This window comes from Thermobia domestica, chromosome 3 (assembly GCF_964235325.1).
Source record: "Thermobia domestica chromosome 3, izTheDome1.hap1.1, whole genome shotgun sequence".
Classification (NCBI taxonomy): Eukaryota; Metazoa; Arthropoda; class Insecta; order Zygentoma; family Lepismatidae; genus Thermobia; species Thermobia domestica.
The window spans coordinates 45513100-45564666 of record NC_137456.1 but is presented as its reverse complement, the minus strand read 5'-3'; the positions used below and the strand labels follow the sequence as shown (position 1 = coordinate 45564666).

General features: G+C 37.4%; 1 protein-coding gene across 1 annotated transcript; it reads right to left on the bottom strand.

Annotated features, from left to right (window-relative positions):
• Positions 1-1573: 1573 nt before the first annotated feature.
• LOC145680354 (transcription elongation factor, mitochondrial) lies at positions 1574-47457 on the bottom strand. Its single transcript, XM_081750759.1, has 5 exons — positions 47164-47457; positions 26422-26567; positions 14561-14780; positions 4958-5104; positions 1574-2055 (listed from the first exon to the last, which is right to left on the bottom strand). The coding sequence occupies exons 1-5, from the start codon at positions 47227-47229 to the stop codon at positions 1603-1605; spliced, it is 1032 nt and encodes a 343-aa protein (XP_081606885.1). The 5' UTR covers positions 47230-47457; the 3' UTR covers positions 1574-1602.
• Positions 47458-51567: the final 4110 nt, after the last annotated feature.

The window sequence follows — 51567 nt, the reverse complement described above, 5'->3', positions numbered from 1 at the left end:
TGGGTGCGAACTTAACGTTCGTGGAAATTCCACAAAACTTTTTTTCGGGTACTTAATATACACCCACAAAGACATACATGAGCTGGACACGTAAGGCCCACGGAGATATGACATAACTTTTCTCGGTACTTAATACAAAGCCAAAAGATGGATATGTGCTGGATATTTAGGGTGTGTGAAAGTCTGACACGAGTTTGTTTCAGTTCTTAATATTGGGTCGATGCATAAGTTCGTGCGGTTTTCTTTCGCGTTGGCAACAATGCGGCGTGAAGCCATTGTTTATCGTTATTCCGCTGTTTTACCGTAGTTTGGAGTTTGTGTGTTGTGAAACACAGGTTTTCTTGATTGTGCTAATTGGAATGTCAAGTTGAGAAAAGTGATCATTTCCGTCACATTTTACTCTTCGAGTTTAACCGAGGATCCAGTGCAGCAGAAGCTGCGAGAACAATTTGTGCAGCGAACGGGAATTAAGCAATTGCTGACAGAACAGCACAGGAAAGCTTCTCTTGACCAATGGCTAACAGATTTCTTCCAATCAAAATCAAAACAGTTCTAAAGGCGAGGCATTGAACTGCTACCTGAGCGTTGGCAGAAGGTCATAGATAGTGGAGGTGAATACACCACTGAGTGATTGTGAGTAAATGTGTGTGACAGTAAAATGCATGCAATATATTGTTACATTCGTAGAATATGTTAATGTTACTTCTATTTTGTATTTGAATTAACAGAACAGCAGAATAAAAATAAAATATAAAATATAAGAATCGCATGAACTTAAGAATCGACCCAATATACAGCCATACAGATTGAGATGGGCTGGACACTTAAGGCTCGTCGAAATCCGACAGAACGTTTTTTTAGCACTTAATATACAGCCACAAAGATGGACATGGGCTGGACACTTAGAGCGCGTGGAAATTCGACAGAGTTTATTGGGTATTCGATATAGAGCTACAAAGACTCACATGGGCTGGGACGCACAGAAATTTGACAGAACTTTTTTGGAGGGTACTTTATATACAACCACAAAGATTAAGAGACAGAGGACACTTAGAGCTCGTGGTAATCAAACAGAACTTTTTGGGTACTTAACAAACAGCTACGAAGATGGATATGGGCTGGACACTTGGCAGCACCTTTTTTGGAACTTATATATAGACTCACAGATTGAGATGGGGTTGGGTGAAATATATATATCTATATTTGGCTCGTAGTGTCGTGGAAATCTAACAAAACTTTTTTGGTACCTCATATACAGCCACAAAGATTGAGGTAATTTTGATACTTAGAAATGAACAGTATTTTGCCAAAATCATTACGAAAAGATCTATTCCAACACAAGAAAAGAAAGCCTTAAACGAAGGTGGCAGGTGAGATAAATGTAAACGCGTGAATAATGAAAAGAACCAGATGGGCAGAGAAACTAATGACAAGAAAAAATAAAGGAAACTGGTACACGTAGATGAGGCCCACACAGGGCTATACAGTTGAATAGTAGGATACAATGAACAGATAAAGAATAACATCTAAAACACAGGAATGTGAAAATATTAATTCCATCAAAAACGCAAAATAAATACAATTACTCTTTTATTGCTACATCTATCGACTGGATAAACTTTTTATACTTACAGGGTTCTTGTATACTATAAGATCAAAGAATGCCATTGTTAACAATAACGCTTGACACATTTGTTCTCTCGACTGTCCCGGTTTCCTTCTATATTCCCCTTTAATATCTTCGGGGACGTGAATTCTGCTATAGGCATCATTCGTGTCGTGCCCTTCAATTATGTTCTCCAACAACAGCTGGCCAGAAACTCTTTCGGAGCCTACTTGAATGTTAAACATCTTCCCCACAGCACGTGACCTCATAAAGAACACTCGATGCTGTCCGATCACACCAAAATCACTATTGAGAAGCGCCAGCAACATCGCTTTTACCTCACTTAGATGTAAATACGATGAGAGGTACGCAGGCTGTGGTGTTGTGCTTGGGAAGCCTTCCATCACGTATACATCGGCCACTGGAAGATTGCTCTTTACTTGATACACCTGAGGAGAGAGAAACACTAATATATTACTACAGTAAAATAATGCAACGAAATTTAAGGACCTCTGAAATTCATTTGTTACAATGAAATTAAATATCAACTGGTCCGCAGTGACTTCAGATTTATATCATTTTGTGAATCTGTGAGAATGTACAGAATCTGTATAAAGCTGACCAATTGCTGCGTAAGTAGCATATTCACGACACGTACAGTTCCTATCAAAATATATTCATGCGATTAACAAATCAAATAGTAATGTCACGCATTTTTACATATGTTTTGTTGCTTAGAGATGGCTTAATATTTTGGTTTGCTGAGATCATATTGGTCATTTCGAGAAAATGAACGTGAGCACCCACCGTATTTGCACGAATATAGGCCGCACCTAAACTTTTGACACGAGATTATAGAAAAAAGTAAATCTCAAATATACGCCGCAGTACTAAATTTACGAGAAAGTTCAAGTAGAAAGTACTTTGAGATGCATCTCCCTCCCTCCGCTTCAACTCCCGCATAACTAAGGGTGACTCATGGAGATGACCTTCATTGTGATAGTGACTCTGCGCAGCATTCCAGATTGTCTAAAGAGGGTGAAGAATCAAACGCTGGTTATCCTGAAATGGTGGAAAGGGATTGTGTTTGATTTGGGTAGATACGAACAAGCTGACACAGTTTTGCGAAACAGAAGTGTTTTTCTTTTTTCAAGAACAATTACTGTATATAAATATTCTGTATATATTATATATACCGTAAAATAAAGATACATATTCCTGTTAATAAAAGTATTAACTATACAAGTGTTTTGTGTGTGTGTGTGTGTGCGCGCGTCAGTGTAGGGTGTTCCCGGTACCCAATGAAGGTGCCAATTTTTGAGAACAAGGTAAGTTTTTTCTGCTGTTTTCTTCTTAAGTCTTTGATGGTTTACATAAAAGTAACTGCAGCAACTTGTAATGGCATTAATTCCAACCCACAAGATACATGTACATGCCATTTTGCAATTGACAATTTATGATCCGAAGGAGAAAATCTCGATTATAAGCCGCACCATGGTTTTTCAAGCCAAAATTTAGGGGGGGGGGAAGTGCGGCCTATATTCGCGCAAATACGGTAAGTAGAAGAAAACTCCCAGTGGGAGAACAAGAGTATCCGTTAGTTTTAGAACAAAAGAAGATATGGAACTCCTTACGTTGTCTTTTCCCTATAACTGCTCCTTTTTTTTTAAGTCATCGATAATGGCCACTCTGTCAATACTGACAGATATCGTTTAACTATATCCAGATTATCTAAACTTGGGGTGGAAAATTGTGTCCGGAGTTTTAGAGGTTATTTTCTTTCCACTTCGACCATCTTCATTCTCTCTGTTCTTCCATCTTCTTTTACTTGTATCTACTAATCAACTTCGTTAGCCTAAGAGCATAACCACAGGAGGTTAAATAAAGATTTCGTTTCAGTTTTCCAAAATTATGCTCATAATTTTATAGAAATAGATATCTCATTAAGCACACTAATTTTCAATTAAATAAGGTTCACTTCAAAATACTCCCAAAACACGTGTTATATATAGGGTGGCCACAAAGTTCCGTTACCCTTTGATAAATGCCAATTTAAATTTTCTCGTTACCCCTCGATAAATGCTAATGTAAGTTTTCCCGTTACCCTTTTATAAATGCTAATGTAAGGTTTTCCATTGTTTCAGATTGTATGAATCATGGCTGATACTTCCAGTTACAATATGAAGAACGTGTTACTGCAAGTTGTTGCGTGCATGAGCGAAACATGATGGGGTACCTGCCCATTATGCCCTCGCCATACGCGAATATCTTATGGAATTCTTTCCTGGGCGTTGGATTAGTCATGGCAGTCCGGATCTGGCCGCACCACTTGCCTGACCACCATGAAGCCCAGACCTCAGCTCCTATGATAATGCGCTATGGGGTTTCATAAAGGGCATCGTTGCACGGAAACCATTACGATGCCATAGCCGAACTTACAGAAACTGTGAAACAAGCTTTCACTCAAGTTACACTTGCAATGTTCCGCAAAATGTCGCACAGAACCTGGCGGTGTATTATCCTTTGTCATGAGAATGACGGTCGACAGACTGATCCTTTGAATACTTAATGTTTCCTATGTCAATAAAATTTCTCGAAAGCATTGTTATTTATGTCATTCAGTTCTTTCTGTGTAGTATTTACGTACGTTTAATGGTTTATGTTACTTACTTTCAGGAGTAATGTAACTTTGTGGCCACTCTGTATATCTACAGTGTCGTGTATCTGACATGGCAGTGGTGGAGCATTAGCGCATGCGCATTGTCTCCCAGGAGAAGACCTATTAGTGACCAAATGTAAGTATCTACGGTAATGTGTAGAGCATTGGGATGAATAAACTTCGTTACATGAAATTGTGTGCCCAATTGGTGCGACAAAGTCAGAACAGGCGTCGTTTCACCACGATAATGCTAGTCTCCCACGTAGTCAAACACAGGACCTATTGGGTTCCTTTGATTGAGAAGTACTCGATCATCCTGCTTTAAGTCCTGACTTGAGTCCAATGTGATGTTCAAATTTTCAGCTCAATGAAGTAACACATCAGAGGACGTCGCTATGCCTCGGATGCAGGCTGCTATGACACAATAGTTACTTCCTAGTTCAAGGACTTCTACCAAGGCATTCATCTGCTGGCAACCACGTTGGATAAGTATTTTAACGCATATGGCAAATTTATGTAACGAACTTAATAATAATGTCTTCCCATGGAAGACCTTTTCATTTGATGGCACCTTATATTTAATAAATTGTTTATACTAATAAGCATACAGTGGCCTTCAATAGGAGACAGCATTAACTTATTTATTTAGCATAATTATAACATCTAAACGTCAGGTACACAGCCATACTTACCGATTCAAACAAAGCCGTATTCTGTAGCCTTCTATTGTCATTTTGTAATTGACATATGTTCCAGTTCAAAACTTCGCCTCCACGCTCGATATGTGCCCAACTTATAGAATCAAAACCCAAGCGCACTCCGACGACGCTCTGCAGGCTCTAGAAAAAAAATTTTAAAAAATACACTTAATTAATATTGTGCGAAATAATTGTAGGAAACTTAACCCTAAATTTCGATGTAGTTTTCTCTTAATAAATTTAAGGAAATTATTTATTCATTAATTGTTTAATCAATCTTCTTCTTCTAGCAGAAAAAAAAAATAGGTAACATAATGGAAGGTGTTTTAAAGCAGGAAAATCTCGTCTAGCTCTTTACCTAGTAGTATGGTTCTCAATATAGAGGCTACATTACCTCTTTGTACTGCAATATTTATTCTTTGAATTAGGAAGGTATTTGCTCTATCACCACCGGATAAATGGGTGATGTGTTTACCTACTTCCTTTGTAAGGCCTTCTTTGTCCCACGATCCACTGGATTCAATGGCAATGGTTACAAATTGGCATTCTCTGTTAGGTTCCTATATTTTCTTGTTTTTCTGTTTCTTTTCGACTAACTACATTGCCCGCCTGGAGTAAGGAGAAAGGAAGATCAGAAGGAGCGAAAGTATCTGTGCATGTAAAATTCCAAATTAATGATTTGCTTCTTTTCCAAGGTATAAGTGTCATTCCATCTGTACTATTACATCCATTTGGCTCTCTTATTGCTGGTATACCTGCTGAAATGAGTGCTCTCATTATAATGTTATTCACACTTTAGTGTCGGGGATATCTTTCTATACTTTTTATGCAAGACAATCCATGCAGTCCCTTTTTATCTACTGGGTTCTTATATGCCTGACATTTATGATGTTCAGAAATATTTGCTCCCAACCGTAACGCAACTGTTATTCGAAAACTCTCATTACTGAGATGAAGACCTAGAGAGAATGAAGGTAAAGCTTTAAGCCAAGCTCCTGCTTCTATGGATGATGCAGAAATGTCTAGTCTTGTCTTCTAGGCCGTCTGAAGAGGAGAAGTGCGATTTGAAAATAGGTTCTTTCCACATGGATGGCTTCACTCTGGTACTAAATTCGGGTATTCAGAGCCAACTTGCAATGACAAAGTGGAAGAGCAATCTTTAACTTCAGAATCGATGTGGAAGCTTAAATCCTGTTGGGGAAGTGACTCTATTAGACATCGACCACTACAGAATGATGCCAAAAATGCGGAAATAGCCAAATCTATGGCTCGTCGGATGTCCAATCCACCAAAACCAACTGGCAGAGAAGCCTGAAGCCATGTGTTATCCTCAATGGTGTTATTCTATTTTTTTTAACAACTGGTTATATATACAGGGTGTTAATGAATTATACTGACAAACTGTAAGAGGCGATTCCTCACATTAAAATAAGAGAAAAAGTTCATATGGATCTATGGCGAAAAGCGCGTAGTTTCAGAGCTAGGGCTGTCCAAAATCGCGAAAAAGCTGAATTTCAACAGGCCCTATTTCGAATTCCAGAAACTGTGGATAGTGGTAATTATCAGCGTAAAGGAAGCCACACATTCACAATCCAAAAGTGCATATTTCATCAATTTTCAATAGGTGTACAGGGTATTCCCTACAGGGTGTAATTCTCAGATACACTCTCAATAGAATTTTCAGATATACCCTGATTTCAAGGATGGTCCAAAGTAGGCAGGAGGTAAGCCTTGACAACAATGGACATCCAATGCTTCGGAGGGAAGTTGGAAGTGTTATGAAGCGTCAGTTCCATGTTCTTTTGTGTTCGAAATAACGTGTGATGCAATGTATTTCGTCATGGTATATTTCACGTTTCCTTCATTTATAAGCGTGAAAGAAACAGCAGCATGCGTTTTTCCGAGTACGAGAGACTGCGCTGCTAACGATTCTTAACACTTCCGACATTGTGCCAAATGATTCCGTGTTCACTGCTATCAAGGATTATCGTTTGCCTAATTTGGACCAATCATAAAGTCAGAGCATATCTCAAAATTCGGTTGAGCATGTCTGGGAATTTCACCCTGCAGGGAATACTCTGTACACCAATTGAACATTAGAGAAATACGCATTTTTGAATTGCGTATGCGTGGCTTCCTTTATGCTGATAAGGACAACCATCCACAGTCTCTCGAATTCGAAATAGTGCCTCTTGAAATTTAGCTTTTTCACGATTTTGGACAGCCCTAGCTCTGAAACTATGCACTTTTCCCCACAGGTCCATATGAAATTTTTCTCTTATTTTGATGTAGGGAAACACCTCTTACAGTTTGTCGGTATAGTTCATTAACACCCTGTACATATATATATATATATATATATATATATGTATGTATATATATATATATACGTATATACAGAGAGGGAGTACATTGATAGGTAGCTAGATATAGCTCTCCTAGAAAACAAACCACAGAAGTTCGAAAGACCGTAATCCAATCGTTCATAATGATATGTATGCATTTCAAATATAAATAACCCTCATCACTACATTCATATGATCCCAGTTCCTATTCTTGATATCTGAGCATTTGAAATTAAGAAATAAACGCTTATACTTTGTTCTGAGAGATCATATGTTTAACCCTGTACCTGTAAGGATTTCTAAAAACAAAGATAGTTTAACTAAAATTTCCTGTTATGTCTTTGTATAACAAACGGTTCTCCAAACTCGAAATATTTTAACAGCCGATTCTAGTGAAGCGGCTGAATAGCACTGGCTATCCCCAAGGAGCAATTTAGAATAGATTCTAAACCAGATTTTACGGTATTATCGGATCGTTCCAATAAATCTTCCTTCCATGAAGGTGAACTCCGCAGAAAATACAGTAATCTTGGAATAATAAATGATGTTCATAATAAATAAAAGGCAATAATATTAAAATAAGAAATTTTTTGTAAGAAAGTAAATTATAAGATTTTCTACATTGAGCTTTTCTTCAGCTCAATGGTTAGCTTTCTCGCCTTTGAAGCTCAAGATTTTCAGCAGAAGCTAACATGTTTCGGATTCCTCATTAATGCATATGAAATCTTATGTAATCTCTAAATTGAAACGGAATGTAAATTTCAAATACAGAGCTTAATAATTGCTGATAGATGACATAAGATACATAATTCAAATATGAATTGTCTTACCCTGTATCACGAATTGCTGTACTTCAATCAGACGGTTTCAGTGTTCGCTGATACTTTTATCAATGGCATACTTCAATCAGACGGTTTCAGTGTTCGCTGGTACTTTTATCAATGGCATACTTCAACTAGACGGTTTCGGTGTTCACTGATACGTTTATCAATGGAATACTTCAATCAGACAGTTTCAGTGTTCGCTGATACTTTTATCAATGGCATACTTCAATCAGACGGTTTCAGTGTTCGCTGGTACTTTTATCAATGGCATACTTCAACTAGACGGTTTCGGTGTTCACTGATACGTTTATCAATGGAATACTTCAATCAGACAGTTTCAGTGTTCGCTGATACTTTTATCAATGGCATACTTCAATCAGACGGTTTCAGTGTTCGCTGGTACTTTTATCAATGGCATACTTCAATCAGACGGTTTCAGTGTTCGCTGGTACTTTTATCAATGGCATACTTCAACTAGACGGTTTCGGTGTTCACTGATACGTTTATCAATGGAATACTTCAATCAGACAGTTTCAGTGTTCGCTGATACTTTTATCAATGGCATACTTCAATCAGACGGTTTCAGTGTTCGCTGGTACTTTTATCAATGGCATACTTCAATCAGACGGTTTCAGTGTTCACTGATACGTTTATCAATGGAATACTTCAATCAGACAGTTTCAGTGTTCGCTGATACTTTTATCAATGGCATACTTCAATCAGACGGTTTCAGTGTTCGCTGGTACTTTTATCAATGGCATACTTCAATCAGACGGTTTCAGTGTTTGCTAAAACTTTGATAAAGATATCTAAAAAGGTGCTAAACTAGAAGTATTTCTTCTTAAGATTTTTCTCTTTCTGTGGAACCTTTCTGAGAGAAAAGATAAACAACTCACTGCTTGAAACTCTAATAAAATTTTGCTTTTTGAAAAACGAGTGTTGCACAGTTAAAAGATTAAACACGTCTGCAAAAATAAAGCAATGCTAAGCTGTTTCGGTTTAGTTAACTGATTCGTATGTGTTGGGGTGCGCTGAATCCAGGAATGACAACTATTTTGCCCTGGGACGTTGGGTTTCGAACAAACGGGTGGTCATTGTTGAACAAAAATATGCGATTTATAGAAACACCATTAACAGTGTAACATAAATTAATGTACAGAAACACGCACACATGTGAAGACAAAAAAAGTATTACCACCCTCAATCAGATTGCTTGTGAAATCGTCTTTTTTTAAAGGACAAACTTCGTTTGGAGCTTGTTCTTTTGTAGGTGGCTACCGGAAGATCCTTAAACAACATCCAGCAGTAGTCTGCCATCATCGTAACACTCCAGTCCCCCTGATACCGTCGTTCCATTTCTTTGATATCTTGATGGAAACGCTCCCCCTGCTCTTCATCACTGCTCCCACATTGTCAGGAAAGTAGTCGAGGTGGGAGTTGAGAAAATGGACCTTAAAGCTCATGGAGCAACCAAGCTTTCGGAACGCGTGCAACATTTTTTCCACCATTTTCTTGTACTGTGGGTCCTTTTGGTTTCCCAAAAACGTTTTGATGACCTCAGTAAAGGCAACCCAAGCCTCTTTTTGAGTTGGAGTGATTGAACTTTGTCCGATACGAGTTTTCTAATATCAGGGCCAACAAAAACCCGCGCACTCGTAGTACGCAACAAACAGTGTAGCCAGAACTACTTACCATCGTTTTACGGATCTAAGATGTAATCTTACTAAATTTGTTTTATGAACAAATTTATTGTTTTCGGTTTTTCTTTGTAATCTCGTACTCTCATTCATGACACATTACGATATGTTAGTAATCCCCATCCAGACCAATTTACATGTATTTTCATGTTTCGGGGAGCACAAATACATTTAATCTTCTATGTTCATTTTTATTGTCGTGTGATGCATTTGCAATTTAACGATTTCTAGCTACCTGTTTGACCACGTTACATTTCGATTGTGCAAAAACTTGACGTCCCAGGAAGAAACGGGGATCATTTTCGACTTCGGTGCACCCAGAAGCGTAAAAATCAGCTAAACTTATGCAAACAGCTTTTTGGTTGCAGACCTGTGTGTTATCACTATTTTCTTTCTTTCTTTCTTTCTTTTTTTTTTTTCAATTCTATATCCTTCCTTTAGCAAAAATAGAATAAAAAATCCTAGATAACTTATATTTTTCACAATTGGAACTAAATTCATTTTAAAACTTGTCCACCCTGTGCATGAGAATTGGAGTGAAATTTTAGATTATTGTAATTAACTTTTTTGTTGGTTGTAGAATTAATAAACTGAAATCTTGGGAGAGTACACAGTTGACATGAAATTTATATTTTACAAGTGACACGAATATGCTGGTTCACCCATTAAAGTTCAATGTCACATATATTTTTAAGGCACATCTTGTCTCTTCGCCAGTGTGGCTGCTTGAAAATTGATTGAGAAAATACAAACAATGTACAAACATGAATATCAACTACAGACACCTTTTCAAAGACTAAATCAAATAATCCAAAAATTAAACTTACATATCCTTTTCTTTTGTGTTTATGTGTAACGTCCGAAGAGTATGCTATTGGTGTTGTGGTAAAGGTGAAATCTTCTTGCTAATAATCTGTTATTTTCGTTCTCTTCCAACAGAAACCAGCAGCAACCAAAATAACATCTCACATAGAGATGCGTACGAAACAAACATGCGTTATTGAGTTCCTGACTAAAGCAAATTGTATCCATTAACATTTATCAATGCCTATTGAAGATGTATGGGAGAGGATACAATGGATGTAAGTACATAAGGAAATGGGTCAGAAATGGTGAAAAGGATGCGCCACGGCCCAGGCGCCCCTGCTCAGCTGTTGAATTCCCAACAAACAGTGCCTCGATCAACTCATCCGTGCTGATTGGCGGATTAAGACCACGGAATTGTGTGTAAAGCTAAATGTTGACTAAATGTCTTGGGAAAGATATTAGATAACCATAGTTAAGGCAAAGTTTGTGCGAGCTCGGTTCCGACGATCACAAAAAGCGCATTCATATGTGTCGAAACCTACTGGACGAGTACGAAGCTGAAAGTGACAATTTCAGCATAACCATCGATGATAAAACGTGGTGCTACCACTGCAAGCCAGAATCCAAAGGAATCCTGAGAATTCTCCATCAGAAAAGAAGTTCAAGACAGCCATCTGCAAGAAAATTGATGTGCTCCCTCTTTTGAGATACGCAAAGTGTGATTCTTGTGGATGTTTCGAAGCCTGAATAAACTGTGGATTTAGAACGCTACAAAAAGACACTGACTAAATTGAACGCCCTAATTCCAGTTAAGAAGAATGGCTTTCGTCTGTAACACGATAACGCCAAGGCCTATACGAGTATTACGACCAAAAGCTTATTGTGAAGTTTGGTTGAACTATCCCAGCACAACCACCATACAATCCGGAGTTGGTGCCGTCCGACTTCCATTTCTTTGGCTCCATGATAAATGTACTATGTGGACAACATTTTCCTGATGCCGAAGCTGTAAAAATTAACTTGTTTCTGCTGGCTCCGATAACTACGAACGTGACATACAGGCTCTTGTTCATCGTTCGCAAAAATGCATAACGAATGGTAGCGATTATTTGGAAAAATGACTGCAAGTAGTGAAACTTACCTTATTCTATTCTGTAATTCCGTTCTCTGTATCTCTAGTAATTTACATTAAAAAATAAAATAAATAAAAAGAAGGCATTACTTTCGGAGTGATCGTGTTTCTTACTTTTTTTCAACTACGTATACTTAGCCAACACAACGATACCTTTTCTATTCATGTCATATAAAATATATATATCGTCCAATCTCAATTCCTTGCCACATTTCACGACAAAAATAGATTATGAGTAACTAGGACCTAGAATGGATACTAGGATAGTGCATTAGCAGATTTGGTTAGTTAGCAGTGTGCAACTACTCTTCGAAAATCAGATTCGTCGTTTTTCTTTTCTGATTGTCGGTGAACTATCCACGCATTATTGACTGCCACATCGATTAAGTCACGAAATAAAGGCCATCACTTTTTTTTCTCTCGTATGCTAATTCGATATTCACTCCGATTCAATGTTCACTGATCATCGTCCATAAAATTAAACTTTCTATATCCCATGCGCTCGTTATACATATGAAATACGAAAGGCTAAGAAACATATAATGTTTTCTTCTCAATCTAGGGGAAATATTTTAACTAGTCAGAAATTTGTTGCCATAAGAGATGGATTCTCTACCTAGGTATCGTGACGATAGAATTATCAGTCAACTAATATTCTGTCTTCCTTTTCTATACTGCTTCCAAATGAGCCTCTTTCAGATATAGCCTATTAAGAGAGCAATCGTTGTCTCGGAAAGTGCCGGTACACACATAATCATGACCGCTTCCCAATACACATACTCAAGAACTAGAGTGGGGGCGCGGTGGCTCAGTGGTAGAGCGTTCACCTCCGGTGCTTGGGGTCCCTGGTTCGATCCCAGCTCACGCTGTGTGGACTTTGTGGTGGACAAACACCGTACTCGTGGGTTTTCTCGAGGTTCTCCCGTTCCCTCCCACTTTCTTCATTCCACCATTTCACTCATTTCTCATTATCACCGTCTCCTTTAGCCTAACCGGCATAATCGTGGGACGTTCAACTTAAAGATTTCATTTCATTTTTTCAAGAATTAGAGTATATTAGGTAAGTTTCCTTCCCGTATTTTGAAGTGATGTAAGGTTATTTTATTAGCGATGTGACTTCCTTCTACCACGCCTCTGAGAAGCATACATAAATTAGTAATGTAAAATTATGTCAATAGGGCGATTTCAATAGGATGTGACGTCACGATTATATATCACGCAAGCAATATATCAAGTGCAAAGCTATTGAAAGAATCAGTACGTTTTGTAATTTCAAAACAAAAGTTATCAAGAAGACTTATATGAGTTTATAAACATACAAAGCCAATTAAATTTAAAATTTCACAAGAGACTTAGCTTTAAGCGACTAAAAAACGTATTTTAAATGTTACTCATTATAGGCAAATGATGTGAAGCAAACACTGTAAACGATGTAGATATGGTGATCCTTCCAAGTTTTCGAGACCACTACATCTATGTAACCGTCTATCCATTGTCGACTTCGCAGTGCTGCCAGGAAAATTTTAAACTCATTATTAGTATATCATATAATTCAGTTATTATTGATCACTTGAAATTTTATAGCCTAATTAAAATAATAATTATAATAATAAAATTACGTCCCACGATTATGTTCTATAGGCTAAATGAGATGGATGATTAATGTAAGTGAATGAAAGAATTTATAGAATGAGAATGTAGGAGAATTTCGAGAAAACGAATTTGATGTTATCCACCACAAAATCACATCGCCTGGGATCGAACTAGGGACACCTCGCAACATAGGTAAGCGTTTTACCACGGAACTACCATGTTCTCCTCTGTAAATAATGGAGAATACTTACCCTTCTCAGAACTAACGGCTATGGGGCTGAGCCAGCAGTTTAAACCTCTGTAGCTAGTCTCTTAATTAACCTAGAGAGACGATTTAGGTGTCTATGTCTTCAGGAAGGATCAATCTTTCCAATGGTGTGCATTTCATCCATATCGGAGGCCCCGCAGCGGAAGGGTAGGGAGAAATTTTGGATGTTTTTAGTTCCCCCTCCTCCCAGCACTTGTGGGGAGGAAACTTGTCCCTTATTGCCACAGAGATTCAGCCATTTCACGTTGGAAAGCTTATGGGACCCAGATTCCAATGAGGTATTTTTTGTTCCCTGGGCCCAACCCCTAAAAGAATAAGAAGAAAATCAAAAAATCGAAAAAAAAAATACTTTTTTTTTTTTTAAGTTTGCAGAGCTATGGCAACACGCAAGGGGTGGGGGCACAAAAGTTACCTTGTTGGAATCTTTGTCCCTTGAACTTTCCAATGAACTCATATCTCTGTGACAATTAGGGGCGTCGTTAGGGCTGCCAACGTCAGGGTAGACCAAACTATATTTCGAAAAATATGTACAGTGTGATTCCTGTAGGAAACACGTTTCGAACTTGGTATTGAACTTTCGCCCTTCACTTTTTTTACATGATTGTGCCCAATGTCTGGCGTACATGTGAAAATATTTTTTTCCTGCGTACGACAAGTAACAGTGTTGCCAGCCTCACAAATTTCCAAAAACAAAAAATCTCATTTTTTAAAACAAATCTTTTTCTTCTTCTACGGGTTTGGCACGAGGGGCACAAAAGTTAGCTCGTTAGAATCTGTGTTCCATTAGCTTTTCAACAAGGTATCGTTCTTGTCCCTGTGACAGTTAGAAGGGATACTAGGGCTGCCAACGTAAAGGTCTACGATTTTCTTGAAATACCTGTCAGTCCTGAAAAGTTAATGATAATACTGTACAATTTAGTCTCAATCTTACATTTCTCCTTTCTTCGCTAAGTTGTGGGTTTATCAGCTGCAGTCTTTTAGGGCCGACCTCTTTCTCATCTTCACTGCCGTATAAAATGCTATCACAGATCTTCTCTAACAACTTCACACCAAATCCATTTACTTCCAACACCTGCTCAAGACGCTCAAAATTTCCATGCTTCTTACGATACGAGCTCAAGTTCTTCGCACGAGCTTGTGGAACGCTGAACCTGAAAAATATGTACTTAGGTATAAGATTATAAAAAGTTAAGAAAATTTAGTTAAGAATAGTGATTTGGAGTAAAATTCGCACCATTTTTACCGTAAAACTAAAGGCAGTCTGAAGAGCATAGCACCCTACCAAACACAGAAAGAGCTCCAAAGCAGTGACAGTATTCTATATGCAGGGTTCCTACTGGCCAGGGAAGTCAGGGAAAATGGTGCAGAGATCAGGGAAAGTCAGGGAAATTTTATAAAATATATTTTTTTCTAACATTAATTGCACACCAATTTCAGCTTAGCCAACCATAAATGATCACAGTATGAGACGTTGCTCAGATTTTTATGGGAGGTAAGTGGAATGTACGTATGATCAATTGATTACTATTTGTCTCTATAAAATAAATGTTCTCACATATAAATATTCACCGTTATTTATTCCTTATTTATATATCAACGTCATCCGATACCTGACATGAAAGTCGTCGGAGAGAAGTCAGGGAAGTAGATATCTCCAGATCAGTAGGAACCCTGACATGTTATTTTCGGTTGAGAAATCCATCATTATCATGTTATATGTCACAAAATTTCGCATTTCTCAACTGTTAATAACATATACAAAACTGTTATCACTTTACTTACTTATATATATATATATATATATATATATATATATATATATATATATATATATATATATATATATATATATATATATATATATATATATATATAATTAAAAAAAAACTTGTATGTGAGAACAAACCAGGATTTAGACGATGTTCAATTTGATCATTATCTCAAGATGAAACACTGAAAAGTTGAATTAGTGTCAATATCAAGTGTTTTCATTTACCTTTTATTACAACATTCAACATGTATACCTCAACAAGAAGCCATCACAAACAATAATTAGAATACAAGAAAAAGTACTATTCAATCTTGAAATAAGTAAAACGCCTATTTACCTTATAACGTATTTGTTCAACCTTAAGAAGAGAAACTTCATGGAAAAGATTCTACCTACATGTTACCAGTCTCGCAGAGCAGATCACTATGTAAAAGTTGCGCCAGAGGGCAATGAAACTATAAAGAAATGTTTCTTCTCCTCTCCTGGATATAAGATTAAGTACTTTTTATATATTATTCGGTTTATATATATAAGTATCTTCTATGTTAACACACAACAAAAGTAAAAACTCTATGTTGGAACAAAAGTAAAAAAGTGTTTATAAAGTTATTCGGTCTTCATGATTTAACCTGGTGAACAAGGCCGCAGAATAAGTTATAAACAGTGCACAAAAACGCTTACAGAAGCAATCAACGAAGTAAATGTTTCATTTACCTTCCTAACAATTAGAACACAACTACAACTAGTAAAAGGAGTAGGAATTAAAGTAAAATAAAATAACATTACTAAATGCCACACAGATGACAAGAAAGGAACAGACAGATTTTAACAAGGGCGTTCTAATCTGTTTCCTCCTTCGGTGTCTTCCATCTTCACAGGAGGTCAAAGCGCCGGTTGACAACAATTTATAAATAACCAGGATTTCACCGACACTCCAGATATGGAATGGAAGTGCGTGAGTTAGCGATAAGAAAGTAACAGTTATTAGGAACAACTCTTACAGACGCACAAAACTCATGCGCAACCCTTGTACATTAACATAACACAAATGTGCAATAGCACGTTTACTTCATAATCCATTTATGAGGAACAATAGCTTTAGCCATTATACAGGGTGGCCCAAAAGTAGGTATACACCCCTGCATTGATCAAGTATAACATTCTAGCTTATAGGTTTATTTGCTTCGGCTGTTCCGAGCTGCAGGTTGCGAGATCTTCAATATTATTTATATCTACAGAAATTTGATGAATAAGCGGAGGATAGAAAGATCCGCGGCAGAAGTATCTAACTACACATTTCGTTTATAATAACGCATCATGTGAACAGAACACATCACAAAACAGCTTAAATATTAATTAAAATTCGTGTTAGCTCACTACAATGCAAGTATACTGAGAGCTCACTGAATTGCGACCACCCCTCCACACAAGGAAGTGTAGCCAGCAGCCGAGCTGATTACATGACCACTCCGATTGGTAGTATTGCATAGAAATAACACATTCGAGGCTATATGTTGGCACACAGCACACTGTTATAATGGGAGGTGGGCATGATTTATCCGCATTCCAATAGGGTATGATTGTTGGTACTCGAGTAATAGGTGCACCAATAACCCAGACAGCAATACTTGTCGGATGTGCCCGTTCCTGCATACTGATTGTATACAGAGAGTGGGAAGAAAATGGGGTAACGATCTTCAAGAGATGGAACTGCAGGGGCGTACGGAAGTTCAAAACGTGGGGTAAGCATAGCGTCTAACAGCTCGTGATAGCCAAACGAACCATCAATGTCCGGGAATTAAGTGACCAATACAATGGTGGATGCATAATACCCATATCCTATGCAACTATACAGTGTACACTGGCACGCATGAAGTTCCACAGCAAACGACCCACTCCTTACGACTCATAACTACCGACTTCGTCGCGCTTGGGCACAGGAACACGCTAATTGGACCGTATATGATTGGAAACGGGTGTGTTGGTCCAATAAATCACGGTTTGTGCTACTCCTCTCCAGGGTTTGCCCAAGTGAGCCCAGCCCGAAAAAACCCGGTGGTTTTTTTCGGGTTGGACCCATCTGAAAAAAACCCACTTTAAAACCCACCTGGGTTTTTGATCTATTTGTTAGTATATTATTGGTACATCTAAGGTGATCACATTGTAAGTGATTTTTATCAGATTTTAGACTTTCCTTGGGCGAATTAGAGGCTTTCACGTTAAGCATACAACATTCAACATAAGACCTTTATACAGTTCTGAATGCAATAAATGAATTAGAAAAAAAAAAAAAAAAAAAAAAGAACTTACCTTAGCTTGAGATAGTTATAGAACAAATTAATGTATGGATTATGCTTATAGCCTATTTGAAGTAAAATAAGCAATTTTGTACTTTAGAAAATATTTTCCGGGAATAGTGTCCTCGTCGACTTTGCGACACCGAGGGACATTATCACTCATACGTTTGATGGGTTTAAGGTCATAGGTGCCGGTACTAATAGTACATATGTAAATACATTAGTAAAACTATTAGTATTATTTCTTACCTTTGATGTAAAACACGTTTCTTCAACTAAAAATTTGGTTTTCCAACAATAACAGTTTAGTTCAGTCATTTGTTGCTACTCTTCAAATAAGCATTCTGTAAAATCAACACCAGCAATAGCGTAAAAATTCTTGTCAAATTTAAGAAGCTTAATGTTCGGGGTTCCGAAGACTATGTAACGATTACTATTTCAAGTGTTGAGCTCAAATTTCGGTACTAGTGGAAGTTTTGATGTACACGCCATGAAAGAAATGCTCGTGGAATTCCCGAATTAAACACAGAAGGATCGGAAATGAATACTGTGAATATTGTGAATACTGTGAATATTTATTTTATGCTTAAGCCTGCCATACGTCCCGTTTTTGGGCCTGTGTCCCGCGTCCCCGTAAATTTAGTCGGGACAGGGAAATGTCCCGTATTTTAACTCCGTTTCATTTCTGCTATCAATATCAGCTTATTCGAAAAGTGAAAAACAAAAAGTTCTGACATTGGCTGGGAATCCTGTAATTAGTGAATGAACAGTACGCTGTTGCATGTAACAGTTTCGAGGATGTGAGGATGTTATTACACCATCCTGTTCGACTTGATAGCGAGCGAAATTTACAACGCTACTTTTTCCATTGCACTTGATGGAAACTCGGATACTCTCCGGAAGATTTAAAAAAAAAAAAAAAGCTTTGAGAGATTCTACATTTACAAACACAGGGAAGATGACTAACCTTTTCTTCAGCAACACATTAGATAAGTTAACAAGAATTATAATCTTTTTCAGAGGCTAGGGGTACAGAATTGTGCTTTGGTCCAGGTCTTAGAAAAATGTAAATCTGGTCCTGACAATTACACACGACACAAGGAGAAAAATCAGCTTTTCATCGGATTAAACTGACGAACGTAATTTTGGCAAATACAGCCATGTAAATAAATATTGCCAAACGCGCGAAGAATATTGAAGGTAGATTCTACCCCATTTAAACAATTTGCATATTGTTTTCTGTAAAGCATTTTTATAGCACATCTTAAGTTTTTTGACATCTTCAGTCTGTACAATTAATTGCAAGGTACGAACAGAGAAAAGCAGCTGCTGTTTAGTGAACTTTCGCCTATTATATTGAAAATAAATAAATAAATAAATAAATAAATAAATAAATAAATAAAAGGAAATCTTTTAGTTTTAGTCTCACGGTTATGCCTGCTATGCTCAAGGTGACGGTGATGATGAGAACTAAATGAAATGACGTAATGAAGAAAGCGGGAGGAAACGTGAGAATCCGGAAAAAACCCACGCACAAGGTGTTTGTCTACTACAAAGCTCACTTGGCGCGAGTTGGGATCAAACTAGAAACCCCATGCACTAGAGATGAACGCTCTACCACTGAGCCAAGGCGACCTATTATACTTTTGTACATAACCAGAGTACAGTTCATTGCATTTTGTTGGAAAGTTGAGGGGGTGGGGAATCTGAGGCCGCGTATTCTCATGGAGAAAATATGGCAGGTTTTATTTACGCTGGAAGATGTTAACTTCATATAAGATATTTTAAAACATTTATTTATTTCATACAACATGAATTGTATCTTTGTTTTAAATTAATAGACCCCTTTTGGTATTCATATTTGGCGAACGTCAGTCAGGCTTCTGGATGACTTGATCTACATTTGTTTGTCTGCCGAGCTCCTTCATGGCTATGCGGTTAGTGTACGCGTCTTCGGCGTGGGACCCGGGTTTGCTTCCCGGAGGGAGCTCATGTAGTTCGGATTTCACGTTAATCAGTAGGTCCCGTCTCATATAGCCTCGCTGCTGAAAGGGACGTTAAACACAAAATCAACTCAACTCATTTGTCTGCCTCTACCACACACACTACATGGCACAACTTTCGGCCTTTTAAGTTAAAATTTTCAGAGTACAACCTCGAGACACTGTACATTTCCTATATAGATTTTGGCGGCATACCAACGTAAAATATCAAAATGGAGAGAAATTTTCCAAACCAGCGAGTATCCACGCTACGAAGCGCAATTTTCAGTCTTTTAAGTTGAAATTTTGGCGGTGGAAGCAGGAGATATGTTAAATTTGCTGTATAGATTTTCTCGGCGATCGAATGTAATATTTCAAAATGGCGGTCATTTATTTTCAAAACAGCAGTGAGTTGAAAATTGTTGCAAGTTGTGACAATGACAATCTTGAAATATAAATCACATTTTAACACTTTTACCCCAAAGACATTGAAATATTTCGAAAAAACCGATTAAGCCCGAAAAAAAAACAATTAAACCCGAAAAAACCCATATGGGCCCAGGTGGGTTGGGCTTTTTCAAAAAAGCCCGGGTTTTTTCAAACCCTGCTCCTCTCGGACAGGCGTGTGCATGTTTGACGCCAACAGCACGAAACTATGGACCCCTCGTGCATGATGCGTACTGTACAGACAAGTAGGGACGGCTGTGTGGTTTGAGGATACTACTGTTGGTATGGACTAGGACGGTTCGTGTGCATGGACCACAGCGAGACATCCGTTGTGTTCCTGCATGTGTTAGAGGATCACGCACATCCTACAATGTAACACTTCTATCCACACGAAGACATTTTCCAGGACAACAATGCACGGTGTCAATAAGCCAGGACTGTACTTGCTTGGCTAAGGAAAATTCCACGAAGCTGGAGCATGTGTATTACGGTATCCGGGCTCGATCCGTGTACCTTCCTGATTGGGACTTTTGGCCCTGTGAAAGGCTTAGCCATTCTATTACGACCCTGGGTTCGATTCTTGTCTGTCCCTGTTCGGCAAAGCCATTCTATTACGGTACAGCTTTGCGCTGCTCAGCACGCACCATCCTTAACCGGCCACCGCGGAGAACTCTCTACTCTTGGCCCCCGAATAATATAGCTTTGCACTATTTATTTAAGGGTTCAGAAAGTTCGTTCCCGCGACAATCGTTCAAGGAAAGCCCGATGCAGTATACCGTAATGGTCCAGATCCGGACGGAATCACCTGGAAGGAGCCCTAAGGTGCGTTGTAGAAAATAGATGAGAGCATCACCTACTTTCATGGATTGAACATAAGTAATTCAACAATCACGTTCTCGTCTCGTCATGCAATCTGTGAAAGAAGGAACTGACAAAATTACATATTATAGTGCCATTTATTGGAAATGAATAAACGTACCTGAGATAAATAAGTTTTTCTTAACATTTGTTGCCCCAATTACGTAATGAATTCGTAAGTATACTTTTAATTACTCACTTCAAAAGTTTTAGTCCGCCATGGCTCGTCAATGGTTGTGATCACATTTTAAGTAGAAACACTATATCCGACGAATCCACTCGCAAAAACCGTCCTTTCTTCCAATTCGAAGAATTTAATAAACAGTCATTCCAGGCAGACACGATGACAACATTATATTGTGATTTCTGTTGAAGAATTGACTTATTTCGACATTTTTTGTGTTGGTCGCTGATCATGAGTCCATTACCATCAAATGCAACTTGCCAAGTCCTTTGTTTCACTCTTAATCTCGATCACGTCCCCTTGTCATTATAAAGTATTACTTGGGGCTGATTTACTTTAACAACGACTTACGTAGAAACCACTAGAATATTCATATTATCAATACTATTTTTACTGATCGTTTATGCACATTCGAGGATAACGATGGATTTTCTAGACCACATGACAACTTATACTCTTTTTAAACAATATCTGGGGTCGAGATCGAAACATGATCAGTAAAAAACAGCTTAATCATGCTTCACACACACACTAACACACTGAAATCTAACTATTACACTTCAAAAACTCCATTCTTTCCTTTTCCTTTTCTTTTACTCTGTCTTTTAGCACCACCTGGCGGCAGCACAGTCAATGAGAAGCATACACCACTCAAAACGTACGAATTTAGATGAACGTCACATAATGCACTAACGCAGAGTTTGCGTTTAAGCGAAAAATATATTGAGCAAAATTTTGGTACAGTTACATGTGAATCACCCCTAACCCTAACTCACCGGATCTTAATCCTATAGAACATTTATGAGATGTGGAACGAGCTCTTCGCACCATGACTCCTGCACTGACATCTGTAGACTCATTGTAGGATGCCATCAGGAACATATGGTGTCAGATCCCTGTGGAAGCATATCAGAAACTACCAAAATCCATGCCACGCCGTGTCCAGACCGTCCTCTGAGCAAAAAGTGGAGCAACAAAATATTCGATAAGTGGTCGCAATTCAGTAAGTATTCAGTGTACCGAGGCCTTAACCATACCTCCTGATCTCCTCAATACCAAATATGGTCAATCCATAAAATCTAACCTCCTTATAACACCGTGTTCATAACGTCACATAACTCAAAACGTTTGAGAGTTGAAGACCTCATAAGCTGGGGAATTCACCTCATAATCCTGAGTTGTACTTTCTAAGAAAATCCAAGTGCGAAGCTAAATCTCAGCAAAAAGGAGTACACACCAAATACAAACTTGACAATAAACGCCGACGTAGTTACCTGACAATATCTTGTAGCTGAAACAATCCATTGAGTAAGCTAGAGGACTGCTAAGTGAGCGCTAGAAATATTTACAATTTAGCTGGATGTGAGCAATGTCCTCAAACGCAGTATAGTGATATGGCCAAGAAATGAAAACGTAGCCAGACACAAGTAGGAAGTTGACAGACTGCACAAAGGTAGAGAAACAAAGATATTGACTCGTTATAAGGTTAAAGGAATCTGCTATTGCACTTCTCTTTGATAAAACAAAAAGGTATACAGAAATGCTTCCAGGAAGCTTCAGACTACATAATTGAAGTTTCCGATAAAAGAAAAAAAAATAATAATCCAGAGAAGTAGATGTCGTGAATCCAAAAGTCCGTCGATGGAATCGAACCAAGGACCTCCGATGTGTAGTATCGTAACAGTATGTTAATAATCTTAACGTCTGGTATTACAGAGTAACTAGTTAAAGCTTCTTCTCATCTTTCGATTTCAATATAAGAACAGAAAAGAGAGAGTAAAACTAAATCTACTAGATCCACTAATGTGCACATTAAATTCACTAGATCGCAAAATCATGGCACAGACGCAAGCATCAAAGGATATGACAAATATAGCATAAAGTGTCCGCCATTTTATGAACAAAATTGCATAAAATTGGATAAACAGAATACTTAAACTACTTACATGTAACCTCAAGTAAAGTGAGAAAAGTTACAAATTATTATGTACACTTATGTCCAAAATTATTGTCGCATGTCTATAAATACGTTGTTGTAGGAACATAATTTGATAACGAAAAAATGAAATTTTTGAGCTTTACGTCCCACGGTTATGCCGGTTAGGCTAAAGGAGACGGTGATGATGAGTAATGAATGAAATGGTGGAATGAAGAAAGTGGAAGGAAACGGGAGAACCCCGAGAAAACCCACGCACACGGTGTTTGTCCACCACAAAGTTCACTTGGCGGGGGCTGGGATCGAACTCTACCACTGAGCCACCGCGGCCCCTAATTTGATAACGAATTCGCCCGGTATTTCTTATAATGTTAGTATGTGTATAATCGGCAAAGACATGTATGTGGCAAATTTCATGTCAAAAGAGCAGTAAATAAGAACAATAAAACGAAAATAAAAATTTATTGTCAATTTAGTAACATTTTATTTTACTCATTATAACTTTCGTATTTATAATTCTTTTCCTATGAAATTTACCACAAATATACATTTTCCGATTATACACATAGTATCAGTATTGAAAATACCCTGCAAAATCATTATCAAATTATATTTTTACAAGAAAGCAGTTATAGGTATGCGACAATAATTTTGGACATGAGTGTACATATTTACATTGGGAATAATCTGCGTTTTTTGCTAAAAGCATCTGGGTGCAGATTACTATTGGCGGGGTCAATAAGGAAAACTTATTTTAATGATAATTTAAGCAATCAGAACTAATAAATCAAACTGGAAAACGAGCGGAAAAAGATTGTTACGACCAAAAATGTTTAATCCGTTACAAGTTTCAACTTCAAAGAAGACTGCACAGAACTATGAAAATGCTATCAATATGCTACCATATGCGTCAAAACTCCTGTACAGGGTTATCAAATAGTAGAAAAGAATTAGAACAGAATATATCGGAAATACAGGAACTAGATAGAATATACTAAATCTACGATTAATTATTAAACAAATTACCCCACTTAACGAAGATGTACTAATAAATTTTATGGATATGAAAAGTGTTATACAATATAGGCTGGAACTTTTACGTTACGGACACTCGACTACGAGACAGAAGAAAGATATAAGAGCTGTGCAGAAACCAAAATAGTAAATGAGAAAAGAAAAACAAAAGGAAGCGAAAACAGCAAAAGGCCTAAGTCAACGGTGAAGAGTTTTACCAGTGTGTACACGTATTTAGCAGAAGCATTGACAGATTCCTTCGTTCATAATAAAAGAGACAAGTTCGACAAATGGGATACTGTTCAAAAGAATAGGATTCACAGTGCACATTGCATTTGTCGCTTACAAGGAAGGATACTTGCAAGAAGCATTAGCGGATCTGAGTGAGAAACTCAAGATGAAATCCTGATATAAATAAATAAATTTCCAAGTGCATGAAAAAAGAATAGGTGGAAGCAAGAGTTTTCCTTTACGAAGTGAAGCCATTTCAATATTTAACAGTAAGAATTCGACGGAAGAATTTCACATTCGGATAGAAATGTGAAAACGACGTGAGTTAAAATAGCACAGGTAATGCAGATATCCTACAGAAAAGATAGGGCATTTAACATCGAAGAAATCAATAATGGCACGGGAAAGATTTACTAAGAGTTTCGTATAGGATGTAATTTATGTGAACGAAAAGAAGAAAATGAAAGAGAAAAATCAGAGAGCGTTTACGACGCAGGGACAGAGAAAAATGTTGCACACATCATGAAAACGCAACCAAGAAAAAAAAAATGTTCACAACAGAGAAAAGAAAAAAGTTCAAGATAAGTCATTTAATTCGACACTTACAATCGATTTTTGCTTGGCTCGAGTTTAGCATCCCTTTTCAGCTCCGAGGTTATATGAAACGTGAGTCTACTGATAAGGGTAGAATTCGAATCACCGTAAAGCGTTCAAAAATTGTAAGACTCTCTCACTGGGAATCTACCACCAAAGGGGTGCGCGGTAGACACTAGACCAGCAGAAAAGACACACTCACAATCGACCAACATTCTAATTGGAACACAAGGAACGAGTATATAGACGATATCAGGAAAGAATTACCATATTACAACGTCAAACACTTGCATTAGATAGACAGAAAATGTAACAGTTACTAAATAATACGATAAGTTGCATATCTATTGATAGACAATTTGCGGCTTTTAGATGTTTTTTCAGGTATTTCCACTTTTATTTTCTGTTAGAAAATTTAAGATTTACACGTTACCACCAACCATTGTTGAGGAGAGATGAGTCTTGTACTGTTTATTCAACAATGTTAGTTGAACTGGTTGCTGCTTTTGAATGTTGAGTTGATTTTGAGTTTAACGCCCCGTTCAGCAACGAGGCTATATGAGACATGGACCTACTGATTAACGTGGAATCCGAACCACAAGAGCTCCCGCCGAGAATCGAACCCGGGCCTCCCACGCCAAAGGCGCGTACACTAACCGCTTAGCCACGGAGGAGCTCGCTGCTTTTGAAACGTCAGGATTTAAACACCACAGCAAATCGCAAATTAATAATAATAATGTTGGGAATTGAATAGTGGGGGATATCAGAGTTGGCAACGAATGGCTAGTGTTTTAACGTCAGGTACGTCCAGTAATACAAAAGAAAGAAATGTACAGTCTGTGGTTATGCTGAATTTGATAATTGTAGTGAGTAGTTAGATTGTAATTTTAAGATCAGACTACGGCATGATTCGTCAGTGTATTTAGATTATGTTCAAGTTAATAACTGAATAAATAAGATAAGTAATTAATAAGAGTTTATGGTAATTACATGTAGTAATTTAGCTACTTTGATTCAGTACCTGATCAGTGCAACTAGCTACGCCCAATCTATGATAGGTCCTGTTTCACCTTGCATCAAATAATAATAATAATAATAATAATAATAATAATAATAATAATAATAATAATAATAATAATAATAATAATAATAATAATAATAATAATAATACGTCAAATCGTTCAAGACAATTTGATCTGCTATTCAAGAAAGTGCCAACATTCCACTTGACTTTAATCGATCGATCATCTGCCTGAAAGAATATTTCGGTGGTATTTTTTTTTAGTTAGATTGGAATTAAGCTTTGTAGTTTTTAAATGTGACTATACTGTTTTGCTCGACAAATAGTTTGTTTGTGTTTAAAGATAGATGAAGTTCTGTAAGTTCATCATACAATAAATTAGCAAAGCTGATCGACAATGGAATATAAACGAAATTTCAAACATTTGCAATTGACTTTAAATCTGTCACACACCTACCTGGCAAGTTCTGTCACAGAACTCTCGTTAAGAACTTGAAGCACTTGTTCTTGTTGTTCAGAGCTATAATTGGGCTTGAAATTCAGTCCAGGAAATTGCTGATTGTTTGCAGTTCGCCCTTCTTCACTGGTGCAGTAGTACTGCGTCTGCAAGAATGATGTAGCATTCTTATTTTTCACAGTACTAGCAATCGGAAGTTGCGCAACAAATCATTTTAACTATTACATATGCAACATAAATGAAAGTGGTTGAAAATTATCTATAAATAAAAATCTTGCTTGATTTTGTTGGTACTTAAATCTAGGAACTAGCCTAGGTATATTGTTCCAAAGAATTTTTAAAACTAGCCAGAACATTATAACCACCTATCAAATATATGGGATGTTCACACCTTTGGCTCGCAGAACAGTAGCCATGCGATTTGGATGGAAATAATTGGACCTTGGTAGATGGTTGGAAGCAGGGCGTACCACATCTGCATACACAAGTTACTTCATTCCTGTAAATTTCGTGGAGCGTGTTGATGAGTTTAGATCTAATGTTCAGTGACTTCCAAAGGTGTTCAATTGGGTGAGTTTAGGGCATTGAAATTCGCTACTGTACCCCTCGAACCACTGCAGCACAATGTTCGCATTGTGGCAAGGAGTGTTGTTCTAATGAAAAATGCCATTCCGAACTGGAAATATGACCGGCATGAATGGGTGTACATGATCAACAATGACCTGCCGATCTGTAGAAGCCGTCATGGTGCTCTCCACACACCTACCGGGCCCATGGATGGCCATATGAAGGTCACTCAAATCGGACTGTTGTCATCCTACTGTGCCTATTCCACTTTGCCGATGATGCCGTAATATTGGAACATCGTCCCCATTCTACGAACAATCATCACACTGATCGAGTAAGATCCCTGTTACCGTCTGGTGAGCGGTTCTGCTGTGCCCCTTTCCTCTTACGTTAGCCCAACGACTTTGTTCAAAAAGTAGCGAATGGACATAATGTTTTGGCTGGTCAAGCATATGCTGGGTAAGAATATTTGAGTAAATTCATTCGAGAAATTAATTCATGAAAAGCCAGTTTCTCGGAGCAGTTGGAAAACAGGTTTAGTATCTTTCAATTATTAACAATGCAATAAATCCTAGTACAGATTACTGACTAAGAGTAGAATAAACCGCAATACATGCTACAAGTTAACAGTGAAATAAACTTCAGAAGATGATATTCATAGCCATTAACAGAGGAATAACCCCTGTAGTTGGTATTGATTAACAGTGGAATAAACTCCAGCAGATTTCACTGTAACTTTTGTTGTGATTATGCTCAATACTTACATGTTAGCATAATCAGGACGTGGATTTATTTGTATCAATTAAGTATAGTGGTTTTCAAAGTTAAACCAAGTTTTCTTATCAGCAGTAAAACTGTCATATGGTTGTTAGCAGCCACGTGCGGTTTGTCAACCAGTTGGATGTTGCCGGTATTACAAAAGCTTAGCCGCTATCCCTGTCGCCAGGGTAAACAATGAAGTCTCGAACTATTCTTTCTGAGTATTGCAAACCAATAAGCAGATACATAAAACCAGAATAACAATTTAAAATAGGGATAAAATACGTACAGGTCATTCAACAAGTAATTTTCTCTCTCCTATTAATGTAATAATAATAATAATAATAATAATAATATGATAGTTTTTACGTTCGACCCATTTCGAGCTACTGTGCATTTGCGGTAATGCTCGGAAAATAGAATAGAAACTGGACCGTACGTTGGACCGATATTGTATCGGGTTTGCCCGATTGAACCGTATGAATAGGGATGACCTGATAATCCCGTTTTTATGAAAACAAGCTTAGTCTGTCATTATTGTAAATGATGTGTTGTTTCACTTTATTATCATAACACAAATCGTTCTAATTATCATGTACGAACTCATAACGAGTCTATCGGTACAAACGGTCCAAACAGGCCAAACACGGGTCAAACGGGTTTATCAGGTCTAAGGATCGAGTAAACCAAACGTAATGAGTATCGGGCAGGTACAGTTTACCCGAAAAGTTCAAGCACTAATTATAGGTTAAAGTCAATACTTAAGAGCTCTAATTGTTTGCATTCACTTTTTTCTTTTTTCTTCCTTTTTTTTAGGTAGCCGACCAACGAACTTGCGGATACATAAATATAAATGCTCAAATCTAAATTATTGCAATGAGCATCAACGTGATTTACTATTAGGAGTTAGCGTGATGCACTAATGTTAGTCTTTTATAAATGCTATTATTATTATTATTATTATTATTATTATTATTATTATTATTATTATTATTATTATTTTATGCCCTTCATGCAACTTAGAATCAATCTCACAAAAAGCATTATATCACACCTGATTGAACATTATTTTGAAAATTCTTACATAAATAGATAAAATAAACAATTGGAACTTAACACTTCAAAACATGTCCTCGTTTTCGTTTAAAAATATTTTGCAAGACATGATAACTTTGTTCAATGTCCTTGGAAAACATTTTTATTATTATTATTATTAGGCCTATTATTATTATTCGACAGGCCATCTGTCTATGATGACAATTTAAAACTTTCTTTTTTAAAAAAAAGAAATGATTAAAAAGCATTCTATTAAGTACCTAAATCCTCATTGTATTAGTAGTAGTAGTCCCCCCGTTATATTGCGCCGAGTCAGCAAAAATTTTCTCGATTCTGATTGGCTGAGAGAGGTCACGTGACGTTAGGCCCCGCCCACGCGGGAAATTCAAATTTTCAGGTCACGTGGTATGACGTCATGAGTCACCCTGCGGGGAAATCCCTCATTCTCTTTTATGACCGGGATTTTTGAAATTTGTTCCCTTTTACGGGTAAGATGTGTGTTTCTGATTGGTTGATAGCTGTCACGTGATTTTAGACCCTGCGATATTTGAAATTCGTTCCCTTTTACGGGTAAGATGAATCCTTTGGTACCACGATGTTGATTGGCTGACAGAGGTCACGTGATCTTAGGCTCAGGGATTTTTTAAAATTCGTTTCCTTTTATGGGTAAGATGAGTGGTTTGGTACCTTGAATTTGATTGGTTGATAGCGGTCACATGATCTTAGATCCTGGGATTTTGAAATTTGGGTATCCTCTTTGATGAGTACTTTGGTACTACGATACTGATTGGCTGATAGAGGTTACATGATCTTAGACCCGCTACACGGTGAACAGGTCACATGGTATGACGTCATGTTTTACCCTTGCGGGGAAATCCATTACTAATTCGTTTCCTTTTATGGGTAAGATAAGTGCTTTGGTACCTTGATTCTGATTGGATGATAGAGATCACGTGATTTTAGGTCCTAGGATTTTTGAAATTAGGGTGTCCTTTTTAGTGCAAGAATTTTCAAACTAAAAATTTTTCGAACTAAAAAAATTTCAAAACTAAAAATTTTCGAACCAAAAAAGTTTGTTACTAAAAATTTTGAAACAAAAAAGTTTCAAACAAAAAATTTTCGAACCCCAAAAAAATTCGAACTAAAAAAAATTGAAACAAAATTTTGTCGAACTAAAACATTTTTTAAAAACAAAAGTTTCGAACTAAAGATGTAAATCACATCTAAAAATTTTCAAATCAAACTTTTTATCGAACTAAACTTTTAAAATTTTCGAACTAGAAATTTAAACCAAGTTTTAGAAAAATCCTAAGAAATGTTTTTTCAGGAATCGAACTCAGGTCTTTCAAACCAAAGATGTGTATGCTAACCGCTTAAATGAATTCGGTTTTAATCGATCTTGGTGGGTTTCGAACCATGGTCCTTGAAAAGGATACACATATACTTTAAGAAAATAAATCTGACAGTGTAACACTTCTCAAATCAAACTTTTTATCGAACTAAACTTTTAAAATTTTCGAACTAGAATTTTAAACCAAGTTTTAGAAAAATCCTAAGAAATGTTTCTCCAGGAATCGAACTCAGGTCTTTCAAACCAAAGATGTGTATCCTAACCACTTAGCTATGAATGAATTCGGTTTTTAATCGTGCTTGGTGGGTTTCGAACCATGGTTCTTGAAAAGGATACACATATACTTTAAGAAAATAAATCTGACAGTGTAACGCTTCCGTTCGTGGATTAAAATAAAATGCTGATAGACTTCTTTGTGTGACGACATAGAAGCACATATGATTGAAAAAATGCAAACGTCAGCGGATCGCATTACTTTAGTTTTACTACGAACGTGTCAGCATGATTCATGAAAAAAGCAAACATTGACATTCTCGTATGGAATATGATGAAAATGAAATGTCGTCACAGTTACGACAAGTAGTGACATGTAGAAATCATTTGGGATCGGAATTGCGATACTATTGAGAAACGTGAATGACGTCACGATCGATTGTTACACATCGTTTTGGTTCGTGATTCATGACAAAAGCAGCGAGCGTTTTGATTGGTTCGTTGTGATGTCATTTTATAAATTTCCTCGTTTCTGATTGGTTGACGGTGACGTCGTTTTCGCAGCGACCTAAATAAAAATCTAAATTTCATTTTTCAAATCTTACACCGCTCTCAACTATCGTGTGAGAAGGTCTGTTCTTGAAAAGTGTCTTCATTTAAGAAGCTTTACTGCACCGACTTTTTGTTCATTGAATTTGAGGTAAGTTCAGTGAGATTTTATTTTTCACACAAGATTCGAAAATCATTTTTATTTTATATTTGTGGACGGATCACGAATACACGGTTTTACTTTTAGTACGAAATATTTAGACTATGAAGGCATTAGTGGAATGGGAAAGTGGGAGTACGAATCAGGATCCCCACACATTAGAAGTAAGCACGATAAATGATATGGTTTAGCGCCCCTTCAGCTTAATGTTGAATGTGAACTCCCGTCGGGAATTGAACCATGGCCAAAGATGTGTGCGCTTAGTTTTGAAAAGAATGCATTACAAAATTTCAGAAACTATGCCTGAGAATAATATGGTTCGATACCCTTTGAAACCATTAGCGTGCCCCTTCAGCTTAACGTAATATTCGAGCAACCGCCCGAGATTGAACCTGGGCCAAAGGTGTGTACGTCAATCATTTAGCTTAGTTTTAAAAAGAATGTATGATAACGCATAAGAATATTAAATTTCAAAAAAGGCTTAACAACGCTCCGATGTGGGAAAGCAAACCCCACCGAGGATTGAACCAGGACCTTCCACGTTAGAAGCATGTACGCTAACCACTTAGCCACGAGTGCATGAATATGTGGTTAAAAAGATTTACGCTATACAGATTTTGTTTTGACAATTACGTATGCGTAACGTTAATGGTTGGTGAATCTCTTCAACTTGCAAACGCATCATTTAAAGGTCGTTGTGAGTAGAAAAAATGCTTACGCGTGCTTTATCACATCTCAGTACTGTTGAAACATTCATTCATTCATGCATTCTTTTTATCACTATAGAATGGTAGGTCAGTTACATGCTGATGTAATGGTCTCGAGTTTGACAGCAATAAAATACACATTTCAGTAACATAATTATTTAAAAAAAACTTTGATTTCTAGTACATGTGCTTTCATAATGAGATTCTGTACGTCACCGCCAGGAATCAAACTCAGGACCTTTACATGAATTGCTTAGTTAAGAATTTATCATGAATGTTATGATTTCCTGGGCTAAGCAGTTAGCATACGTGCCTTTGGCGTGGGAGACCAGGGTTCGATTCCCGGCGGGGAGCTCATGTGGTTCGGATTCCACGTTAATCAGTAGGTCCACGTCTCATATAGCCTCGCTGCTGAAAGGGACGCTAAACTAAAAAATCAAAAAATCAACTCAAATTCACGCTGCTCAATTCCTTTTTTCCCATTACATATTTGTTTTACCGTACCTTTTTGTTGTTTTCATTTTTAACCATGGCCGAATCGGGTTTTACTGTTCGCAATGAAATCACTCGTCATTATAGACGATTTATGTACGTTTATGTATTATGAGGTGTACGTCAACCATTTAGCTTAGTTTTGAAAAGAATGTATGATAACGTGTGAGAATATTAAATTACAGAAAAGGCTTGACATGCCCCGACGTGGAAAAGCAAACCCACCGAGGCTTGAACCAGGACCTTCCACGTCCGAACCATGTACGCTAACCGCTTAGTCACAATAATAATAAAAAAAAATACGCTATGCAGATTTTGTTTCGACAATTACGTATGTGTATCGTTAATGTTTGATGAGTCTCTTCAACTTGCAAACGCATCATTTAAAGGTCGTTGTGAGTGGAAAAAAAAATGCTTACGCGTACTTTGTCACATCTCAGTACTGATGAAATATTCATTCATTTCATGCATTCTTTTTATCACTATAGAATGATAGGTCAGTTACATGCTGATGTAATGGTCTCGAGTTTGACAGCAATAAAACACTCATTTCAGTAACATAATTATTTTTTAAAAAAACTTTGATTTCTAGTACACGTGCTTTCATAATGAGATTCTGAACGCCCCGCCAGAGAATCAAACTTAGGACCTTTACATGAATTGCTTAGTTAAGAATTTATCTTGAATGTTATGATTTCCTGTTTATCAGGTGATTAAGATTTTTCTTTCTTCTTTTCTTTTGTAGTAAATTCACGCTGCTCAATTCCTTTTTTCCCATTACATATTTGTTTTACCGTACCTGTTTGTTTGTTTTCTCCTTTTATTAACCATGGTCGAATCGGGTTTTACTGTTCGCAATGAAATCACTCGCCATTATAGACGATTTAACATCGAGGGCAGAATGCTCGAAATTCAATTCAACGCACCGCCCGTAGGAACCGATATCATACAGTATGTACATAATAGTTTCCAAGCGATGCTGGACCATTTGTTAGTCAATGTCGACGATGAGGCGATGGTTGGTTTATCGGTAATATCGCCACGCAACACGAATAAACCGTTTTGGGTGAGTTTTCGCCAAGCCCGAAACTTGACACTGGAAACGATGTGGGCCTCGTTTGAAAGAGTGTTACAAAGTAACAATGCATTTCTCCTGCACGAACCATTCACCGTTCATTTCCATCGTGTGGATATTCCACGTAGCTATGGCGGTTTGCGGCAAGGAATACTTCAAAATGAAGAATTGTTACGTTGCAAACGAGGGATTGTACGTGTACAAAATCAAGATTCAAGGTGCCTGGCGTACGCCCTTGTTATTGCTATTGGTCTGAAGGCATACAAGAATGTAGATGTGCAACGTTATAAGCAGTATCAACGCCAATCGAAATATGTTGTGGACCAAGAAGTCGATGCGCTATGTGCAAATGCAAGAGTCAATTTGGATCATGGTGCCAGTGTAAATGAAATTCGACAATTCCAGTCATACCTCAAAGAATATAAAATTACAGTGTATACCAGTTTCACAGGCCATGATATCATGTACGAGGGACCGAACGATGAAAATCGCACTCCCATAAATTTGATTTGTTTGGCTGGCCATTTTGACATCATCCAATCCTTAACTGCTTGTTTTGCAACCAAGTTCTACTGTGAGGCGTGCCATAAAAAGTATAGTAAACGCAATGAACATGTAAAAAATTGTCCTGTAACGTGCTCCAAATGTTTACAGAGACCACTATGCGACAAGAATCAAACGCCGATATTATGCAACGACTGCAATCGGCAATTTTACGGCGAAGAATGTTTTAACAATCATCGTAATATTGTATATCATCAAGGGGAACCTATATGCAAAATGGTGAAGCAATGTACTAGATGTTACAGAGTATATTCTTTTGTGCATACTGGACAACGACATCATGATTGCAATGAGATCTTTTGCAATGTTTGTAAGAAGATTGTTCCGGGATCACATCAATGTTTTATGCTTCCTGATCGACAGTGCTTGAAACCTGGTGTTCCTTCGCTCATGCACGCAAAGAAAGCCTTGTTGATATTCTATGATATAGAATCTATGCAGGACACGAATATTGGCGATAATACGTATGTACACATTCCAAATTTATTGGTTGCACAACAAGTATGTTACGCATGTGTTGAAAACGATAATATCCAGCAGTCTTGCAGTACGTGTGGTCAGCGCCAGCATATTTTCCAAGGAGAGGATCCAGTTTATAATTTTCTCCAGTACTTGCGGGAACGTCGTCCCAATATAAATAGGATTTTCTGTGTCGCGCACAACGCTAAGGGCTACGATGGACATTTCATTTTAAAGACCATGGTCGAACAATGCCAATGGAGACCCGACGTCATATTAAATGGGACCAAGATACTGAGTTTAACCTGGAATAATCTGACGTTCATTGACTCGTTGAACTTCTTGCCTATGGCATTAAGTAAATTGTCAAAAGCGTTCAATTTACCCGCAACCAAAGGCTACTTCCCGCATTTCTTCAATACCAAGGAGAATCAATCGTATATTGGACCACTTCCAGAAACGAAGTATTATGGTGCAGATGAAATGGCCGTCGAAGACAGAAACAAGTTCATGCATTGGTACAACGATCATCGTAATGACACGTTTGATTTTCAGAAAGAAATTCTCAAGTATTGTATTCAAGATGTCAATGTACTGCGACAAGCATGCGTTTCGTTTATGACGTCATTTGAAACAGAAACCAAAGTGAATCCCTTCTTGGAGACGATCACGATTGCCAGTGCTTCCAATTTAGTATTCCGCCGGAATTTCCTTAAACCCAACACCATAGGAATTCTACCGGCACATGGCTATCGATGGAGAAGTACCCAATCGATCGCTGCAATGCAATGGCTGGCCTACATTGAAAAAACCGAAGAAAAACAAATCTTACATGCGGCCCGACAAAAAGAAGTGTTTATTGCGGGATTCCATGTTGATGGTTACTACCAAGATCCTGAGACGTTAGAGGAGCACGTCTACGAGCATGCCGGCTGCTTTTATCACGGATGTAAAGTATGTTTTACTACAGGCCGTAATCAGCCCATCTACAGCAATCCAGAAGACACCATGGAATTCCGTTATGAACGAACGCAACGCAAAAATGCAAGACTGCGTGAATTGGGGTACATTGTACATGAAATGTGGGAGTGCGAATTTAATCAGTTCTTAAAACAAAATCCTGCAATGGCGACGTATCTGAAGAATCACCCGTACATGAACCGCAGACCATTAAATCCAAGAGATAGCTTTTTTGGAGGAAGGACCAATTGCGTGAAATTGTACCACCAAGTCGACGAAAAAGCAGGGGAAGTAATAAAATATTTCGATATTGTCTCGCTTTATCCTTACATCAATAAGTGTGCTAAATACCCTGTAGGCCATCCACGAATTTATCTACAGGGTGATGAAAATATACCACCAATAAATAAAGTCAATGGTCTAATCAAAATGTCGATATTACCAAGTCGCCATCTTTATCATGGTCTCCTGCCTTACCGATGTAACAAGAAACTACTCTTTCCACTGTGTGCTGCGTGTGCCGAAGAAATGAACCCAGACCCTACAGCAACGTGTACGCACAACGACCAGGAGCGGTGCCTCACTGGAACATGGGTATCATATGAAATCCAGAAAGCAGTAGAATTAGGATATCAACCAGTGGAAATTTTTGAAATTTGGGATTATGACATTGAACAATATGATCCCATCACGAAAACAGGTGGCTTGTTCACGGAATATATCAATACATTTTTAAAATCAAAAATGGAAGCGTCTGGCTGGCCTAGTTCCTCTGTGACCGAAGAAGACAAATCAAAATTCATACAAACCGTCCTGGAGCGTGAAGGTATTGCATTGGATCCGTCCAAAATTGAAAATAATCCTGCACGAAGAAGTTTATCTAAGCTTTGTGTTAACTCATTATGGGGAAAGCTTTGCCAGCGTACAAACTTTAGCCAGACCACAATTATTGATCGGCCGGAAGAATTTTATGAAAAACTCACTTCCCCCGACATTAAACTCCATCAAATTGTACCCATCAATGATACGATGTTGTATGCGTTCTGGGAGTACAATGAACATGTGCCTGTTCAAAACCGAAACACCAATGTCGTGTTAGGTGCATTTACAACATGTCAGGCACGTCTGGAACTGTACAAGTACCTGGAAATGTTGCAGGAACGTGTTTTATATTTCGACACGGATTCTGTAATATTTACGGAGAAGCCCGGGGAGCCAACCATTGAACCTTCAACGTACTTGGGATGCTTATCGAATGAGATGGAGTCTTACGGACCACGAGCATACATCAAGACATTTGTCAGTGGAGGACCAAAAAATTACAGCCTAGAAATATACAATCCGGATACCAACGTCACCAGCTACATATGTAAAATTAGAGGATTTACATTAAATTACAATGCAGGACAACAATTAAATTTCAACACGCTAAAAGAAATGATAACAAATCAATGCCGTGGACAAGTCACCATCACTATCCCCCATAAGATATGCAGGACTAAAGACCATACCATCGTCACACGCAAAGAAGAAAAAATGTACAGTATCCAGTACACAAAACGTCGATTTAAAGAATTCAATTCCTATGATACGGTTCCGTACGGGTACGTTAAAAAACAGAAGATGGAACTGGAAAAAGAAGATGAAGAAGAAAAAACTGTAAACACCCAATAAGGCCGCCATTTCTTTTTTCCTTTTCCTTTTTTTCCACTCCTTAATCACAAAACCAACACCAAGAAGAAAAAAAACGCAGTACCCACAAGAGTTCATAAACCATCAACACCACCATCAGTGGAAGAAATGCAGAATCTCATATTCAACGGGGAAATCTTGACCATAAAGGAGCAACACCTAGAAAAATGCAGTACCCAGAAGAGTTCATAAACATCCATCGGTGAAAAAAAAAAAATGCAGTGATCCTGTACCCGAGGAGGAAGATGAGCCTAAGCACATCCATCATTTACGAGTAAGTTTTATTTCTCTCTTATCAATATTGACTCATTTTTATTGTTTCAGAAAAAAGAAATTCATAAAGTAATCCGTCGTTTCTTCTTTTTCTTTACAGGATACGGCTACAAGATTCGAAGATGATGACACGTCCAAAATATTCATTAACTAGATCCTGTATTTATTATGTTAATAAATTGTATGAGAAGAGCACATACCTTTCGTTAAATACAACAAGTTGAAAAAAATATGTTTTATTATTTCTTGAAACCCTGAACACTTGTTTTCAAATCATGGTAATCTTGAAAATTTAAGGTGGAAAATATATTCAAGATTTGGTTTACATGATTTTGTTCGAAAAATAATTAAAGAATTTTTAGTGTCCAAAATTTGGTTTTTAATTTAGTTCAAAAATTGATTTGAAAATTTTCAAATGTGGTTTACATTTTTAGTACGAAACTTATTTTTAAAAATTGGTTCGAAATTTTTTTAAAATTTTTAGTTTGAAAAATTTTGATTTGAAAATTTAGTTCGAAAGTTTTTAGTTTAAAATATTTTTCGAAAAATTTTTAATTTTTTTAGTTCGAATTTTTTTTGGGTTCGAAAATTTTTTAAATTCCTTTTAGTTCGAAAATTTTTTGATTTGAAAATTTAGTTCGAAAGTTTTTAGTTTAAATTTTTTAGTTCGAATTTTTTTGAAATTTTTGTTTCAAAATTTTTTAGTTCGAAAATTTTTTGTTTGAAAATTTTTGTTTAAAATTTTTTAGTTACAAATTTTTTTTTTTAGTTCGAAAAATTTTTTAGTTTAAAATTTCTTGCACTCTGCGGAACCGTTTCGAAAAGAATCGGAGCAGTTTAGGTAGAAAAAATCTGGCAACGCTGTTTCCATTAATGAAGCGCTTACTGAGCAATAAATCGCTTAAACTCACAACAATGTGTTATAAGAAATCTACAAGCGACACCTCTCTTTCACCATTGTTACTTCCAGAGACATAGGCTACTAATTCAAGGACAGGATCTCCATCAAGGTAAGAATCATCTTATCTGTCAAAGAGAATGATAATATTTAAGGTAAACTTCAGTACAATATCATGATACCAAAAAGGGTTATTTAAGGAGGAGGTTGAACCCTTCATGGGAACTTTACGCATAACCATAAAAAAGGGAACTAAATTCTAAAATCCAGGTCTAGGGTGGATCGTCGTCATAGCACTCTGAATGTCTAGCATTGGGGTGGGTGTGTAAGATTATGCGATTTCTATCAACCAATCAACATCGTGGTACCAAAGCAATCATCTTACCCGTAACATGGAAACAAATGAGTGAGGGGTTTTCCCACGTATTCTGTTCACCGTGTGGCGGGTCTAAGATCATGTGACCTCTGTCGGCCAATCAGAATCGAGGTACCAAAGCACTCATCTTACTCATAAAAAGGGAACGAATTTCAAAAGTCACAGGGCTTAAGATCACGTGACCTCTAGCATCGTGGTACCAAAGGACTCATCTTACCCATAAAAGGGAACGAATTTTAAAAATCCCAGGGCCTAAGATCACGTGACCTCTATCAGCCAATCATAAACACTCATCTTACCCGTAAAAGGGAACGAATTTCAAATATCCCAGGGGTCTAAGATCACGTGACAGCTGTCAACCAATCAAAACACACATCTTACCCGTAAAAGGGAACAAATTTCAAATATCGCAGGGTCTAAAATCACGTGACAGCTATCAACCAATCAAAACACAAATCTTACCCGTAAAAGGGAACAAATTAGTGAGGGATTTCCCCGCGGGGTGACTCATGACGTCATACCACGTGACCTGGAAAATTTGAATTTCCCGCGTGGGCGGGGGCCTAACGTCACGTGACCTCTCTCAGCCAATCAGAATCGAGGTACCAAAGCACTCATCTTAGCTGTAAAAGGGAACGGAGTTCAAATATCCTGGTCATAAAAGAGAGTGAGGATGAGTCATTCGGGCGAACGGGGGGGACTACTACTGTATTAATGTATGCAGGTTAATATCTGAGTAATAAAGCTATCATTATTAATTCCCTGTGTATAGTATCTTAATTTGTAGTTTGTCCAGTTTTTATATACGTGACGAATCACATTAGAAAGAAACTGATCAATTATATATTGACCTGTATAACTATATCTTAAAGTTAGAAATAATATACTTACAAGCAGAGCAGATAAACAGGCAGAATCTTTATTAAGCCTATTACTAATATTATATATTATTATTAGCAATAATAATAATGATAACTAAATTCCTGGCGCAACAGCCTTTAGAAGGCCTGGACTTAAGGCACTCACTTCTGTGGGGTAATGTGTTTAGAGGTCTGTACGGGCTCAGGCTACTATGATAATCGTAATGGGGTTAGCCATACTGAAAGTTTTATCCAGTTCTACCTGAGTTGGAGCGGCAACGCCGGAATCTAGTTACAATGAAGGATTTATGGTAGGGACAAGTAAACCCTTAGATCTTGACCTTCGAAGAAAAAATTGGTTATGTTTTGTCGCGAGCTATACTAGGAAAGTCAGTTGTTACCTATTTATCTCAAACTGCATTGATGTATGTGTGAAATATCGAGAGTTGTGTGAATTTTTGCTTTATTTATAATAACTTGCTTCATAGTTTCCATTCGTTTCAACGATGCATTTCTCACAGATTTAATCATAGACTTCGTTATCGATATCTTATGTAAACTTCCAATGGATAAATTAGAACTAGGAATGGATAGTACAGCACAATATCCAAAACGTTGGGAAATTAAAGAATGTTCAGGGAGGTTTGCACTAAACACTCTTTGTTAACGGAAAATCCTCTTTCTACATCACTATTTCCATGGAGCATTGTAGTATACGTTTAGAATTTGGGTGCCAATTAGGCCGAATTTTCATGCATGCGATAGAAGCGTGCTTTGCTTGCGATTTGGTAGCGTCTAAAGCCGACCACAGATATTTGTGGCGGTGAATTTTGACGTTTTATAGCAAAAAAAAAAAAAAAATCCAGTCTCTATTTATATTTGCACTTGTATCTGTGCAGATAAAAAATCGTGACCCATAAGCTAAATTTTGTAACAGATAGATACCCTGTACCAATTTTGATGAAAATTTCCTTTATCCCTACTCGGAAAATTATTGTCATAAAATCCCAGAAAATGAGATATTTTTCTCACGAGTTGGCATCACTGTTCCCACCACATTATCTTGTCTCCAGGAGAGCTAGATTATTACAGGATCACGCCATTAACCCTGGGTTAGCTTCGTCGGAAGGGTATTACTGAAGTATTTTCCCCAAGATTAGAGGAAATATTTTCTCTTTAGTCGTTTTATAAGTTACAACTGAAAATTATAGTTTAAGCATATAAAGTATGAAGAATGTGAAATAAAAATAAACGTTAACAAGAATCGTAGGAATTAAAAAAAAAAAAAAAAATGTATCAAAAGACTACGATCTTGGCCAATAACTAGTTTTTGGATCAGGGGCCACAAAATTTTTGAATGGCTCCTAAATCGAGTTTAAGTATTTTCTACGGAATAAGCACATCATACTGAGTTAAGTGATAGTTTGGGTTTGGTTAAACTATATGTAGTACTCCAGATACACGACATACAAGAAAATCTTTGATCTGTTGAAATTTTTGATCAACCAGCAAGCTTACTTTAGCATTGCAGTTTGGATTCGTTCCGTTACAGAAAGTATCACTATTGTGCAACTGTGTTTGAAGTACGAAAAACAACTACCAACCTGTACTAGGTGGTCACTACGAGCTAATATTGCATCTAGTCCTCGTCAGAGCCCAAGCGAGGTTCTGTTCATAGGGAGGGCGCACATTAGCAACAGTAGGTATATGCATAAAGAAAAACTAAATCATCACTTTCTAATATCACGGTTTGTTTTCCTGGTTGAAAGAATTACCATTTTTCGTGTCTGTGTAATGGTACTAACACCAGATGCTAATGTAAATTTGACTTAAAATATCAATGTAAAAAATTCATACTGATAATTTAAAAGTCTGCTGGTTTAGTTCACAGGGACCAATAGAATAACTACATGGTTGAAGCACAAAATATACATATATATGAATGAAAACTACGAGAGAGAGTCAAATAAAAGCCGCAAAAATGCAATTAAAACTCTTTTCTAGGCATTTGAAATCCGCAGACACAGTCACTGACGTCTTTCTGAGCTGGTAGTACGAAGCAGTGCCGGTAGATGGGGTTGGAGCTGAGTAATAGGTGAATTAATATGGCAGCTTCACTACGCAGTTGCATTAAGAAAGAACAGCATTGAGTTATTCGGTTTTTATAAAGTGAAGGTGTAAAATCGGTTGATATTCACCGGAGAATGGAGGTGAGGTATGAGGACGCCTCTCTGTCACAGCGACAAGTTTATGAGTGGCATAAGAAATTCACAGAAGACCACTTTGTCGATGATGCTCTCCGTTTGGGTTAGGTTCATCAAGTTGTGACAGAGGAATCTATAACCGCACCAGATCGACTTATACAGAAAAACCGGCGTGTCACACTGGCTGAAATGACTTCCTTGCTGAATATGAGCTTCAGTACAGGACAGTACATAGTGTATGACAAACTCCTCTACAAAAAAGTGTTCGCCAGGTGGGTTCCTCGATAGCGAAGGTGAAACTGAAAGATCATCGGGTTGACGCATGTCAAGAGCTGCTGAGACGTTGTGAAGAAGAGGGTGAGGATTTTCTAGCTCACATTGTCACCGTGGATGAAATTTTGGTGTATCATTTTCAACCGGAGACGAAACGTGCAAGCAAAGAACACCGACACTCCTCTTGGTCGAAGCCAAAGAAGTTTTGCAGCCAGCCCTCTGCACGGAAAGTCACGTTGACTTATTCTGGGATAAGAATGTTCCTATTCTGGAACACAACATTCCCCCATCTACCACAATGATTAGTGTCACCTGCATTAACCTTCTTAAGAACCATTTGTACCCAGTAATACGTTCAAAGTGAAGAGGACTGCTGAGTGCAAGTGTTTTGTTTCAACATGATAATGTCCATCCTCTTATGCTCGTGCAACCATGAAAACCATTGACGACCGACGCTTCAAGTGCCTCCCACATCCAACATACTCTCCAGATTTGCCACAATCAGATTTCCAAATCTTTGGTCCATTAAAGGAGCACCTTGGAGAGCGGAAATTTAAGTCTGATAAAGACGTCCAATTGGTATGCACGAGTCCTACAGCGTCAACTAAAATATGTTTTCTAACGCGGTATCGAAGCACCCCCTATTCGATGGCGTAAGGGCGTTGAATGGGAGGGGACTATGTGGAAAAAAATACAGGGTTCCCACAAAAAAGTGAAGATCGATTTCCCTGACACAAATTCTTGAATATAAATGGAAAGATATGGGATGAGTTCCATCACACACTTTTTTTTAACGGCCTCCTCCACACCGATAGCATCCAACACACACCTTTAATTACAATTTACATATTTGTTATGTTCAATATGAATAATTGTTATTTACACAAAATTTAACATGTACGTATATAATAATATATGTATGATACAGTAACCACGTACCTTGACATTGCAAATTAGATTTTTTGCCTGAAAAACAATAAAAAGCAATAGAACATGCAGTAAAGAATATATTGTCAACTCTCTCTGACCCTCGGGGCCGCGGTGGCTCAGTGGTAGAGCGTTCACCTCTGGTGCTTGGGATCCCCGGTTCGATCCCAGCCCCCGCCAAGTGAACTTTGTGGTGGACAAACACCGTGTGTGTGGGTTTCCTCGGGGTTCTCCCGTTTCCTCTCACTTTCTTCATTCCACCATTTCATTCATTACTCAGTATCACCGTCTCTTTTAGCCTAACCGGCATAACCGTGGGACGTAAAACTCAAAGATTTCATTTCATTTTTTTCTCTCTGACTCTCATACCATCAGTCCTAATATTACCAATTCTGAGACACGTTAATCTTCACATTTACATTTTAAACAGAATTTTGTTTTGCTTTCAGTTCTTGAATTTGTTTTACGAGAATGTCTTGTCCTTGCTTGTAACATAATTCCATTTGTTTCTTCCTTCTTCCAAATTCTTAACTTCAGCACTTAGTTTTCTTCTTTCACCTTTGACTTTTCTTCTGCCCTTTGGATCCGTTTCTGTTTGAAGTATTTATCATAGCGTCTCCAAGCTAAAGGAACTGAGAGAAGCATTCTTGATCAATAAGAAGAGATTCCACACCTTCATAGTACATAACTGCATCATGCATCGGCCTCTGTGCTATCAGAGAATCTTCGATTCCGTTTTCTACACTAAAGTGTCTTATTGACTGAGAACCTGCTCTCCACTGAGGTACTGCCATGGGATAAAATCAAACATATTTTCACAGCAACCCACAAATCGAAATATTCTTGTTTCTTGGACATTGCCTTGTAAAGAAGTCATCTAACCTAATGCTGCCCACTTTCTCTTCGTATTTTTTGAAGTCAACTGCAAAAGACCCCTGGATTTCAGTACAGAAAGACATAAATTGAACTGACACTTTGCTTTCTTAGGTACAGAATCTGTTATGCTTATGCTGAGTTTGCAGGATGCATTTCATTCTAGTCTGAGCAAGTTCTGGATTGTTCTTTTATAGCCTGGGGTCCAAAGCTGACAGAGCACGTACTAGTTTGTATTTCAGAGGTCTCCTTTCAACAATCTTCTTGATTGTGCCCAGCAAAAAGTTTCGACAGCCAAGCCTGAAAGCCTGTTTATCTTTATCTGATCCTTTAAGTTCTTTCAGTAATTATTCTGTCTTAAAACCAATATCCACCTTTCTTATTTGTAGTAAATTTTCATTTGCAATTAAATTCAAAGTACGAAGCTTCACAGTACTGTCAGCAAGTTTCATAATGCTTTGTTTAACACGACTCATTAGACTCCTTAAGAGAGAGAGATAGAAGTTCTGAGTATAGGCAACAAACAAATGGCTCAAGGCTAGAATTTCCTTTAAAATGGTTCACACTCTGCTGTGACAGTTTTGAAGGAACATAATTTACACTTCATGAATTGTCTGGCACATTCACGTTTCCTGACTTTTCGTGACATTTTACGCAAAATACACGATTTCCCTGACATATTTTCAGTTCCCTGATCTTCCAGAATGTGGGAACCCTGAAAATAATATACAAGCAAATATTCTCCCTACAGCAAAATAGCGAAAAAATTAATTGCGTCTTTCATTTGATTTCCCTTTTCAAAGTAACTTCCCGTTACCGGAAATATTACTTGTGACTGTGTTCGGTACCGGAGACCAGAGTTTGATTTCCGATGGGAGCTCACGTGGATCGGCTGCCTGGTTGATTAGAATTTAGCATCCCTTTTAGCAGCGACGCTATATAAGACTTGGACCTACATGTTAACGTAGAATCCGAATCACATCCCGTTTCCATCGGAAATCAAGTCCAGGTCTCTCCCATCAAGGCGCGTACATTAACCATAGAGGCACGAGGGAGCTCTCGCTCTCCCATGTAGTTCCGATCCCACTTCGAGTTATAGGTACACATTTTGTATAGCCGCTTCACTGAGCCAACCAACTAATTTTACCAGGATAACGAGTAATATTATTAATAACTATCAGCTTTGCTTTTTATCTACCGTACTTAATTCAAATTACTCACTGAGCAAAACAATACTCTTATTTTAAAAATTAATATGTGCGACAGCTTCCTCAGACAGCCAATGTACAGGGTAAACCTGAAAGATGAGCACAACTCCCGGAGGTGATTCGTGACATCAAAAGAAGATAAAAAGTTCTCTTACATATCGTCGAATTCTGCATCGTATAAGGATGACAGAGGCGCCAACTTGGAATCGAAACTCCAATCGTGACAATTGGAATGGAACAGAAAGATGTGCACATACTAAGAGAGGTGATTCGTAACATTAAAAAAACATTTAAAAAGTCCTCTTGCACAATGTCGAATTTCGCGTAGTGTACGAGTGACAGGATAGGGTTGCCAACTTGGAATCGAAACTCCAATCGAGACAATTGAAATGGAATAGGAAGATGTGCACAGCGTACACGACGCTGAATTTGACAACACGCAACAGGACTTTTTGTCTTCTTTTGATGTCAAGAATTACCTTCCGGTGTTTGTGCACATCTTTTTGTTTCATTCCAATTGTCACGATTCGATTCCAAGTTGGTACCCCTGTCATTCCTACACGAAGCGGAATTCGAGAAGAAGCAAGGGTACTTTTTGATTTCTTTTGATGTCACGAATTATCTCCCGGGATGTCACGAATTATCTCCCGGAGTTTGTGTGCATCTTTCAGGTTCACCTTGTATAGTTTGCGAAACTATTACGTTATTATTATTATTTTTAAATAAATGTTTGCTCAGTCAGTAGTTTAAATTTAACAAAATAACGAAGGAATACAGATTTACTTTAAGAAGGCCTCTGATGTGCGCAAAAATAAATAAATAAATAAATAAATTCTGCACTCGCTACGCTACTCTACTTTCACAATGTAAGTTCCGTGCAGGTTTACTTTTGTCACACCACTCAAAATAATTGTTCAAAAATTATAATTCTTCCACTAATTTCCTTCTTATCGTTCTCCAAAAGATTTGTGCTGTACGCACAACATTACCTCGTTTAGCATAGATAAAATTCAAGTGTGGCACCAGGAATATATATTTTTTTAATTACAATTCTTTTATGACTTGCGTACAAATACGGCGTCCGAATGTATGGCATAAAAACTAGAGTGAAAAAAAGGCAGGGAAAAGTTCGTGGGCAGCACGATAGAGCACATGTGCATCCGAAGAAAGCAGGCGCGTCAGCCATGGTGGATATACGTGTAAGCCGGAGTAGTGAAAACAAGTTGGTTTTGGAAATGATATGAGTTTCAATAGCACTTGTCATGGTTTCACACTGTAAACGCTCCACTTATAAACATAAAATAGAGCTTCTGTACACTGCAGAAATACACCGCCCGTGGAATGGAAAATAATCTCTAATACAGTCAAGTTACATGTGCACTCATTTATTTTATCTCTAGTAATGTACTTGTAATGATTTTATAGCTAGAGCTCTCACCTCTGAGAAATAAAAGTACCGGCATCCGCTCATAATCCTTTAAACTCATGAAGAATAATTGTTATTTTAAATTGAAATATACAATTGAGCCTGACAAAAATACCGGGCAGTTGGCAACCCTACACTTGTAAACCAAAAATTTTACTTTGTATTTATTTTTGTCGCCTTTAGAAACGTGGGTAATAGTATACATGAGAACCCCCTGATCTGCGTTTCTTCTGTGTTCTATTACCACTTCTATATGAAATACCATAAATTTTCTACGTAGTGCAATAGTAACACAAGACATGCGATATGCGTTAAATTCCCCCCCCCCCCACACACACAGTCATAGATAAAGTACAAGGGCACTACACATGCAGATATAAAGTACAGGTACGTTCTATTTTATTTTCGTATCAGTCGATAAGTAAGTATAAGTCGCTCTGTTACCCCCTTTGTAAGTTCGTACATACTCAATGAATAATCCCTAAAAGTATGAGCGTCCTGCTCCTTTGGGAACTGATGTAGCTTCATGTATAATATATCCAAAAAAAAAAAAAAAGCCTACTTGTTTGTGCATTACGCGTTTGTCCTCATTGTGCTACATTTTGCCTGAAATGTTACTAAGATCTAGCAAAATTATTTTTCAGTTTATTAACCTGACTTATAATCCAAATTTTGCATTAACCAATAGCCATCGAATTTTGCAGCATTTATCAATATATCTTGGAATACGTTTATCAGTAATTTTAATATTAGTACTTGAATTTGTGTGTCAATTACATAAAATCAAATGAAATTTCAAATATTTCTACGGAATACTTACCAATCGAATAAACGCTCTACGTTGGGAAAAGATACATGAATTACAAAACAGAACTTGTTTTAACATAGCTGTATACGAAGTGAACCTGGTTTAGAAATCTCCCCTCAGATATTCATAATTATAGTATTAATATTCAGAGGTAAAATATTGTTTTTCATATGTTAAATACATTTTCGCTAACATTATAATCGATAAAGAAAAATATTACGAAAACAAATATCACTTGCACTCAAAACCCTTTCTGCTACAAACTACTATTGTGCTTCGCTGCATCAGACTTCTATTGTTCAAATTCTTAGCAAATATTTTGACTATTCACTTATAGATGTCTCCTGATTATGATTGCTGTTCTCCTCTATTCTGTAGTTTCTGCCATTGGCTAAAAGATGGCAGGCGCATATTAGAAATACAAAAACAAACTTTCATATCATCACATCACAGGTGGCACAGCAAAAAGTCCTATCCAAATTTTCAGTGATGAATCTCAGTGACTCCTTCATAGTAAGAGAACACACGAAGTTCATATAGATTATATATATAGATCGGGTATCCATTGGCGACATAACACTGTAGCAATGCCCCAGCATCTTTCAACAAAGGAAGAACCAAAACACAAAGTTTAAAAATGAAAAAATATATACTAATAAACCTTTAAAAAATTAAATAGAGATGTAATAGAGAAAGTGAAATGTATGTACTAGGAAATAAATTTAACCCAATAATAAATTATTAAATATATTAAGAATTAAGATGTCTACATACATGATAAAATATAGAGTACCATAAGACACGGTTACTTTGCACAAGATTTAAGCCATTTTAAAGAAAATCGCATGTAACTTACAAACGTAATGATTTAGAACACTATTTTAAACATACAGTAATAATATCTATAATAGCTAGATATATAAAACATTAGTGCAAGTTCATTAATAAACATTCAGTATAACCAAAGTTATTGAAATATAAACTTAGGTGCAAAGTAACCCTATATGATTTATCTTTTAAAAAATCTAATGTTAGTCATTCCTATGCATGTAAGCTGCCCCCAAAAGTCTAGTGATTTCTAAAAATAAATAAATAAATAAATAAAGTCTTTGTGAGTGAAGCTTCTCTCAAACTACTTTATTGGATTCTCCACTGTTCATAATTTATTTCACAACAAGAAATTCATTCCTGAATTTTCCTAAATAAGAAATTTACCTAAATTTAGAATGCAGGAAGTTCCAGTAGTAATAATTTCCTATCTAAGCAGTATTTTGGACCGGTGCAAAGTAACCCCGAGTAGAGGCTGAAACTGCCTTCTCCCAGTTGTATTTTATTTTATTTTATGACTAAAATGTTTCACATTTCAGTTTTTCAACTATTGCATCAAAGTCCCATTATACACAGTAGTATACTACGAAACTGACAACTTTGACGGAAAATCTTGTACGTGATATCTTTCAAATTTTGGCGGCCTTTACAGTGACTGCTTTCCTACCTCTACAACAACGAACCCTCCCGGTAATTAGAACTGATGTTAACCGTTTACATTATAGAAAAAAGACAGTTAGATGTTCTATCTTACGGTGCCAGTTGAAACTTCCTCTTTTCTGTTCATGGTTTTGCCGACAGAGGACTGTGAAACTCAGGGCATTTTTAAGCTACCTTTTTGTATCCAAATAGATACCCAGGCCCAGCAGTTTGGATACCCAGTGCGCTTCATAAATCATTAAATTACGGGAAGAGAACTTGAACAATACATTACTTACTTGGGTTTTCGCGTAACTTGTATTCTGTGGATAGATATTCATTCTTGAAATTTCAGATATTCCTCTTTCCTTAGTTTCGCGTACTCATTTGTCCACCTGAAGTGACACAATGGCTGTCAAGTTTGAAAAATGTTGCAGCGTACTTCAGAACATCGAAAATAAAATAAAATTGCTGCACAAAACAATACCTAATTTCCATACTGTTCCTGCCTACTTTGAGGTACGATTTGCTGAGCATTTGCATACATTGGTTGCCGCCATACTCCACAACTTACCCGGATGCAAGATGGTTTGAGAGGACAATTGTCAGGGTAGGGGGAAAGAAGGATCGAGCTGCTGCCAAAGGAATGTTAGACGGGTGGGCCGAAAATTCATGTATGACATCACGCGTATCTTCCATCAGATGCAGAAAATTCTTCAACGGTCTGATCTACTGCCTGATGTTCTTACAGCAAGGGATTCAGCATTAAGGAAACTGAATTTAATGTTGCAGAATCCCTTTCCCGGTGGACAGGAGGACTGCGTAGTTCTCAACAACGTGAATGACAATGAACAGAGGTGACAGTGCTGTACAGGTCATAATATGCATGTGACTCGTCGGAACAGAAACTTGCTAGCTGTTCGAAGAGAAATATAGTGTAGTCTTGCTTAAACTTCCTTAGGGTTCGACTGAACATAGAAGATGACGGCATTCTCAGCTCAATTCAGACTACTTTTCCCGCATCTTCAGCACAGTCGATGATAAATGCTGCTCGTTCATTAGTAAAAGCAATATTTGAAAAAGAAGGAGTACAGACTTTTGCCTCAAATATATGCGACAGCTGGTCAGGAATTGAAGAAGTACCTTATTAGTGATGGTGATGCAGGAATGTAATATTCTATGAGATTGAGGAGACTATTTCCAGTCTCATCTCCAATGTTGCAGAAATTTTTTGCTGCCTTACTTGCAGTATCGCCTCACAGCATGTCAGTTGAACAAGCTGTTTCACATTATAACCTGCTTCGAAGTATTCATCATTTGTCGATGAGGAAAACACGACTACTGATCGACTTATGGTATCACTAAATGGAATGGGTACTGCAAACTATGACCCAAGACCGCCTTGAGTTCTTGAAGCAAAAGGACAGACGGGGGAGCAGGCCTGATAGTGGTATTTATAAAAGGAGGGAGTTTGTGAAGAAGTTTTTCAGAGTTGAATAATCTGTTATATTCAAAATCAACATATTTATATCACATAGGCCTCTGTTGCAATTTGTTATCAGTCAATGCCCTTTATTCGGTGATAGTAGATCATGTATCAATTGCCGTGACAGTAATACAGGTGTTAAGACTGCTAGTGATATTAACGGTTCCGTCAAACCTATGGTAGCTAGATGAGAAACTTACTCAAGTATATTCTAAACATGTAAGAAAACAAACACTGCAGAACACATTCAGATGCAGAGTGTGAAAATAATAGCAAGAGTGTAACTAATAACAACTGGGATGACACGCTTTAGAGCACATGAGAAACCAAACTATGAAAATAATATCAAGAGTATAAGCATTAACAAATAGCCTAAAATACTGTAATAGGGCCATTCCATCGTCACGGGCAGGACATTTACACGACATTTTTGATGCTTTAAAGTTGTATATTTCTAAAAGTACAACATAAATTCTGCTAATTGTATGATATATGAGCAGTACAGACTTAGGAGTATATGTAGCTGATGTTTTCAGTATTTTTTTTGTTTAGAGTAGAAAATATTAATTTCTAAATGTCTGTCACGGGTGGGGACAAAAAAGAGAAGTGACTTTCGACACACCAAGTGAATGTTACAAAACTCTGTGAATTCTTAGCTCAAAATGTTTTTATTTAAACGGAAATGTATAAATGATAAAATTTTTAAACAAACTTCACATAATAGAAATTTGCCAAATATTTATTTAATGAATAAACTAAACTTTACTGTGTCACGGGCAGGACACATGGTTGTCACGGGCAGGACACCGTGTGAATCAACACACAACATCTCAATAAGAATGATTTCAAAAATGAAATAAAATGGAAAATAAGTTAATTTCTGCTGTTCTGTTATAGCATTTTACATAAATAATTATATTTACTTCAGTTGAGGCTCGCTTTTACCACATAAAAATAATAATATGCCGTACACTTATTTCTCACCACCTACACTTTAGGAAATGGTTTTATTTGCCCATTTACACTCACCTTGTAGGGAAATTCGTACAAAACATTGTCTAACAGTATATAAAATAGGTGCTTGTATCCAGTGCCCGTGCCGTGGAAAATCAGCGCCCGGGGCGAGAGTATACAACGCGTCTCGACGGCGCCCCCGTAAATATGAGTGAGATCGACAGACCAGCCTCAAAGCGTTACTATGGTTGGCGCGATGCGTAAGAAAATTTTCAAAAATAAACTCTGCTTTTCGTTGAATTTGAGCACTTTTTAATACTTGTTTTCCTTCCATTTTATATATATATATTATTTTTTCCTCCTGAATTTTGCGCCCCCTTACTTTGACGCCCGGGGCCGTAACCACGCTCGACCCCTCCCCCCCGGGGCACAGCACTGCTGGTATCAAAGGTATTATTTGATCGAAATGCACGTAAGACACATCTTCAACAGTCTTGAAAATTTTACCG

Bases quoted from the DNA above. Each gene is read 5' to 3' on its own strand.
- LOC145680354 (XM_081750759.1), bottom strand. From the start codon at position 47,229: ATGTTAAAACAAGTTCTGTTTTGTAATTCATGTATCTTTTCCCAACGT. The intron at 26,568-47,163 runs GTAAGTATTCCG...TCATTCTTGCAG, and splicing joins GTAGAGCGTTTATTCGATTG to ACGCAGTACTACTGCACCAG. The intron at 14,781-26,421 runs GTAGGTGTGTGA...CATATTTTTCAG, and splicing joins TCTGTGACAGAACTTGCCAG to GTTCAGCGTTCCACAAGCTC.